Source organism: Corylus avellana, chromosome 11 (assembly GCF_965113065.1).
Source record: "Corylus avellana chromosome 11, dhCorAvel1.hap1.2, whole genome shotgun sequence".
NCBI lineage: Eukaryota > Viridiplantae > Streptophyta > Magnoliopsida > Fagales > Betulaceae > Corylus > Corylus avellana.
Window position 1 is genome coordinate 13,160,702 of NC_142500.1, and position 72,089 is coordinate 13,232,790.

A 72,089-nucleotide genomic window follows, 5' to 3' on the forward strand; every position below is an offset into this window, starting at 1 on the left:
ATTCCTCCTCCACATATTCTCCTATCTTCACTGACCCCTCTATTGTCTTATTTCCTAAATCATCTGCAGATAACTCAAGCTCATTGGACGAAGCTTCTACGGTTGCTTCTAATTTGCCTGATTCAACTATGGATCCTCCTGTTGCATCACACACTCTTGAGCCTTCTCATGAACCTCGTCGCTCCGATAGGGTAAGAGCACCACTTGCCCATCTCCATGATTATCATTGTTTTTCTGTTCTTGCTACTCTTCACGAACCTCACTCTTATCGTGAGGCTAGTGCTAACCCTCTTTGGCACAAAACTATGTCTAATGAACTAGATGCCTTCTCTAAAACCCATACATGAGACTTGGTGGATTTGCCTCCTGGGAAGTTTGCAGTGAGATGTAAGTGGGTTTATAAAATTAAAACTCGTGCAGATGGATCTGTGGAACGCTATAAGGCCCGTCTTGTTGCGAAAGGATTTTCTCAGGAGTATGGTATTGACTATGAGGAGACTTGTGCTCTTGTTGCTAGACTGACCTCTGTTAGATCCTTACTTGCAGTCGCTACTATTCGTCATTGGCAGTTATTTCAGATGGATATTAAAAATGCATTCCTCAATGGTGAATCTTACAGAAGAACTCTATATGCACCCTCCACCTGGCTATCACCATCCGCCACACAAAGTTTGCAGACTTCGTCGGGCACTTAATGGTCTCAAGTAGGCTCCTCATGCCTGGTTTGCCAAGTTCAGTTCTGTGGTTGCTCAACAAGACTTTGTTTTTAGTTCTTATGACTCAGCTCTCTTTCTTTGGACTATTGATAATGGTACTATCCTTATCCTTCTTTATGTAGATGATATGATTATTACTGGTAATGACATTTTAGGCATCCGTGCTCTTCAATCCTTCCTTAGTCAAAATTTTGAAATGAAAGACTTGGGGACACTCATCTAATTCCTTAGTCTTGAGATTACCTCGAGTAATGATGATTATTGTCCCTCTCAAGCCAAATATGCATTTGATCTACTTCCCTGAGTAGGTTTGACAGACAGTAAAATAATGAGCAGCCCCCTTGAGACCAATGTCAAATTTCTAGCCACGGATGGTGAGCCTTTATCAGATGCTACTCTCTACAGGCAGCTAGTGGGTATTCTAATTTATCTTACTGTTACACGACCTGATATTGCCTATGTTGTTCATCTGGTGAGTCAATATATGAGTGCACCTCGATCTACTCATTATGTTGTTGTTCTTCACATTTTGAGCTATGTCAAGGGCACTATGTTTCATGGCTTTCACTTATCTTTTCATTCATTTCTTGAGCTCCGGGACTACTTTAATGCTGATTGGGCTGGTGATCCTACTGATCGCCGCTCTACCACTGGATATTGTTTCTTACTTGGAACTTCTTTAATTTCATGGCACAGTAAGAAACAATCTGTTGTTGCTCGATCTAGTATTGAAGCTGAGTATTATGCTCTTGCTGACACTACATTTGAACTTCTCAAGTTACGATGGCTTTTGTCCGACATGGGTGTTTCTCAGTCCACTAATTCTCCTATTTATTGTGACAATCGAAGTGCCATACAGATTGCTCATAATGATGTTTTCCATGAGTGCACAAAACATATTGAGATTGATTGTCATTTCATCCGCCATCATCTTCAACATGGTATTTTACATCTTCATTACGTCACCTCTACAGATCAATTGGCTGACATTTTTACCAAATCTCCTCCACCGGGACTACTCAATGATCTTATCTCCAAACTTAAGTTGGCTTCGCTCCATAGAGTTTGAAGGAGGATGTTAGAATATTATATTTCCGTAATATTCTCAATATATTACGGAAATATTTGATACTGTATTAATTATTGTAAATATACTGATTTTATATGATTTTGTAATTATTGTATTTCCTTTCTTTTAGGGCCTTATTCAACTATAAATAGGCTATTATATTGTACAATTGAACACACATAAGAAATACAAATTTCTTCTCTACAATTATCTTTTTATTATCTTTTTCTACAATCTCAAAGCTAGAATCATGCAGGCTGATATAATGAGAAGTTGAATGTGCATACATTCTATATATATAAAGAAATTAGGAAAAAGAAAATTATTTTAAGAGTGTTATTTCTTATTTATAAAACCGGGTGGCCAAACTACAGACACCCCTAAAAGAAAAATGATAAAATTAGGCTTTATTAAAATAATTGCAAAGTCGCTCGAGCAAACAAGCGAAATTTCTATATTGGGACAAGCCGCAATCTCGTTCGAGCTAAGGCCGTGTAAACTTTTGCTTCGCAGTCTTGTTCAATCAAGAGTCGAGTGGATTTCTTCACCAAATTTTTTAACTTTTATTGACAATCGGTTTTAACCTAATAAATATTAAAATTTGAAATTGTTCATGAAAAATAAAATAAAATGGTAACCATATATATATATATACACACAAAAATATTCCTCTTGAAAGTGGATATAATGGGGGTGTTTGTTAAACAACACCCCCCACCACCGCACTATTCATGTGTAAAAATAAATAAATAATGATTGATATGGGAAAATGAAAAAGTAGTATTGGAAAGTGAAAAATTTTGTTTTGTAATGATTTTTTTACTTGAATAGTAATAAAAAGTAAATGATGTGATATAAAAAGTAAATAATTTGATATAAAAGTAAGAATGTTTTTTTTTTTTTTTTTTTTTGAAAAAAATGAAGTGAATAATGTGGTTGAATGTGAGGGAATGTGAGGGGATGCGGTAGGGTTTAACAAACAAGGCCAGTATTAACACTGCGCATCAGCAAACATTTTGATTGCGTTTCAAGCAAGGATAAAAAATATTTATATTTTATAGCAACCCACTTCCAAAATTAGTTGACCGACTTACAGAAAAAAAAAAAAAAAAAAAAAAAAATCGTGTTAATTAGGCCACCCCCATCATAATCATGGGAGTGACCTAATTAAAATTATACTGTAAAACATTGAATTATGTCAATTGTGTTGAGGTATGTGTATAAAATTATATTGGTCAACTCTAATCATTCCCATTTAATTAAATGTGTCGAACCTCTTAACTTCAACTTTCTAGTTTTGTTTCGAGTTCATGTTGGGTTCATGAGTCATGTAAAAAATTGATGTCATTATGTCGCATGTTGGGTTTGAGTCGCGTCAAAAGATGAATCATAATATGACATATTTAATTAACTTGGTCAAATTCTTCAACCTTAATTATTTAATTTCGTATTGAGTTCCTACTGAATTTGGAGATCGTGTTAAAAATTGACTGCCATATTCCGCTGATATGGTATATATCTCAATTTATCCTTAAATTTTTATTTATTTTTTTAATTAAAATTAATATAAAGATGAATTAAGCATGCCATATCAATTGGAAAAATATAAAATAGCATTTATCAAAACTTCTAAGGTATTAATGAATAAATAGTAATACTTCCGTCATTTTCACTGGCCCGCCGTGAGGCTTAAATCCAGGGATTGGTCTCATCTACAATACAATTTATTTCAACCTAATTTTTGTGGAAAAGTTGATGATGGTTTATTAGGTTATGACTTTATGTGATGGATATTTGCTTCAAAATTATGAAGCTTCCTTGTAATTGTAATCACCGACTTAAAGAGCTACACCAACTGATATATCAATTTGAAACAAGGGTCTCATGATGATCTTGTGAGTCATATATATAATCTTTTATCTCAATGATGTAAATTATTTTACGAGTCATTTATGTATATATCTTTATCCAACCACCACAATGTATCTTCGGTTTCAGTCTTCTTTAGGTGATTATTGTTGTTTTCAAATTAGAGCTCAGATAAGTTCACTTTAATCTGTGCTTATTTTATTTTTGTAATCTTCTTGTACGACCCATTGATAGGATCAAGTTACTTGTTTGACCCATTTTTTACCTTTTGTAATTAGTTATACAATATATTAATTTTTTTTTTAATATATTGTTGAGGAGTCTATTTTTTTTTTTTTTTTTTTGTGATTTTAGAATCACACATTCAGATTATTTTTTATAACTACTTTTCTTATTCAATTAAAAAGAAAAAAGAAAATATTTTATCTCACTGTATTTGCTTTATCAGAGTACTTTTGACTTTGGAATGCATTACCACTATGCACCCAATTATTTTATTTTATATATTTATTTAATTTCCGCAACCACATAATTGTTTCATAGTTTTCTTTTTTTTTTCTTCTTAATGGTGTAAATTTGACCGTGGCTCCAGCCTATATATATGCCAAGTTGCCAACTTCTAAATTTAGTCAATTTAATGAATTGTATTTTATCCATTTAATAATTGTTTGAATAGTAAATACTTTGACGTATCAATTGGGCACTCATTGATTTTTCTTTTCCACCTCCCATTAATCCCATATATCCACATACAACTTCAATTCTAGAGAACTACCCAAGCAAAAAAAAGGGGGGTTTAACTTTGGTCCGGATGAGCTTTAAAACCCAACATTTACGGCACTTAATCAAAAGCTGACACATCAACAAAAACAAAACAAAAAATGCATAAACTCAAGAAGAAACACAATACACTGGATTTTTTATTTCTTCTTCTCTCTTCTTCAGCGGCCATCCAGTCCATCCAGCGACCAACCAATTTTTTGGGATACCCAGTTCTTTGTTGGGCTTTTCTCACTTTGATCTGGTACTTTTATTCTCATTTTAATCTTTTGCATTTTTCTTAAATGACTGAGGTGTCACGTGCTGATTGAAGGATGTAAAATGCATGGTTTGTAGAACTCCTGGACCGTAGGGCTCTAATAAAAAAAAGGGTTAAATACCAAATACTCCTCTCGGGTTTGGTAACTTTATTTTTACCCCATAGGGTTTCATTTTTATCACAGGACACCCCTAGGGTTTTGATAAAGGACCAAGTTAGTCCATCCGTTAGGACTGACACGTGGACCAATCATATGTTGACACGTGGCACATATTTAATTTTAAAATTTTTTTTTTTTTTTAAAAAAAAATGTATTTAAAAAAAAGAAAAAAAATTGAAATTTTGGGGTGGCTTGGCCACCCCCATCTGGCCGGATGGGGGTGGCCATGGCCAAAGGGGGTGGCTCAAATGGCCCCCAATTTTTTTTTTTTTTAATTTAAAAAAAAAATTAAAAAATTAAATATGTGCCACGTGTCAGTATCTGATTGGTCCACGTGTCAGTCCTAACGGTCAACTAACGGATGGACTAACTTGGTCATTTATCAAAACCACAGAAAGGTCCTGTGATAAAAATGAAATCCCAGAAAGTAAAAATAAAATTACCAAACTCCAGGGAGTATTTGGTATTTAACCCTAAAAAAAAAAAAAAAAAAACTTCAATTCCTGAGGGATTGACAAGACTCGTCTTTGACGTTTTGGTTCATTAAATTTCAACCCAACTTTTGCCTTCTTTCAACCCAACTTTTGCCTTCATTTTTCCATATAACTCCAAATTCCTTTTTTCCATATATATAACTCCAAAGCTTCTATCATCATGCGGTTCCCTTCTTCTGTGTATCCTTCCAGAGACGAGAATCGACGTTTTGCCATCCTATGGCTGCCATAATTGACCTTGACCTGCCCATCAACTAGCCTCAACCAGTCAACCCACTTGGCCTAAATGTTTTAACCTTTGGATACGATAAACACGCAACAATTTCCTTCAAATTTTGTCATGCACCCTCAACTAATCCCGCTCAGCCTTCAACTTGTTTATATCAAATCCAAAATCATATAAACTGATATAATGAGAAGTTGAATGTGCATACATTCTTATATATATAATAGGAAAAAAAATTTATTTTAAGAGTGTTATTTCTTATTTATAAAACGGGCGGCCAAACCATCTTTATTGTGTTTAAATATAAGTTACAGACACAACCCTAAAAGAAAAATGATAAAATTAGGTTTTATTAAAATAATTGCAAAGTGTCTCGAGCAAACACGCGAAAAAATTTCTATATTGGGACAAGTTGCAATCTTGTTCGAACTAAGGCCGTGTAAACTTTTGCTTTGCATTCTCCTTCAATTGATAGTCCAGCGAGATTTTTTCACCAAATTTTTTAACTTTTATTGACGGTCGGTTTTAGCCTAATACATATTAAAATTAGAAACTGTTCATGAAATAAAATATATATATATACACACAAACATATTCCTCTAGAAAGTGGCGCATCAGCAGACATTTTGAATGCGTTTCAAGCAAGGATAAAAAAATATTTATATTTTATAGCAACCCACTTCCAAAATCAGTTGACTGACTTACAAAATCAAAAGCGAGTTAATTAGGCCACTCTCATTATAATCATGGGATACATATACATTGATTCAGCCATTGATGACAGCAACTTTGAACATGGGGCGCTACTACTCCTACTCCTATACTGTTCTTGCCGCTGTAATTCCTTTTCTCCTACAAATCTCAAACTTCTGCTGCTGTGCAACCTGCATAGAAGCAGAAAGATTAGCGCTTCTGCAGTTCAAAGACAGCCTCTCCGGCAACCTCAGTCGGCTCACTTCGTGGACGGGCAAAGACTGCTGCAAATGGGAAGGAGTTAGCTGCAACAACAGCACTGGAAATGTTGTCATGCTTGACCTCCGAAACCCTGTCTATCCAGATTTGTTTGGATACATCCTTGAACTTTCCGACCAGTTGAAAGCCAATGCTGTCGACCCTTCTTTGCTGGAGTTGAAATATTTGGAGTACCTGGATTTGAGCTGGAACGATTTCATGGGAAGCCAAATTCCCACTTTCTTTGGCTCAATGCAAAGATTGAGATATCTTAATCTTTCGAATGCGCGGTTTAAAGGGTTGGTTCCTGATGAACTTGGTGATCTGTCTGGGCTGCATGCTCTTGATCTTAGCAGTGGTGCAAGCGAATATGAGTTTCAGCTATCTGCCAGGAACCTCCAATGGCTTTCCCGTCTTTCATCTCTGGAAATCCTTGACATGAGCTGGATGAACCTCCAGAACGCCTCTGACATTGTTCAGGTACTCAACAAGCTTACCCTTTTGGCTGATTTACGTTTGTCATCGTGTGGACTTGGTGATGGTGATCATCATGTTAATATGTTCCATGATTATGTCAATTCCACGCTTCTTCAACACTTTGACATTAGTGTAAACGCACTCCAAGGTCCTATTCCTGATAATATCAAGCACATGCGTGCGCTGAAAGTCCTTGATCTTTCAGCCAATGTCTTTGGTTTTACAATTCCTCCGTGGTTGAGTAGCCTGGAAAGCCTTGTGCATCTCAATCTTGGCAATAATAATTTGACAGGCGAAATTCCAAATGGTTTGGGGAATCTCAGTTCTCTTGTAGTCCTAGACCTGTCGTTTAATTCATTAGAGGGAGGCATACCAAGTTCTTTGTGGAATCTTTGTAGCTTGGAAGTGTTAGATTTAACCATGAACAGATTAAACGAAACAATAGCAGAGCCTTCTAAAGATGCATCTGGGTGCATAGGGAGCAGTCTAGAGAAACTGAGTTTGAGATGGAACAGAGTTAGAAGTCCTTTGCCTGAATGGTTTTCACAATTTTCGAACCTAAAAATCCTAGATCTTGCCAACAACTCATTCTTTGGTCCCATTCCAGCATCATATGGGGCATTGACAAAGTTGAGAATGTTGGATTTTTCTCGTAATCATCTGAATGGAACAGTTCCAGAATCATTTGGGCAACTTTCGCTGCTTGAGAAATTTCTCATGAACACCAATTTCTTGCAAGGAACCATGACAGAAGCCCACCTTGCCAACCTCTCAAGATTAGAAGAATTTGACATTGGTGTCAACTCTTTGGCTTTGAGAATAAAATCTGACTGGTTGCCCCCATTTCAAGTCAATTACATAAACATGAGATCTTGCAATATTGGGCCTCAATTTCCACCTTGGCTCCGGATGCAGAAAAGAGTCATTACCTTGTATCTCTCCAACACAAGCATCGCCGATGTTCTGCCGCAGTGGCTTCCAAACCTCAACTTTTCCTATTTGGACCTATCCTTAAACCAGATCAGGGGCAAACTGCCAACATTTTCCAAACCAGATTCTTTCTACATGAATCTGTACTTGAGCTCCAACAAATTTGAAGGCCCCTTGCCAACTTTTCCTTCTATTCTAAATAGGTTGGATCTCACTAACAACTTAATTTCTGGTCGAATTCCAGAAGATATTGGCACCATGACGCCCACACTGGACAACTTACTTCTCTCTGGCAATCAAATAACCGGTTCTATCCCAGACTCATTGTGCAGAGTAAATACCCTGCGAGTTCTTGATCTCTCCAAAAACATGCTATCTGGTGACATCCCAGATTGTTGGAGCGATTTCCAGATCTTGGTTGTTCTAGACTTTTCAGCCAACAAGTTTTCTGGGGTCATCCCAGCCTCAATTGGAAATGCAACATCACTGCAGTCTTTGCATTTGAGCAACAACAGTCTTCATGGAGAGCTGCCGTCGTCTCTACGCAATTGTACAAGCATGGTTATTTTCGATGGCGGTGAAAATCGATTATCTGGAAACATTCCCAGATGGATTGGAGAGAGCATGTCGGGCCTTGAAATTCTTCGCCTGCGATCAAATAAGTTTGATGGGACTATTCCTTTAGAAATATGTCACCTTATTGAGCTTCGGGTGCTTGACCTTGCAGACAACAATCTACCAGGAACAATCCCTGTCTGTTTTGGCAATTTGAGGGGCATGACTTCTGGGTATACAGCAATGAGTGACATTGGTCTGTATAAATGGTCAACTACTTATGGCGAAAACATGGTTCAGTTCATGAAAGGGAAACAGCTCGAGTACACCAAGACGCTCAAATACCTAATCAACATGGATCTTTCCCATAATAAACTGGTCGGAATCATCCCGGAGGAGTTAACAAGCCTGACAGGACTACACGGATTGAACTTGTCCCACAACCATTTGACAGGGAAAACCCCTGACATGATTGGCAACATAAGGTCATTGGAGTCTCTGGACTTTTCAAGAAACCAGCTCTCTGGCACAATTCCACAAACCATGTCTGCGCTAACTTCTCTAAGCCATTTGAACGTGTCCTACAACAACCTGTCAGGACAAATTCCATCAGGCTATCAGCTGCAGACCTTTGATCCTTCCAGTTACATTGGCAACCCTCAACTCTGTGGCTTCCCGCTACCCAAGTGTGCGAGCGCCGACCCGCCGCCGCCGCCTGAAGCTGACAATGAAGGAGCAGGAAACGAATCCAAAATAGAATGGCTTTACATCTGTATGTCTGCAGGATACGTGAGTGGATTATGGGGAGTTCTTGGTGTGATGATGTTGAAGAAGAAATGGAGGGAAGCTTATTTCAGCTTCGTGGATAATGTGAAGGAAAGGACAATTTCAGTGTTCAAAGAGAAGGTGGCTACGCCAAATAGAACCTCCAGGACTAGGGGCAACCCCATGGAATGGAGCTGGTAACCAATTTCTTTCTTCTTTGTGGATGATAATTTCTTAGAAAGACATGCTGCACATATATAGAGCTCTATATATATTATTATTATTATTATTTTTTTCCGTTTCTATATGTAGGTGAACAACTGAACATTGAGGAATGGAGATACGAGGTGGAGTGAAGACTGTTTTTCATGGAGGGTATCAAACATCAATGTAGTAGCTAAAATGTAGTGTGTGCCAAAATTCTAAATAAACAAAAACGAGTGTTTTTGTTTTTTGGTAGATAAGTTAGTTCTGTTATATATATATATATATATACAACAAAACTCAAAACAAGTATCAGGATTTCGTATATTGATTGTGATGTCAGCTTTCCCCTCCAGCTCGGGGGAGCAGCTGCAGCAGTGAAAATAAGGGGAGAGATAGGGATTAAGATTCCAGGAAATAGTGGAAAAATTGTCCACCAATTGTTTTTGAAATTCTGGCCAATCATTTTCATCCAACAGCTTCCATTTCGTCGCGTGTCCCACTCAATATAAAATAATAAAATATTATTATTTTTAAAACATAAATATAAAATCAAATAATAAAAAATATATGGGGTGGCCGGCCACCCCAGTTTAACTACCCCCAAGGGCCGGTGGGGGTGGCTTCGATTTATGGGTTTGGCCTAAGAGGTGGCTGAACCACCACCTGGGCCCTAGGGGGTGGCTCCGGGCACCCCCAACCGGCCCTTGGGGGTGGCTTCGGCTGAACTGTGGTGGCCAAAGCCACCCCCAAGGCTAAACTGTGGTGGCGAGCCACCCCCTATGGGGTGGTTCGGCCACCCCATATTTTTTAATAATTATTTTTATTTTTTATTATTTAATTTTATATTTATTTTTTAAAAAAATAATAATATTTTATTATTTTATATTAAGTGCGACACGTGGCAGAATAATGACTATTAGATGAAAATTGATGGTCAGGACTTCAAAGAAAATTGGTGGGCAATTTTCCCACTATTGCCGGGAATCTCAATCCAAGGGATAGGAGGGATTAGGATCCTGGCTATTCCTTCAAAATCGCCAGCCGATTTTTTTGTCAATCTCAGCCATCGAATTTCATCCAACTGTCCAAATATCGCCACGTGTCCCATTCAAAAGAAAATAATAAAATATTATTTATATTTTAAAAAATAAATATAAAATTAAATAATTAAAAATGAAAAATTTATTTAATAATATGGGCTGACCTAGCCACCCCATTTTCCCCATAGGGGGTGGCCGGCCACCCCATTGCAGCCATGGGGGTGGTGCCGGCCACCCCCAACTGGCCCTTGGGGGTACCCAGCGCCACCCCTAGGGCCCTAGGGGGTGGTTCGGCCACCCCCTAGGGCCAAACCCAAAACAAAGGTTAGGGGTGGCGCTGGCCCACCCCCTTGGGCCAAACTCAAAATGTATAAGGGAATGACACTGATCGGGGACGGAACCTGAAAGTTTGATGGGGGCAAAGGTATAAATTCAAAATATATTAAAATAATATATAAGGGAAAAATATAATTTAGCGCCCCAAACTACATCCATTTGAGGAGAAGTTAATGTAACTTGTCCCGGTTTTTTTCTCTCTCTGCTCTCTCGTAGAGCTCTCCTGAACTCTGTTCATCCTCGTCCCTGACTTTTGCCTCTTGTTTTCTTGATTCTGCTCTGTCTCTGCTATACCTGCTTCTCTTTAATCTGGTCTTTTCTCCATGGATTCCGTTAACTTGGATATAAATGATCTCATCTCTCACACAAATGCTCTCCATTGTTCTGAACCTTCTGCTCCCATCTTGGGTGATCATCCCATCAACCTTCCTCTGTCTCCCTCTCTCACCTTAGTTGGGAAGATCATTTCCCTTAAACCTGTGCCCAAGACTGCTATAAAAAAGAATATTTTGCAAGCTTGGCAGTTTGTGAAGTCTCTTACCACTGAGGATAAAGAAGATAACAAAATGGTTTTTACTTTTGAAGACCTGGAGGATCTTTCTAGGTTTCTCAACAAGTCTCCTTGGAACATCAATGGATCTCCTTTATTTTTGAAGCGTTGGGAAAATGATGAAACTTTTGATGATATTGGTTTTTTGAAGGCAGCTATCTGGGTATAGGTGCATGGACTTCCTCTTGATAAAATGACTGTGGCTAATGCTAAGATTATTGCAGATAGTCTTGGAGGTCTGGTTGAAGTTGATAACATGGATAATATGAAGCCTTGTAGGAAAAGCTTCTTGAGAATCCGGGTTCTTATTCCTCTTGATGAACCTTTGGTATCGGGTTTTATTTTACAACGTCCTCCTAAGCCACCAGCTCATGTTTTTTATCACTATGAACGTTTATTTGAGTTTTGCTATGCGTGTGGAAGGCTTGGGCATCTTTCTTTTGCATGCCCAGTTATCCCTCGTCCCCCTCATTCTAGAATTTTTGGTCCCAAACTAAAAGCAAAATCTCCTTATGCTAATTGAGTGGAGCTGCTGCTACCTCCTAGAAGCTTCTAGGACTCTTCGGCTAGGTCCCAAGCTTCTCTAGCAGCGTCTGGGATTCATTCTCAAGCTCAGGTTCCTGACTCTGGTGAGTCAATACAGGTTCTTAGCATTGGTGACTCAAGCCAACTCAGTCCCACTCGTTCAAGTGTCCCCTCCCTTGCAAAGCTAGCTTATCCCATCACCACCAACCCCTTACCTTCCCTCACTTCCGCATTAATGGAAAAGTCCCCTCTTGTCAACTTTCAGCTGAACCCTATCTCCCCCTCATTAATGCTTGCACATGTTGCTAACAGCCTACAGCTCCAATTTTCTAATAGCTTGTGGTCCAATCCCAATACGTCTACTGGCCCCACCCCCCTGTTCTAACTAGTTCGTTAGTGACCAGCTCTCCAATTGTTACTAGTGTTTCAACTCCCTTGTTGACTTCTCTTTCCATTTCAAATTCTCTTGTAACTATCCCCTCTACAACAAAGGCAGACCCTCCTTTTGAAAAACACCCTTCCCTTACTCATCTGAAACCTCCAAAATATCCTCCCGCCATCTTCTCTAAAAAACATTTTCACCCTTACCACAAATTGGCCTCACCTTCTTTTTTCATTCCTAGTTCTCATCCCCACCCTACCAAAAAACCCAACACTGGTTCTAGCTTGTCCTATGGTGTTGGTGATGGAAGGGAATTGGGTGATAAGGAAGTGGATGTTTCTTCCTCAGGTGGTTCGCTTTTGGATGGGGTGGCTGGTTTCATCCAGCCCCCACCACCTCAATGAAAATCTTGGCTTGGAATTGCCGGGGGTTGGCTTGTGCCCCGACAATTCCTTCCTTACGAGCCCTGATTAGGCAACACAGGCCTGATGTTCTCTTCTTGTCTAAAACTAAGGTTTTATCTTCATGTTTCTGGAACTCTCTTTCTTGCTTGGGTTTCTTTGCTTGGTTAGAAGTTCCTCCTGTTGGCTTAAGCGGAGGTCTTTTTGTGACTTGGAAATAAGGCTTTTCTTTGGATCTTGTTAGTCTTGATCAGCACCACATCTCCTGCATGGTGGTTTCTGATCCTCCTCATCAATCTTGGTTAATTTCCTGTGTCCTCCTCACACTGTACAGAATCGTTTTGCTCTCTGGTCCAACCTTTTTGCGTTGGCAAGTTCTTTTGGTGGAGCTTGGATTTTGCTGGGAGATTTTAATGCGATTTTGTCTTCTGCTGATAAGTGTGGGGGTCGTAGTTTTGGGACTACTTCGCATATGGATTTTGTTGATTCTGTGCATTCTAATGCTCTTGTTAATTTGGGCTTTATTGGTAATAATTTTACTTGGAGTAACTGTCATTCTGGTAGTGCTAACATCAGAGAAAGATTGGATCGTGGCTTGGCTAATCAAGAGTGGGTGTCTTTGTTCCCTAACTCTTTGATTAATCATTTTTTAGTAGTTAATTCGGATCACTGCCCCATTTTGTTGTCTACCTCTGGTACCTACCGTAATCTTCCCAAGCCTTTTCGTTTTGAAGCTTTTTGGACCCGTGATCAGGCTAGTCACTCAGTGGTAGCGGAAGCTTGGTTGGTTGAGGTGGTAGGCTCTCCAGCTTTCTCGTTGAGCAGGAAGTGGAAGAAAACAAAATCAGCTTTAAAGTCTTGGAACACTCTCCATTTTGGTCATATTCATACTCGGATTAAGCCTCTTATGGCCCAAATTGGAGTTATTCAAGCCTCTCCTCACTCCTCTAGTAGTGCTGCTAGAGAAGTGGTTCTTTAGAAGGCTCTCCAAGAGCAACTCCTGCGTGAGGAAATTTTGTCGAAACAAAAATCAAGGAGTTATGGCTTTCTTGTACAGACCTTAATACTAAATTTTTTCGTGCCTCTACTGCTTGCCGTCGTAGGTACAACTCCATCTCTTGTCTTTTTGATAATGGGGTCAGTGTTATGGGTGGGGAGAATATTTGTTCTTTGCTGGTGGACCATTTTCTTTCTCGTTTTACTTCTTCTTACCCATCTTTTGGTGATGATCTTGCTGGTTTGGTGGATAAAGTGATAACTGATGATGATAATATGGCTTTATGTGTAATTCCTACTGAAGAGGAGATTTTTTCGGCTATCACTGATCTTGGTCTTAATAAAGCTTTTGGTCCTGATGGCATGACAGGGCTTTTTTACAAAACTTACTGGCCTATTGTGAAGCTTAGTGTTATTGCCTCAGTGCAATCTTTTTTCAGAGGAGGTTTTTTGCTAAAAGAGTTCAATCATACTAATATTGCTCTCATCCCTAAGGTGGATAATCCTTCAAGGGTGAATCAATTTAGGCCTATCAGTCTTACCAATTTTAACTATAAGATCATTTCAAAAATCTTGGCTAATAGGCTTAAACCTCTTCTTCATAAAATTGTCTCTCCCATGCAATCTGCTTTTTTGAAAGGGAGATCTATCTATGATAATTCTATTTTGGCGCATGAAGTTTTTCATTCTATGAGACAGAAAAGAGGGAATGGGGGTCTTATGGCTTTGAAATTGGATATGGAAAAGGCCTTTGACTCTATGGAATGGAGCTTTATTTTGAAAATTATGGAGCTTCTTGGCTTCCAGCCCACTTGGGTTAATTGGATCAGCCAATGTATTACCACCTCCTACTTCTTCATTCTTCTTGATGGTGCTCCTTTTGGTAAATTTTTTCCATCAAGAGGTTTGAGGCAAGGGGACCCTCTGTCTCCTTTTCTCTTTATTCTTGGCTCTGAAATCCTTTTGAGGCTTTTATCAAGGGAAGAAAATTTGGGTGCTCTCCATGGTATTAAAATTGCTAGAATGAGCCATCCAATTTCTCATCTATTTTTTGCAAATGATGTCATGATTTTCTCCAAGGTTAACACTACAGGAAAATTGGTCTTTAGCGACCATATTTTTAGCGACGACTTTCGTCGCTATTTCTCAATATCAGCGACGACAATTTATTGTCGTCGATAATTCCATTAAAAAAATGTGAAAACAACGACGACTAGATGTCGTCGCTGATATGCAGTCGCTAATGGCGGAATAATATTTTTTCCCAAGCGTGCCAAAAAATTTGTGATGGGGTTTCAGATCATTAGCGACGACAAACGTCGTCGCTAATAAGAATTTCAATTAGCGACGACAATAATGGAAGAAAAAATCAAAATTCTAATTAGCGACGACATAGTCGTCACTAATTGAAATTCTTATTAGCGACGACGTTTGTTGTCGCTAATTAGTTTGAGAAAAAAAAAATTAAAATCCTTGTTAGCGACGACAATTGTCGTCGCTAATTAATTTTAATGAAATTTATGGCGCGTTTATTAATTTCAGAAGGGCGCGGGAGAGACTTTGGCTGCCATTTTTACCCAACATTTCTTTGATACCATTTTGAACGGTTAATGAATAATGAAAATACCATTTTGAAAAGAAGCCATAAAAGAACACCTTTCACATTCTCTACTGTGACATAGAGCAGCTTCCGCCTCCCTAAAGAAACAGAGCAGCTTCCGCCTCCCTCCACGGCAGAATACCCGCTGGATTTTTGCTTAGGGTTTCTTCAGCTTTCGTCTTCCTTGTACATAAGTTCTACATTCTTATGATTTTTGTAATATCAGCGAAATCTCCTTGCTTGTAATTTCATATTTTCGATTTTTATGATTTTTGCTTCTATTATCATTGCTCTTCTCTCTTTTTTTTATGATGAAAATCGGTGCTTTTTTGGGTATACACTTGAATAAGCTAAACTGTTGACCTTTAATGAATTTTTAATCAAGCCTTTTGCAGAATAGCAGATGAGACAAAATGTGTAGGAGAAATATAATATGTTGGAATTGTAAAACCCTCTTTTTGTATGATAATGATTGATACTATTTTTTAAAACACCACTTTTTGTTTGCTTTTTCAGATTGTTCAATTTAAGCCACCCATTTTGGCTCTTCAGATTTGATTCATGGGCCACCCTACCTGTCCAAGGACAATAAATTTGTGTGCCAAATATATATATATATATATATATATATATATATATATATATATATGTGTGTGCGCGCGCGCGCGCGGGGACTAGAAAATTGGGGTGGCAAAATGGGTACCCATACATGACCCGATTATGACCCGCGGGTACCCGTTACACGATTAGCCTATACCCAGACACGACCCGTTTAGCTAAACGGGTAATCGGGTTTGACACGATTATGACACAAAAATAACCGGGTAACCCGACACGACCCGTTTTACCCGTTTAAAATAACCGGGTATAAACGGGTAGACACGACCCGACACGACCCGATTACCCTAAACTATAATTTTTTTTTAAAAAAAAAAATTAAAATTCAAAATTGTAATAATAATACTAATACATCAATATAGTCAATGCAAAAAATTGAGTTCTAAGAGATTAAAGGCTTTAATAAAGGATAAGAAAAAAAAAAAAAAATTGGAAAGTGACCGTAATTGACAAATTGTACTCAAAAATAAATTACTAAACTCATAATTTCACCTAAACTTAAAAGTTAAAAGTTAAAACAAGTAAGTTCATTTATTAAAATAGTCCACTTATAATTTAGTCCCACATGTAACAAAAGTGTTAAAAAATTAATTTGAACAAAGATACAAATTCTCAGACATTTTTTTTAGCATCCAACCCTGGGCCAAGACTCAATATTTTTGAATTCCATGAGAGCCATAGAAGACCAAGACCCTTATTTAATTGTGCAAATACATTTATCAAAATGTGTAATATAATAGAATAGTTATAATTTAAGTGATTTTCATTTTAGCAACGACAAGGTAAAGTACAGTAAAATTTTTCTAAAGATCACAAATTTGCTATCCGAAACAAACAATGGCATCAATGCTTAGAGAGTTCTTCATTAGTAGACATTAGAATTTCACCAGTAATTTTATTACAGAGAGAAAGAAGAAAGTTATTATAAAATCAACATAAATCCCAAGAATCATTCCAAATCCTTATCAATGCAAATACCCAGATGAAGAATATTTAAAAAGAAAAGAAAATCCTAATAAATGCTAAAGCAATAATAATACATGCAATCGGAGATGACACACAGCTAGAATCAAGGAGAAGGAGCTGGGAACTCGTGCGTGAGCTGCTGTCGGGTCCAGAAAAAAAAACCAAGAAAAAAAAACCGGGTCGGCGGTCCAGATTCCAGAAAAAAGGAAAAAAAAAAAAAAAAACCGGGTCTGGCGGGTCAACCCGCCAGACCCGCAGACCCGGATATTATGCGGGTTTGGCGGGTCGACCCGCCAGACTCGCACAGTAATCGTGTCTGGCGGGTCGACCCGCCAGACACGAAATTTCCGGGTCTTAATCGGGTAGACCCGATTACGACCCGAACCCGATTAACCCAAACCCAATACTTGTTTTTTCGTGTCGTGTTCGTGTCGGATTCGCGGGTCGTGTCAAAATTGCCGGCCCTACTAGAAATCTAGTGAAACCACCCAACTAAGGAGCAAAAAGCTTAAACAAAAGAAAGCTATTGTCAACAGTAGCTCCATTGTCACAAGCATAGTGCCAAGAAGCTAAAAATATGGCTTTAGAAGAAACAAGTGGGATGATTATATTGAATTGAAGAGGGATGTTGGAGTAAAAGATTCTCAGAAAAAGAAAAAGAAATAAATAAATTCCACACTTGGCTTTAGTTAGTCTAATAAAAGTTGTTGCTTCATATGGGAAACTTGACCATTTTGTTGACAATATTTCTCTATAGCCAGATTCAAGCAATTTGTGAACCACCTTTGCAAGTGGCTCACCACATAAAAGTTTCCAATACAATGAATATATGTTGTCTAAGGAACATCCAGAGTAAATACCTTGACATTTTTTTGGAAATAATAAAACAATTTATTACTTATGTATACATAATTTCTGGACAAACATGTAACTTCTTTACAAGTAGAATTATAGACTAAAAGTATCATTATAGTGTGTAAAGGACTTGTACATAAATTGGAACATAAACTGTTGAAAGCTTTACTACACCATCTTTGAGGATATATAGTGACTGTTAATGGGTAAAATGCTAACTATAAAGATAATTGGAAAACTTATACATTTTTAGTTAAAATCCCTTTAAACAACTCAAGGAACACAAAAGGACTTGCTATAGCATCCTAAATATAAAGATAATTGTGCATTTCTCCATGAAATAAATCTGCATTCAAAACCATTAATTAAATTGATCATTTAGTGCAAAAACCAAAAAAAAAAAAAAAAAAAAATCATTATAGGATTTTAAACACTAGATATTTGACATCAACTATCTAGTGTTTAAAATCATCAAATAGTTATGGACTATTTAGATATTATGATGGCTCCCTTATCATAATATCTAAAAATCAAGAATATAAAGATTAAGTCTTGTTGATATCATCCATTGGTTTACAACGCATAAATTTTCTCGAATCCTGTAAGTACATTTGAAATTTTTGTTTGTAATTTACCATTTAAAAACATAACTATTTGTGTAGTGATACTTTTAAGTTATGTTTGAGACCGTGTGTTTGAGACCCACTACTTTTATGTTATCTATGATTTATTAGTTTTTAAGTGATATGTGTTAAGACAATTGGATAACTCATGTTAGTAAAGGCTTAGGTTTTCAATGATACGGTAGAATTTGAAACATAGCTTTATTAAAAACTAATACTAATTTGATCTTTATTCGCTCGGTCCCGTTGTAGCTTGCTTTATAAACTGCTATGAAGACTATATTTGAACAAACATCGAGATGGATAAGACTTGGATGCAGGAAACTCATAGATTTGGTGAGAAGTATTCAAAAGGTGTTGAACAATTTGTTAGTATGGCATGTGGTCACGTGGATAAGCTTAATAGGATTAGGTGTCCATGTCGCAAGTGTGCGAATCGTTATTATAAGCCTATAGACGAGATGGAGAATGATTTGTTCATTAACGGAATTGATATGAATTACACCCAGTAAGTATTTCATGGGGAAGAAGATCCATTTCGTACAAATTTGCATGTCGATCATGATGATGAGAATGCAAGTGCGGAGGATATCGATGATGTTGAAGAAATGTTAAATGATATCCGTATGGGTAGATCTCCAGATGGTAATACAGGTGAATCATCTACTACTCTAGGTCCAACAACCAATGGTTATGAATTGAAAAATTTTGACCAACTGTTGGAAGATGCTCGACGTGAACTTTATCTAGGCTGTAAGAAATTTTCAACACTTGCTTTCTCTACGAATCTACTTCATATAAAATTTTTTTGCAATATGAGTAACAAGGCGTTTGATATGGTGATTGACTTGATAAAGAGGGCTCTCCCAGATGGGGACACATTACCAAGATCGTATTATGAAGCAAAACGATTGAGACGAGGCTTGGGTTTAAGTTATGAGAAGATACATGCATGCAAGAATTCTTGTGTGCTTTTCCGAAAGGAACATGCAGATAAAGAAAAATGTCCAACCTGCAATACGTCAAGATGGGCAAATGTCAAAGGTACAGGTAAGAAAATTCCTCATAAGGTCTTACGGTATTTTCCAATAAAACCGAGGTTGCAATGATTGTTTTTGTTGAAAGATATTGCCAAAGATATGAGGTGGCACAAAGATGGGCGTCGAGATGATGGAAATCTAAGACATCCAGCAGATTCAATACTGTGGAAAGAGTTTGATAAAGAACATGTTCAATTTGCTAATGATTCCCGCAATGTGCGACTTGGTTTATCAAGCGATGGTTTTAACCTATTTGGTAATATGAGTACATCATATAGCATGTGGCCAGTAATACTTGTGCCGTATAATTTACCTCCGTGGAGGTGTAGAAAAGATCCATATTTGATGATGTTCTTACTTATTCCTGGACCTAAGGCACCTGGAAATGAAATTGATGTGTATTTGCAACCATTGGTGGATGATTTGCAAGAATTATGGAATGAAGGCATTCTTACATATGACTCGTCAACGTAGGAAAACTTTAAGTTGCATGTAGCATTATTATGGACTATAAATGATTGTCCTGCATATGGAAACTTGTCTGGGTGGTCGATTAAGGGACACCTGGCGTGTCCAGTATGTAACAAGGATACAGCGTCCAAAAGGTTGAAGTTTGGAGGTAAGTCATGCTACATGGCTCATCGTCGGTTCTTACCTCAGGGGCATATATGGCACACAAAAAAATCTCTTTGACGGTACTGAAGAGCATAGAATGGCACCTAATGAATTATCTGGAGATCAATTGTTACAACAACTAGAGAATGTACCAACTTTGCCGTTGGGAAAAGATGAGACGAAAAAAAAAAAAGAGAACACGTGAAGAGTGTGAGTTGAATTGGACGAAGAAGAATATTTTTTTTAATTTGCCTTATTGGTCAACATTGAAACTGAGACACAATTTGGATGTCATGCATATTGAGAAGAACATATGTGATAGTCTCTTAGGTACACTGTTGAATATTAAAGGAAAAACAAAGGACACTTTGAAGGCACGACATGATTTGTGTGATGGAAATACGCAAAGATTTGCACTTACAACAAAATAGTACATTTACATCAATGCCACATGCAAATTACACTTTATCAAAAGCTGAGAAGACAACTTTCTTAGATTGGTTGAAAGGTGTAAAGTTCCCTGATGGGTATGCATCTAATATTAGTCGGTGTGTGAATGTTAAAGAAGGTACGATTTCAGGAATGAAAAGCCATGATTGTCATGTCTTCTTGCAACGCTTACTTCCTGTTGCAATTCGTCCATATTTATCGATTGAAATACGTACAACAGTGACTGGGTTTAGTTCTTTTTTTACGAAATTATGTGCACGAACATTGAGATTAGATGTCGTGCGTCGAATGAAGGATGACATTCCTGTGATTTTATGCAAGTTGGAAAAGATATTTCCACCGGCTTTTTTTGATATAATGGTACTTCTAGCTGTTCATTTACTACGAGAAGTTGAGCTTGCGGGACTAGTACAATATCGTTGGATGTATCCAATGGAAAGAACGTTTGGTAAATGTAAGAAATGTGTGCGAAATAGAGCACATCCGGAAGGGTCCATTGCCGAGGGATATTTATCATTTGAATGTTTGACATTTTGCTCTATGTATCTCAATGAGATTGAGACAAAATGGAATCGTGAAGAACGGAATAGTGATGTGCGGCTGGTGGGAAGGAGTTAAGACTTTTCTGTGTTCTCTCAACGAGTTCGTCCTTTAGGAGGAGCAAAATTTGTAACACTTGAAGATAAGGTTCTCACAAGGGCTCGATGGTATGTGCTTAACAATTGTGACGAAATCACTTCGTACATTCGGTAAGTGTGTGATTTATAGTGTTTTTTTTTTTTTTTTTTTTTTAATTATGATTACTTGAGAATATAGAGGAATACTTATGTATTCCTTATGTAGTGAACACTATGACAAGATTGAAGGAGAAGGCACTGTGGACATCCAACATAAGCATGAAGCCGAGTTCGAAACATGGTTTCGACATCGTATATGTGGGCCTAATGCAGAAAATGTGTCCAAACAATTATATGATCTTGCATCCGGACCGGATCATCAAGTTGTAATGTACAAAGGTTGTATTGCGAATGGGGTTAGATTCCATATAAAAGATTATGAACGAATTCTATGTACCCAAAACAGTGGTATAGTTGTTCAAGGTGAGTATAACATGAAGGATATTGAACTCTATGGTGAGTTGAAAAACATTTTGGCATTATGTTATGGTCGAAATCGCGTATATCTATTTGAGTGCGATTGGTGGGACATTGGGCATAAAACGAGAATACAAATAGATGAGCACTTTACGAGTGTGAATACATCTCATACATGGCATGCATCTGACCCATTTATCCTAGCATGCCAAGCTTCACAAGTATTTTACTTGAAAGATCTCAAATTGGGTGTTAATTGGCAAGTAGTGCAAAAAGTGACCAATAGAAACATAATCAATGTTCCAACTGTTTTAGAAGGAGAGATTGAAGAAGATGACAAAGGCATTGGTGACGAGGAAGAAGATGATGAATTGGTTGAGGGTAATGCACTTGTGCAACAAGGAAACAATGTAGACTCAACTCCGTTACGTAGAGAAGATGTGGAACCAATAGCTATTGATGAAGTATATGTGCACCTTGATGAAAGCATGTTCCTCAATGATGACTTCTCTAATGAGGGACACGAAACAAGCTCTGATGATGAACAAGACCTTGATGATGAAAGCATGTTCCTCAATGATGACTTCGCTTATGAAGAGGAGTTATCTTGCAACTCTGATACAGACTTTGACAATGATATGTGTTGAATATTATTGTAAATGAATATTTATTCTATGGTAAGATGATATGGGCTACATATTTGTTTGTCTCGTTAATTACCAATCTTTCAATTATTATATATGTTTGTATTTTCATATTTTCTTATTAATTGTTTTTATTGTGGAATCAGTTGTACGCAATGAAGATCATGAATCAAGGAAGATCGCGCGTGTCCGTGGCTCGTTCTACACCATTGCATCTCAATGATGAAGTTGAGAATGCAAGTTTAGAATCACAAGTGCCTCTTGAAATTGATGCAACACCATGTCAGACGATGACTGAGGGACCCTCCAATGCATCTTGTAAGTGCACATATTTTGTCTATGTTATTGTATAGACTATGAACAAACTACTTCATTAAAAATACTAACTATGTTTCATATTTTGTCTCACAGCTGTTATGTCCAACAAGAAGAAAAGCGGTCCGAATAAATCCACTAAGTTCAATTAGCTTTTTAAGAATGGTCGTCCTGTTGAGATAACAATCCCTCCCAAGGCAAGAGGACCTGTAGGAAAAAATGCAAGTTATTTAAGTAGGAGGGTGACACATGTCGTTCGTGAACACGCCGAGCTCTAACATAGTTCTTGGACTCGTGGCCCACCAAGTGAGCGGCAATGGTTAAGAGCTCGTGTTTTGGTGAGTTATAATGTTTGAAGTTATGTTATTTACTACATATAATATAAAATGCTAAGACTATTGTTATTTATAATATATAGGCTGAGTGGACTTTAGACGAGAATCTGGCTAACCACATTGGATCTATTGAGTTGGCTTTATCAAATAGTTATAAAACACTTCGTCGTGGATTTCACCGTCATTTTCTTAAATTCGGTGGTGATAAAGACTCAACAATCGTAAAGACAAAAGTTCCAAAGCTTATCTCACAACCCGTGTGGCTTAAGATATGCGAGTCATTTGAAAACAAAGACTGGAAGGTAAATATTTTTAAACTAAATTGACAATAAATCTAAAGGAGTATAATTTTGTAATAATTTAGTAAAAAATTGTCACAGGACAAGTCCACACATAATAAGAAGAATAGATCGGAGTTGAAGACCAATCACACATCTGGCTCTAGATCTTTTCTTAATCATCGCCATAGTGAGGTAACAATTTTATACTATTACATTATATGTCTATTATGTGTAGGCAGGAGAGGATGAAGAAGAGCCCAATGTAATTGACTTTTATAAGATCTCTCACACAAATAAAGACGGAAAATTTGTGACTCCGTAGTGTGAAGAACAATATGTAAGTAGTTGAAATTTCTGCTCTCTGTTAATATCTTGTCTCACATTGTTATACGGCTATCCTATCGATTTTGGTTGCTTTTGAAGAATTTGATGGTAAAGAAGTTGGCTGACAAAGAGGTACAAGTAGATGAAGAGGAAATATTTACACAAGCTCTTGGTGGGAAACGTTCTAGCCATGTTAGAGGGATGGGAAAATTTGTCATACCTACTCCATCCTCTTCTTCGCAAGTATATGGCACCCAACTCAACCTTGAGTTGGAGGAAACAAATAGAAAAATAGAGGAACTGCAAAATGAGTTGGTGGAAAAAGATAGAAAAAAGAGATGAATAAATAGAGGAAGTGCAAAATGAGTTAGTGGAAAAAGATAGAAAAAGGGATGAACAAATAGAGGAAATTAGACAAGAATCAAAGCGCCAATTTGATCTCCTAATGTCACATGTTTTAGGTAAAATGGTTGTGTGATAGATATGTTTCGTTATGCTTTAATTGAACCTGAACAACTAATTTTTTACTGATGACATCTTTGTTTTCTTTTCTATATGTTATAGGAACACAAGGTCTGAATATTGCTCATTTTGATTGGAATCTTTAAAGAGACATGAAAATGGGTAAGAATTTTGCTCATTTTGTGATTTCTTTACTACTTTGATGGAATTTGGATGATTGATTTTCGGATGGAAGTTTGATTTTAGTTGAGTCTTAATTTCCTTGGTCGATGTGTTGAAAAACAAGTGCAGTAGCCAATTTCCCCCTTATATATTAGACAGTTTAGAATTTTATTGATTTCCTTGGTCGATGTGTTAAAGTATCTATTAACTCCAGTTGCTTGTTTCTCCTTTTAGGTAATTGTAATGTGCAAACTAGAAAATTCTATTTTTCCATCAGCAATGACTGCAAATGGATGTTAGTAAGGATTGTGTTCTTTTATTGAGATTGGTTTATTAATTATCTAAAAAAAAGTTAGGAATGTGAAACTAGGAACGTATTGTTAAGCAATTTGTTTGGGAAGTCAAATTATGGACAGAAGAAAATTTGGCTTGACAATTTCCGTGTGATCTTTGTTGCAATGGGAATGCGCTTGCTACTCTTCTTGTATAGCTTAGGAATGACAATTTGTATTTTTTGGTGTTTTCTGTTGCTTTGTTTTAGGCGCTTAGGAATGGCAGTTCGATGTATGTTTTGGTTTTTCTGTTTTAGGAGCTGGTTGCTCTTTTAGTTGGTTCTGGTAGCTGGTGTTTATCGGCTATTGTTGTAGTTTCTGTGCAGAAATGTTGTTTGGTGTTTGTGGAGTTGCTGTTGTAGCAACTGTGGTCCAGCTTTTACAGGAGAGTTGATTGTAATGTTTTTGTTTGGTCATAAAAGTTGTGCTTATTCACCGAAAAAATGGGAAAAAAAAATGCATTTGCAATTTGCAGAAAATTCCAATGTTTCTTTTGGAAAGTTAGAGCACTTATAAACTTTGGTTCGTTAAGGGCGTTGAGGGCATGTAGTCGTACATTATGGGATGGTTAACTTTTCTTAGATATTGGGTTGTGATGGTAAAACATATGATAATTTAATTTATCTTCATTAAAAGTGAACCTTGGTGCGTATGATATGTCTGGGATCATAGCTTGATATGATGCCTTCATTTTTTATTTGTTGGTTGATGAATGAGCCCTTTCATTAAAGTTAATAAAGCCTCATATAATACTTGAGACTGGTGATGTTTGTGTTAGTGGCAAGCAAAAAGATCCATCTTTCCTATTGCATGATATATTATGATTTTGTTCCATCAAATTAAAGATATACATAATATGTTAACATAAATAGAATAAGTGAAAAAAGAGAAGTATATGAGAGAAAGAGTGTATATGATGTCTTGCCAATACGCTTTGGACACTCAAGAAAAAGTAATAATTTTACGCTTTGTACCAATGCCTCCTAATATAATTTTACTCACATCTTATATGTTGCTCTGTTTTTGGAATATTTCACTATAAACTGTTTTTATGTCTTCACATTTTATATATTTGATTTGGTTTTTCTTAAGGTGCCATGTAGGGAAAGATTTTTTCCATTCAAATAAATCTTGTTCTTCATTATTGATTCAAATTGTTATGATGTACCTTGAATTCACTGCCTGGTTGATAAGTTCTTTACTATACACATTGTCCCAAATTCTGCTGCTCAATTCAATCATATTAGGTTGATCCAAAATCTTGGCTTTATAGGAGATGTTGGTATTAGAGGTCTTGCAAAATTAAGATTTTGGATGTTATTTTCCTTTATCTTTGGGGTTGGGACACCCACAATATGGGCTATTTTGGGTAGACATTAACTAGGTACAAGGATATGACCACTTGGTATATTTTATTCAGGATATGACCACTTGGTAAAGCATCGGGATTTTTCAGGGTCCAGGCCACATACATATTTTATTCATGAAATTTGGCGAATGAAACAACTTTCATGAGAGACCATCTTAAAAGAAGACAATAAAGTTTCACCATGATTTACCTCGTGCAATAGATTTGCTGCAAAGAGAGTAGACAAAGGTGTCAGCTCTGATGTTTTAAGAACAATAGTGTTGCCACATGCTAATGCAGGACCGATCTTCCAAGCAAACATGAGAAGAGGAAAATTCCAGGTAATAATCTGACCCACAACACCAATAGGTTCATGCAAGGTTTCCACATGGTATGGTCCATCAGCTGGAGCTGTGAGACCATGAATCTTATCTGCCCAATCTGAAATTTTGTATATAGAAATCTTAAAAATCTCGTAAAAATAGACAGAATCTATAAATTAGAAGATGAATTGATATACATACCAGCATAGTATCGTATCAGACGTGTCATCATTGGAACTTCAACGTTAGCAGCCTGTTCATATGGCTTTTCATTGTCCCAAGTCTCAAGCGCCGCAATTTCTTCAATGTTTGGTTGGGAACCTGTTGCTTTGCCTTGCCTTGATTTACTATATCAAATATGGTATGAAATTCCTCTATGCTGTGATACATGATGGACAATATTCTTTTTCTATTACGTTTTTTCATGTTTGAGTAGCAACTATTTGTCCAACTATGTGGTTATTATATTCGACACACTTGTAGTTTTTAAGTGAGTTTTCTTGTCTAATATATGCTCTTCTTCTCCGTGCAGTTACATATGGTATTGATGAGTCGTACAAGTTATCAGTTTTTACATCAGAAAGCATTCTTTGTAATCCTTTTTTTGCTGCTTAGCTACATATGAAGTTTAATTTCTCAATGAACATTGTTGTTGATGTAAGCCTTCTTTGGCCCTTGCTTAAAAACTTAACAATTATGTAGTTTTTTTAGGCCATTTTTTAGACTTCTTCACTTGTAATTAACTCTGTTTTAGACTTTTTAACATATTTAATTAGAAAGAGTTCTTAAGTAAGCTTTAACATATTGTTATGTTTAGATCATTTATACCAAACAATTTAAAATATTAATCGGCCAAAAAGAAAAGTATTTGATGTTGACGACGACGATCATCAGCAACACTGATGTGTGGGTCATTAGCGACGACAAAAATGTCGTCACTAATGTGTGTGTTATCAGCGACGACATTTGTCGTCGCTAATGTATGCTAAATGTTGTTGCTGATATGTGCATCATTAGCGACGACAAATGTCGTCGCTGATGTGTGAGTCATCAACGACGACATTTGTTGTCGCTGATATGAAAATGAATTCAAACAGATGGGAGAAAGATATTTTTCTTTTATATATCTTTGGTGATACACGCTCATGTTATATACATATATGATTGTAACTATACAAGGGATTTTCCATGATTCTTGGGATTGCATTGAATACACAATTACCCCATATATGTCATGATTAATATATTTCCATGCAGGTGTGAATGTTATTCCTTTTTCGTATAATCCTTGCTGTCTTTGACTTCCTTAGTGAGTATGCATTGATGCACTGTTAAGCAAGATGACAGCATAGAGTTTCCTTTTGTAATATCTTTATGAAATGTGTGCAGCAAGTGCCTTGCTGTCGAGCAGGGAGATCTTCCATTTGTAGTTACATGCAGATTAGAGTTTCCTTGTGTAGTGCTAGGAGACGTGTGATTGTGCTGAGCATCAGAATATTCACTTACACCCCCTTTCAAGCGCATGGGTGGGGACACCACACAAAGCTTGTCCCGTAAGAGCGCAAAGCGAGCCGACCCAAGAGCTTTTGTAAAGATATCTGCGATTTGATCAACTGTGACAATGTAGCGAATAGAAATATCTTTGGTCACCACATTTTCTAGTACAAAGTGGTAGTCAATTTCAATATGTTTCGTACGAGCATGGAAGATAGGATTGGATGCAAGGGCAAGTGCACCAATATTGTCGCACCATAGTGTGGGTGGCATAGGAAGGACAACTCGTAAATCTTTGAGTAACATGCGAAGCCAATAAAGATCAGCAGTAGCAACTGCCATGGCTCGATATTCAGCTTCGGTACTTGAGCGAGAGACAACATGTTGCTTCTTGGCACTCCAAGAGACGAGGCATGGACCAAAGAAAACCCCAAACCCACTGGTGGATCGCCGGTCATCAGGATTGCCAGCCCAATCAGAATCACAAAAGGCTTGAAGATGCAATGCTCCTTTTGTAAAGTAGAGACCATGGTCCATCGTCCCTTTTAAATATCGCAGTACGCGTTTGGCTGCAGTCCAATGGAGGGTGGTTGGAGAGTGCATGAATTGACAGAGTTGGTTCACAGCATAAGCAATTTCGGGCCTTGTTAAGGTGCAATATTGGAGAGCCCCAACAACATGGCGATACTCAGTTGCATCAGGTAGAGGATCACCACTGGACTTACTAAGTTTCTGACATGAACTCAAGGGAGTAGTTGCAGGCTTCGCACCTAGCATGCGTGTGCGATGGAGTAAGTCTGCAATGTATTTAGACTGATTTAAGTGAAGTCCGTGGCTGTCCGAGCAGCATGAATGCCAAGGAAAAAGGCAAGGGGGCCAAGATCCTTGAGTGAAAAATCATGCTTGAGGTGATTAATGAGCTTGAGAATGAGATGTTCACCTGTTCCTGTAATAAGAATGTCATCGACATACACTAGAAAATAGAACCTTTGTGAAAGACAAATAAGGAGTGATCAACTGAGGATTCAAGAACGCCCAAGGTAGTGAGAGCATGAGAGAGACGGGTGAACCAAGCTCTTGGGGCTTGTTTGAGACCATAGATAGCTTTCTTCAAACAACAAACATAGTCAGGATGGGTTGAATCAACGAACCCCTGTGGTTGTTCCATGAACACTTCTTCATCCAATACACCATGGAGGAAGGCATTTGAGATATCTAACTGTCGAACTGGCCAATCATTGTGCACAGCAAGAGCAAGCACAAGGCGAAGTGTAGGGATCTTAAGGACCGGGCTAAAAGTCTCAAAATAGTCAATGCCACCTTGTTGATCAAATCCTTTGGCGACTAATCGGGCTTTGAAACGTTCTATACTGCCATCAGAATGTTGTTTGATTTTATAGACCCATTTATTACGAATGACATTTTTGTCTTTGGGTCGAGGACATAGGACCCAAGTGTGGTTGGCAAGGAGAGCGTCAAATTCAGCTCCCGTTGCTGCTCTCCATTCCTGATGCTTCATTGCTTGAGAAAAACATGTGGGCTTCGATGGGAGGGTGGGAGCAGTGAAACACTTGGGAGGATACTTGGACGAGTAGTAGATATGATAGTCTGGAAATTGCCGTGGTCGTAGATTCCTAGTTCTGGAGCGAGTAACAATGGAAGATGGGACAGATGTAGTGCTGCCAGATGGATCATCTGTAGGAATGAAAGGCATGCTAGAGTTGGGCACGTCCACAGTGGGGTTGAGCTGGGAGTTAGCATGTGCTGTGGCAGGGGCAGTAGGAGCAGCAAGTCTTGGAGAATTGGGAGACTCAGCAGAAGCAGCTGGCTGTGAGTCATCAGCCCTATTGTCCACATCTGCAGAGATAGTCACATGGTGTATAGAAGACAAGGAACCAATGTGTGTGGACACATTTGTGTTACTCACCGGTTCCAATGGAATAGTAGCACAAGTGGAGGGACCTACAAGAGAAGGTGAGGGTCCAGATGTTGTATTTTCTCCTAACACATGTCTTTGGTGAGGAACTAATGTGGGTTCAATATTTTGAATAAAAGGATATAAGGATTTGGGAGGTGCACATACCTGGTCGGAGGAGCATGGGACCGTATCTTTCGCTGGAAATGAGGTCTCATCAAACACAACATTGCGGGTTATGTAGACACGATTGGTAGTAGGGTCTAAGCAACGATACCCACGATGGTTGGCACTATAACCCACAAATATGCATTTTTTGCTTCTAAGTAATAATTTATGAGCATTGTATGGTCGAAGCAAAGGGAAGCATGAACAACCAAATACCTTCAAGATGGAATAATCGAGTTCCACGTTGAGGAGTTTGGTATAGGGAGACATATTTTGTAAAACGGGGGTAGGTAACCAGCTAATTAAATACACTGCTGTGTTAAATGCATCAACCCAGAATTTAGAGTTGAGATACGATTGGGCTAACAGTGTGAGACCAGTTTCTACTATATGGCGATGTTTTCTTTCTGAGATGTCATTTTGTTGTGGCGTGTGGGGACATGAGCGACGATGAAAAATGCCATGAGTAGACAGAAAATTTTGGAATTGGTTTGACATGTATTCACCCCCACCATCTGATTGCAGATTTTTTATTTTAGAAGACAATTGATTTTCAGCGAGTGATGTTGAACATCAGAATATTCGCTTACATGATATGTGTCATCAGCGGCGACATTTGTAGTCACTGATGTGTGCGTCTTCAGCGACGACAATGTCGTCGCTGATGACGCACACATCAGCGACCCCATCTACTTTCAGAGGCATTTTCAGCTACAAACTTTGATAGTTATTAGCGACGACATTTGTCGCCGCTGATAATTATCAACAGCGACGACATTGCATGTCATCGCTGTTTAGTCTTTAATGACAGATTACTTGCAACGACTAGGAGTGACGACTGTAGTCGTCGCTGATGACCATCAGCGACAACATGTGGGCCTTTAGCAACGACTCGGGGTCGTTGCTAAAGACTAATTTTCCTGTAGTGTAATATGGCTGAAGCTAATGTTATTCTCAAGTGCATTTCTTTGTATTCCCTCTGGTCTGAACAATGTATTAATCAAACCAAGTCTGCTATTTTCTTTAGTAAGAATTGTAAGCCTGCTGTCAAGGCTTCTGTTAGTAGTGTTCTTAAGTTGGCTCCTATTCCAACTCGTGCCAAGTATTTGGGGATTCCTTTATTTATTTCTCGGAATAAGGACTCTTTTTCTGAGCTCAAGGATAGGATTTTTGCCAAGGTGACGGGTTGGAAAGCTAGGCTCCTTTCTCAGGCTGCAAGAACCACTCTGTTGAAATCAGTGCTAAATGCCATCCCAACATACTTTATGTCTCTCTTTCTTATTCCTAAGTCTCTTTGCTTTGAGATTGACACGGTTTTGAGAAAATTCTGGTGGGGTTTCCCTAAAGAAAAAAGGCACAATCTCTCTTTTCTTTCTTGGGATAGCATCTGCCAGCCTAAGAGCTTGGGTGGGCTAGGTATTAACTCTATGAAATTTCTTAATATCTCCTTGTTGGCTCGGCTTGGTTGGAAGTTGACCTCAAATGAACCTCTTCTTTGGGTTGATGCCCGTAAGGGAAAGTATTTGCAGTAGGGTTTTTCTTTTTTGGAGGCTCCTTATAATCCTGTTTCTTCTTGGATTTGGAAAGGGTTGCTGAAAAATAGGAAGGTGGTGGAGAAGGGAGCTTGTTGGTCTATCTCTACTGGTGTGAATATCCCTATTTGAAGTTCTCCTTGGATTCTCTCCCAACCAAATTTAAGCCCAGGCCGAATGCTCTTCTTACGGAGCTTCCAGATTTTTTTGTGGCTGATCTTATGCTCCCGGGTGAGCGTTCTTGGAATGTGGATCTTTTGAGAGATCTTTTCTCTCCCTCTACAGTTTCAAGCATCCTCAGCGTTCATATTCCTCAGGTTAGCTCAGCAGATAAATGGACTTGGGCGCCCTCTCCTTCTGGTCTTTTCTCTGTGAAATCTGTTCGTAAAGTCTCTTTGACTTCAGCTAGCAGAACTTTTCCTCTCTCTCCGGCAAATTGGCAGGCTCTTTGGGGCCTCAAGCTTCAAGCTCGTTTGAAGCATCTTCTTTGGAAGATTGCTTGGGATTTGCTTCCTTCTAGGGCTAATATTGGAAGGTTTGTTGTCTCTGATGATTGTAACGCGTGGGTGTGCCCCTTCAGTAAAGGTCCGCTTGAGACCTTGACCCATATTTTCTTGGGGTGTAATCTGGCTCTTGCTCTTTGGAGTAGCTCTTCTTGGCCAAATGTGATTTCCTCTTTTTCATCTGATGAGTGCCAAATATTGCATATTTGGACCCCTTAATTTGTATTTGCTAAGCCTTTAGCTTTATTATTTTTTGATGTTTTGGTTAGTTTTGGTGTTTTAGTGGTTTGCAGGTCGTTAAGAGGAAAATGCAGCTTTAAGGTGATATTTGCACCTCAGTCCATTAATTCTGGGGCTTATGACACTTCATGGAGCATTGGTAGCAAATTGGGAACGAGCGATGATTCGCACTCGACGAGTCCCACTAAAAATCCCATATCCTGAGTTGTATAAGTCAGATTGAGGTGATCTTGGTGTCATTGGAAAGCTAACTCAAAGATATACAAAGTCATGTTTCACAAGAGTAGGCTAATTCCGATTGGAAGTACGCTCGAGCGCACATTTAGTGTGATCGAGCGCACTCGCGCCCTGCGCAGCAACATACATGTTGCACAAGTGCGATCGAGCGCACTCTGCCGACTTGGCAGCACTAAAACCCTAAAATTAGCTTATAAATATCATTCTTTTCCATTGTAAACGGATGAAGACGCGCCGGGGGCGCCGTTCTTGGTCGTATTTCGTGTTTTCTGGGTTTTTGTAGCTTGGAACTCGAATTCTTTTGTTAGTTTTTAATTTTAATGAAGTAATTTAGTTTCTTTATGATTTCTTTTGTCATGAGAGGCTAAATCTTCAACTAAGGTTGAAGATGAAGTCTCGCCATTGATTAGTTTTATATTTTTATGTTTTGTTCGTACGAATCCGACCTTAATGTAATGTATGTTCGTTTCAATTCAATTATGTGACAAAATTGTGTTTGATTGTGCCGAAGTTGGATACTCAATGTGTTTCATCCGACGGATACTTTGCATCTTTTGATTTGCTTTGGATATCCATTGTCTTTTGTGCAAAGCATGGATACATTGGATCTTTTGAACTAAATTGGATATCCATTGTCATTTGTAAAATGGATGGATTCATAGAATCTTTCAATAGGAACAATAGAACATGCATAGGTTTTAATTGTTTGTCGGAAGTATGAACAAACACATGAAAATGTATGCTTTAATATGGTGAGGTGGATTCTGAAAACCTTAGTACCCCTTTTATCTTTTAATAATTTCATTTTGTTTTAGTTTTTGTTTTCAATTTCAAATGCGCGACAATCTTCGGGACTAGTGGATTATTGTTGTTGTGTATCTAGCTGAAAAGTTGGCTATTCCTAGTGCAGATGTTCGTCATTTTCAATTTTTTGCTGCTCTCTTTTTGGATCTAATTTGGTTGTCCGGAATTTTGATGTTGCCATTAAAGGCAATTTTGCTGTTGCCGCAGCAGTTCTTAGTGACACTTCTGGGGAAATTTTATTGCTGCTACCTTGAAGCTCCATTCCTCAAATGCCCTTATGGGAGAAGCCATGGCTACTTTTCTTGCTACTCGGTTGGCTCGGTCTTCTGGTTTCGATGTTTTTGCTCTTGAAGGTGATGCTCTGCTGGTGATTTTAGCAGTGAATCAGCCTACTCTTTTTTCTTCTTGGCATTTTATTTCTGTTATTTCTGATATTTGTGTTGAACTTAACCCCTTTCGTAGCTGGTATGCTGCAAAAGTGTCCAGATGTGCCAATTTTTGTGCACATGCGTTAGCGAAATGGGCCGCTACCCATCTTGTTTTTGGTAGCATTTTCTTAGGTTCTCTCATTCTATCTTCCATCCGGATCCAAAGTGGGAAGGACCCTCCCTTGTAGTCCTCTTTCCCCTTTTTAATTAGAAAAAAAAAAAAAAAAAAAAAAAAAGAGGAGAAGTTAATGTGGTTTTTTAGGAGCCCAAGAGGGCTGACATAAGTGAGATCACATGACCACCATATTCTTTTGAAGGAAGGTGTTCAGTTTGTGTGTGTGAGACCATATAGATATCCTCACTACCAAAAAGGTGAAATCCTAGTTTCCGTCATCTTCCAAGACATCCATTTGCAACTACTGTCGCAAGCCTCATCAATCTATTATTAAGGCCCCGTTTGGTTTGCGGAATGGATATTCAATTAGGAAAATGAATATGTATTATTGGGAATAAAAGATGTTGGAATTGAATAATTATTTTAATTCTTTAGTTTGGTAACAACACACATGGTCTAACTGGAATTAAATCAAAATTACTAAAAACCCCCCACATTATTATTATTTTTTTCAATTCGTATTAGAAAATAAAAAAAAAAATAAAGAAACCTAAAAATGTTGGTGGTCGGCCACCCACAGAAGCGGCCGGGGGTGGTCGCACCACCCCTGGTGCCAGCCACCCCCAAAATCAACAAGGGTGGCTGAGGCCACTCTTGGAGTAGATATGGGGTGGTCCCGCGAGGCTTATGGTGGTGGTGCGACTACCCTCCTGACTCTTCTGTTGGTGGTTGGCCACCCACTTTAATTTCTATATTTTACTTTTTAAAATATATATATATATATATATATATATATGGGTGTTTGTGTAAAATGTATTACATTCCTCAATAAAAGGAATAACTATTCCTGTGTGTAAGGTATTAGTGATTCCCATTGGAATAACTATTCATAGGAATAGACCATTAGCAAACAAAAGAATGACTATTTCATAGGAATAACCATTCCATTCCAAGGGTCTATTTCGCAAACCAAACCGGCCCTAAATGCCATAAGCTACAACACAAAAATTAGTCACAAGCTCCTTTCCAACAGGCAGGCAACAAGAGTTGCTCAATCTTCTTCTTTTGTACCTATCTTCCACTAAGAATCAATCTCAGTCCTCTACTTTCATTACTGTTGATGTTGCGGCATTAATTCATCAAGTTCTGTCACATTCTGCTATTGCCATGTTTGTCATCTTAGGTAAAAGCTCATGGTTTATGAACTTTCCTTGTTGTAACCATATGACCCCTAATCCCCCTTTATTTTCGTAAAATTCTAATCTCTCTCACAATCCTCTCATTTACACTAATGATGTTTCTCGATTACCTGTCATTTGCACTGGTTGTATTTCTTCTCCTAATATATTTGTGGATAACACATATCTAGTTCCCTAGTTATCATTAAATCTTCTTCAGTTGGACAAATTCGTGATCTAGGTTTTGGAGCTAAAATTTTCTAACAAATGTGTTGATGTGCATGATCCATAGATGGGTAAGCTAATTGAGGCATGCCATAAGATTTGACGTCTTTTCGAGCTTTCTTTGTTACAGATTCCCTCTCATTTGTCTGCTTCAATCACTATGTTCACTGCCTCTTCTAGCTGTTGTCATTCTCCTTTGGGTTATGTCTCTTTACCATGTGTTCAACTTTTAGAATCTCATGGTCATCTAGGTTTCAATAGATTTAAAATCTTTTAATTGTGTTTCTTGTCATCTTGGAAAACAAACACATTTATCCTTTAATAAAAATAAGTTTTTTTCGTCCACACCTTTTGATTTGGTTCATTATAATATTTGAGGTCTTGCCCTAATTCCCACTAAGAGGTAGATCTCGTTATTTTGTAATCTTTATTGATGATTATTTGTGTTACACTTGGATATATCTGTTATAGCATTATTTCGAACTCAGTCATATTTATCAAAAAGTTTACAAAATGGTACAAACCTAATTTTCTCATACCATCAAAAAATTTTGTTTAGATAACGCTATGGAGTATAATGAGAAATATTTTCTCGATTTTTTTTTAAACAACGTGGGACTATCTGCCACCGTTCTTTTTCTTACACCTCTCAATAGAATGAATGTGCATAATGCAAACACTTTCACATTTTAGACATTGTAAGAGATCTTCTCATCTCTACCTCAATTCTTGAATGATTTTGGGATGAAGTTGCTCTATTTTTTTTTTTTTTACACGATTAATTGTGTTCCTTCAGTCGCTATTCACAACCAAACTCATTTTGAGTGTTTATATGGCATAATACCTAACTCCTTGTTTAGAGTCTTTGGTTGTGTTTGTTTTGTCACTTTTCTTCCACATGAACACACTAAACTCTTAGGAAGTATTAGAAACCTTTTTTGTGGCCTTAGGACCAGTCAAGGAAGCTGAGGAGAACTTTGGACCAAATGAGGTTCTACTTGGACCTCTGTAGTCGAACGCTTGCCCTAGGGGCCAAGTGCTTGCCCAGAGATGTTTTAGGAGAAACATCATCTCAGCCTGACGTTTTCTATCCCATATTTTATGTCTTAGGTTCGTTCCAGTGTGAACTTAGGACTAAAGTTAGGTTTTCCACAATTTTGGAGAATCAGAACCATTTTGAGGAGTTTTCAGAGGACTTGTAATTCTGGGTGAGTACTAACTCACATAATACTTGCCATTTCTTTTCCCGCATTGCATGACTATTTTGTATATCAAAAATGCATATTTACAACTCTCATGAAATACATTTTGTTGAATCATGAACTCTATCATTTGTGAAAATGTGCTACTTAACAAGATAATGATGATGAGACTTGTAAAAGCATGCATGTAAAATACGGAAAAGACTAATTGCATCGTATGACATAGTACACCGGTACGTGTGGGGTAACGGCCATGGGCTTACTATACATGTTAACTTTATGGTTAAATGTGTGTGTTGTTATATGGGCCTTGGATCCAATGGTTGTTTTGTGAACGGCGCAGTCTTAACAGGCAGTCACTATAGGATGTACATCATTAGTAACATGGGCCACCTGAGGTCAGACTTGGTCGGGCTGCTAGTATTATGGATAGTAGCGTACAATGGTTGGGGCACAGGCATTGTATCACAGGTCCCTTCGGGCAGTGCCAACCTTACTAAGAAGGGGTAATATCTTGGGTAGACCATACAGTTGAACTATCACTGATTTTCATGATTATAGCATGTACTATATCTATATTACATTCATGGATAACTGTCATACCTAAAAAATGTTGCATACTTTACCAAACGGAGTTCATCACTAAATGGCGTGGGTATTGTAGACATTATTACTCACAAAGTCTTTGGACTTACCCACTTTATTTTTCCCCTCCATTATGTATAATTTGTGCGGTCTAGCTTGCATAGAAGATGATGGATTTGGAAAAAATAATGGTGGTGGCCTAGGACTTGATCCAAGTCATTTTTGAGGACATGGACCCAGTTTGGCTTAAGTCTTGCCTAGGACTTGATCCAAGTCATTTTTGAGGACATGGACCCAGTTTGGCTTAAGTCCTTGTAGGATGATGGAGGAACCATATGGGCGGAGATGATTGAGATTTTCATCATGTTAGCTTTACTTAAAATTAGGCGTTAATCTACTATCTTATGTTCAGACAATTATCCTATGGTTTGTAACCTATATTTTGATGATCGAAATACCTATAGTAGTATTTCGTTATTGATTTCTTATTTCCTATAGTTAAAGTCCTCCGCTGTATTCTCTCGTTTAGGAGAGGTTAAGATCCCTGAATCTTGTCCCGAATCATGGGGCCAATTACCAGTTAATTCATTTTCAAGGGGTGTTACAAAGGATGTGAGAGTACAAGAAATTTTTGGAAGCTCAACTTTGAAGTCTAAGTCTTCATGCCACTCACCATGAACACGTTGTTCCCGAACCATAATAGGCTTATGATACAGGTTCTCGAAATTGATTCTGAATTGCGACCGTCAATATTGGAATACATCTCCAAGTTTTGCACCACTAGACTTTGGGTTAACTGTGCAACCTACCTTTGCAAATTTTCAATCATCACGTCTTGTACACTGCCCTCATGGTCAGGGACTTCCTCATTCGGAACCTGTAGTACCCCGAAATTTATACTCTAAAATAAAGATGATGTATCAAGGATAAGGAGGATTTGTAATTTTATTAAGATTTATATGGAATTAGGTAAATAGACTTAATGTGAAAGATGATAGAAATTGCTAGTTAGAAATATAGTGAGTTATTGAAAGAAAAGTCACATTGTTTTGGACGCAAAAAATTCAATGAGTGACCTTAAATAAAACAATTTTTGAAAGAAAAATAAAAGGAAGTGCTTACTTATTTCATAATTAACCTGCTATTCTTGCTTTATTTATTAATTATGTTTTTCTGCATAAATTATTGTTGTGCATAACAGAGATTATGACATAAAAATATGCATAGCATGTTTTATAGCATTTGGTGTTATGGCTACTTACTAAGTTGTTGAACTCACCCATTTTTCCTAGAAATTTTTCAGATGACTTTATATATCATAGTATTGAGGTCAGGGGTACCGGTGGGCCTCCTAGTATATAAAGACTTGATCATCTGGCCCAATGACTGGGACACTTGGACTTATTGCTTTCTGGTCTAGCAGGAGCAGTAGCAACAACAGTAGTAGTAGTAGTGCCTCAGACGCCATTATAAACTAGATCACTTGGGACAAGCATAGATTGTGCAGCTTTTGTTTATATAGACTGTACAACTTTTGTTCTTTTGTATACCATACAGTCCATAGAAGGACACTGACACCGGGAAAGGATATGACCTTCCTATATTAGTTTACTTTTGTTTTAGTAACTTTATTGCTTATGAAGTTTTGAATACTAGCATATTATAAGTTTGTGATTTCATAATAATGGGAGTTTTTAGTAATCTGGTGATGTTATGTTTCTGTGGTGAACATAAGGTAGGAGTAATGAATTTTTAATAAGAATATGTTACAATTGCTTCCAGCCACTCTACCTCTAGAACTTGGGGCATTTCAGAACCTATCCATGTCGACCATGACCACCAGTGATGAAAAACTAATGAAAAAAAATTCATCCCAAGAAAACACTAAGCTCTAATACCAATTGACGCCAAACATAACTAAGATTGTTCTGATAGCGTATAATAACAGCATAAACTAAGAATTGAAGATTAAGAATGCGGTGTTAGAGATTGCAATTAAAAAGCTTCGGCTAAAGACTGGTCGCCATCCAAAACCATACAAATTTGAAAAAAGGGAGTCAGGTAATAGTAGATAGGAGGTGTTTGGTTTTTTCAATTGGTAGAAAATATTTTGATAATGCATGGTGCGATGTAGTGTCTATGGATACATGTCATTTGTTATTAGGCCGGCCTTGGCATTATGATCGAAGTGTTATCTTTGATGGGCGACGAAATACCTATACCTTGAGCATCAAGGGAAAGAAGGTGGTGTTAGCACCTCAATGAGAATGAGTCATTCGTGCACCAGTGATTGAAAAGGGCACTAATCTCCTATCAATGTCTCGATTCCAAGAGGAAGCAGAAGAATAGGGGGTTGTATACGCCTTGATGCCATGCGAAGAAGGTACTAGCGTAGATGATGAAATGTTAGTAGAGTTACAAGAGGCGCTTACAAAGTTTGCTGCTTTGATACCAATTGACACTGGGCATAACTAAAATTGTTCTGACAGTGTATAATAGCAGCATAAACTAAGAATTGAATATTGAAAAGAGAATTCAAGAAGAGAAAAAAATAACAAATAGGGAAGAGAAAGTCCCTAATTGGCTCAAACAAGCAAATAAAGAAATAACTCTAAAAGACTTAAAATTTAATTGATAATATATATTGAATTGAAAAATAACAAAAACTAGATGCCTTTATATAGGCAAAGTACCTCCTAATGTAACAACGAAAAGGAAAACCAAACCTAATTGAAAAGGAAAACCAAATCCTAATACTAATAGAAAAGAAAAAAACTAATCCTAATAGAAAATGGAAAACAAAAATTCTAATGGAAAAGGGAAAACCTAATCCTTATTCAAAAGGAAAATTAAAACACTCATTCATAATTAAAAATAACAATTTTGTCAATTTTCTCTTGCATCACATCTTCACGAAATCTTATCCATTGGGACAACTCAGTGATCTTATTTCTAACATAAAGTTGGATTCACCATCGAGAGTTTGAGGGGGATGTTAGTATAGTCTATATCATACGTTACTGTATTACAATATTTGTGATAGGATATTTCCATAATATTCTCAACGTATTAAGAAATTATTCTCCGCATAGTATTGCAATATTTGCTATCATATTAGCTATCGTAAATATGATAGAAATATTTTGTGATTATGTTTTTTTTTTTTTTTTAATTGTCCACCCAAGGGGATTGTGATTATGTAGTTACTATATTGTACAATTTCTACAAATAAAAAATGCAAGTTTTTTAGTGCATTCTATTTTCTTTAGCATGTCTTCTTCTTCATATCTAAATATTTTTAATTTCATTAATTAATGGTAACTTGAAAAAAGATGGTGGTGGTGCAACAATGACTATTAATATTGGAAGTGTTGTGTTTTCGCAGCTATTTTTGTGTTTTACTGTCTTTTTTGTGTTGTTTGGGTTACTGTATCCCAACTCTTTTGTGGATTGATCTGATAGTAGAGACTTTTGTAGCCAGTGTCTGCTCTTAGTCAATGAATCCCATTCAGTTCTAGCAATACTTCCCCTGCAACAACCAATTGTCTTTACCTCGTATGGCTTCTAACCGAGCCCTTTTGCCTTTGTCTACCGCTTCTTGCGGCCCTTAGCAAGGCCTAGATTCTTTTTGGTTTCATTTCCTATGGTTGTTTTTATCTCTGTATTGTCTTTTCCATTTGAGTGTTGTTGTTGGGAGCCCACGTCCCCCACCCCGTTTGGGTTTTTTTTTTTTTTCCTTAACCCTCTTCCCATTGTTGAATATAAAAAATAAAAAAGAAAAAAGAAAAAACTATAACTAAACAAAAAGAAAAACATAAATGAATTGAAAAAGCATTTTGAGAAGAAATACGTCCTTATGTTCTCCTTCTTGTCATGCATATAAAAGGATTACATAATTTTTTTTGGAAGTCAGTAGAGGCATGATAAAGTTCAAATAAATCATTTACCCGAATTAGAATTCTCTGTAGTTGATTTGAACATGAGAATATTTAGTTAGTTATATGAGAAAAATATAAGAAGCCCTCCAAACTAACAGTTATTTGCGATAGAGCCTCACAATGTTCAAATGGTACTAAAGTAGCCCATCAAACTACCAAAATGTATCAAAAACGCCACTTATATTTTTTTTTTTACCCCTATTCTTTTAAATAATTAAATAATAAAAAAAAATTAAAAAGAAAAAGAAAAAACCAATGGCCGAATAAATACAAAAAGAAATGTTTTTTTTGGAATAAATAAATAATTAGTCATTGTATTTAATCTAAATTACAAATCGCTTAATATCATATTTTCATAAAATCAAAGATTTGTGAGATATTAAAAAAAATACAATTTAGTCCTGGAGTCAAATTCCTTTAAAAAATGTGACGAATTCGGTTAAATGTGACGTCAACGCCAATAAAAAGGGTGACACGTGTCATTTTTAATATATATATATATATATATATATTAAAGGAAAGCCGCCCCTTTTCCTTTTTTCTTTTTTTCTTTTTTTTTAAAAAAAAAAAATCAATTTTTAGTTTTTTATTTTAGTTTTTAAAAGAATAAGGGTATTATTGGAATATAAAAAAATGTGGTTTTTTTTTTTTTCACACATTTTGGTAGTTTGATGGGTGAGTTTAGCACATTTTGAACATCGTGTGACTCTTTTAAAAACAACTATTAGTTGGAGAAGCTTTTTCCCTAATTATATTTGAGGGATATTTTTATCATTTCAAAAAATAAAATAATAAAAATATCCATCAAATATAACTAATTAAATGTTCCCACGTTCATTTAGGTTCGGTTCACCCACATAGTTGATTAGAGCTTCATTGGAAATAGAAATAAATTTTGTTTTTAAGATATTATAATCTACGTCATTGAGGTTCTACTTGACATTATTATTGGGTATAAATTGATAAAAATTGACATTAAATGTAGGAAATCATCCAAATTTGATGTATTGGGTATGAGCATTCTTTCCAATTTGGCGAGTGCGCGCCAACCTTCCCATTCGCGGCCCCATATTTGACTCTTCCCCAAAACAACGAGGTATCGCTCCAAAATGCTACTTCTACAACGTCGAAGGACCGCTCCCACTTTGCGCCAGTCCAAGTCTACGCCCATCTCTCTCTCTCCTGTATTAATGGATGACAATTTGTATTTGTGTTTCGTTGTGTCGATGCATGTATGTAAAATTATATTGGTTAATTTTAATTTGATTAAGTTAATTAAATGTATTAAGCTTTTTAATTTTAGCTCTCTAATTTTGTATCGAGTTCATATCAGATTCGTAGGTCATGACAAAAATTACTTGTTATTATGTCGCGTGTCGAGTTCAGATCATGTCAAAATATGAATATAAGACTATATAGGTGAACTATAACCCAACATATTTAATTAAATTAGTTAGACTTTTCAATCTTAATTATTTAATTTTATATTAAATTTGTACCGAATTTACGGATCGTTTTAAAAATTGATAGTTATATATATATTAGTCCAACATTCTTTTAGCATAGCATACTCAGCGGATATGGTATCTCAATTTACCCTTAAATTTTTATTTATTTTTTAATTAAGATTAATATAAAGATGGATTAAGCATCCCATATCAATTGGAAAATATAAAATATCATTTATCAAAACTTCTAACGTATGAACGACTCACTTAAAAAAAAAAACGGAAAAAGAAAAAAAGAGAATAAGTAGTGGTACTTCCGTCATTTTCACTGGCCCGCCGTGAGGCTTAAATCCAGGGATTGGTCTCATCTACAATACAATTTATTTCAACCTAATTTTTGTGGAAAAGTAGTTGATGATGATCTATTGGTTTATGCGATGATATTTGCTTCAAAATTATGAAGCTTCCTTGTAATTGTAACCCCTGACTTAAAGAGTGCGACACCAACTAATAAATCAACTTGAAATATTGCATGCTGTTTGGTCTTTTTCCACCGAGTCTAGAATTTGTTCTTGAATTGGTATTGCATTTATTATGTGGGCTTTGTTGTCGGAGTGCCCACTCCTTCTGGTTGTTTTATCCATAAACCCAATTTCCCTTATTTTATTCCAAAAAATCAACTTGAAACAAGGGTCTCATGAGTTTATGAGTCATATATATAATATAATCTTTATCTTAATGATTAAAAGTTATTTATATCTCTATAGTCGCTTTATCAGAGTACATTGACTTTGGAATGCATTACCACCATGCACCCAATTATTTTATTTATTTAATTTCCGCAACTACATAATTGTTTCAACCGTGGCTCCCTCCTATATATATGCCAAGTTGCCAACTTCTAAATTTAGTCAATATGAATTTTTATCCATTTAATAATTGTTTGAATAGTAAAAACTTTGACGTATCAATTGGGCACTCATTGATTTTTCTTTTCCACCTTCCTTTTAATCCCATATATATATATATATATACAACTTCAATTCTAGAGAACTACCCAAAAAAAAAATACCCTTCAATTCTAGAGGGATTGACAAGACTCATCTTTGACTTTTTGGTTCATTAAATTTCAACCCAACTTTTGCCTTCTTTTTTCCATATAACTCCAAAGCTTCTATCATCAAGCGGTTCCCTTCTTCTGTGTATCCTTCCAGAGACGAGAATCGACGTTTTGGCATCCTATGGCTGCCATAATTGACCTTCACCTGCCCATCAACTAGCCTCAACCGGTAAACCCACTTGAACTAAATGGTTTAACCTTTGGATACCATAAACACACAACAATTTCCTTCCAATTTAGTCATGCACCCTCAACTAATACCACTCACCCTTCAACTTGTTTATCGCAAATACAAAATCATGCAGGCTGATATAATGAGAAGTTGAATGTGCATACATTCTATATATATATATATATATATATATATATATATATAGAAAATAGAAAGTGGATATAGTGTTAACACTGCGCATCAGCAGACATTTTGATTGCGTTTCAAGCAAGGATAAAAAATATTTATATTTTATAGCAACCAACTTCCAAAATCAGTTGACCGACTTGCAGACTCAAAATCGTGTTAATTAAGCCACTCCCATCATAATCATGGGATAAATATACAATGATTCAGCCATTAATGACAGCAACTTTGAACATGGGGCGCTACTACTCCTCCTATACTGTTCTTGCCGCTGTAATTCCTTTTCTTCTACAAATCTCAAACTTCTGCTGCTGTGCAACCTGCATAGAAGCAGAAAGATTGGCGCTTCTGCAGTTCAAAGACAGCCTTTCCGGCAACCTCAATCGGCTCGCTTCGTGGACGGGCAATGACTGCTGCAAATGGGAAGGAGTTAGCTGCAACAACAGCACTGGAAATGTTGTCATGCTTGACCTCCAAAACTCTGTCTATCCAGATTTGTTTGGATACATCCTTGAAGTTTCCGACCAGTTGAAAGCCAACGCTGTCGACCCTTCTTTGCTGGAGTTGAAATATTTGGAGCACCTGGATTTGAGCTGGAACGATTTCATGGGAAGCCAAATTCCCACTTTCTTTGGCTCAATGCAAAGACTGAGATATCTTAATCTTTCGAATGCGCGGTTTAACGGGGTTGTTCCTGATGAACTTGGTGATCTGTCTGGGCTGCATGCTCTTGATCTTAGCAGTGGTGCAAGCGAATACGAGTTTCAGCTATCTGCCAGCAACCTCCAATGGCTTTCCCGTCTTCCATCTCTGGAAATCCTTGACATGAGCTGGATGAACCTCCAGAACGCCTCTGACATTGTTCAGGTACTCAACAAGCTTACCCTTTTGGCTGATTTACGTTTGTCATCGTGTGGACTTGGTGATGGTGATCATCATGTTAATATGTTCCACGATTATGTCAATTCCACGCTTCTTCAACACTTTGACATTAGTGTAAACGCACTGCAAGGTCCTATTCCTGATAATATCAAGCACATGCGTGCGCTGAAAGTCCTTGATCTTTCAGCCAATGTCTTTGGTTTTACAATTCCTCCTTGGTTGACTAGCCTGGAAAGACTTGTGCATCTCAATCTTGGCAATAATAATTTGACAGGCGAAATTCCAAATGGTTTGGGGAATCTCAGTTCTCTTGTAGTCCTAGACCTGTCGTTTAATTCATTAGAGGGAGGCATACCAAGTTCTTTGTGGAATCTTTGTAGCTTGGAAGTGTTAGATTTAACCATGAACAGATTAAACGAAACAATAGCAGAGCCTTCTAAAGATGCATCTGGGTGCATAGGGAGCAGTCTAGAGAAACTGAGTTTGAGATGGAACAGAGTTAGAAGTCCTTTGCCTGATTGGTTTTCACAATTTTCGAACCTAAAAATCCTTGATCTTGCCAACAACTCATTCTTTGGTCCCATTCCAGAATCATATGGGGCATTGACAAAGTTGAGAATGTTGGATTTTTCTCGTAATCATCTCAATGGAACAGTTCCAGAATCATTTGGGCAACTTTCGCTGCTTGAGAAATTACTCATGAACACCAATTTCTTGCAAGGAACCATGACAGAAGCCCACCTTGCCAACCTCTCAAGATTAGAAGAATTTGACATTGGTGTCAACTCTTTGGCTTTGAGAATAAAATCAGACTGGTTGCCCCCATTTCAAGTCAATTACATAAACATGAGATCTTGCAATATTGGGCCTCAATTTCCACCTTGGCTCCGGATGCAGAAAAGAGTCATTACCTTGTATCTCTCCAACACAAGCATCGCAGATGTTCTGCCGCAGTGGCTTCCAAACCTCAACTTTTCCTATTTGGACCTATCCTTAAACCAGATCAGGGGCAAACTGCCAACATTTTCCAAACCAGATTCTTTCTACATGAATCTGTACTTGAGCTCCAACAAATTTGAAGGCCCCTTGCCAACTTTTCCTTCTATTCTAAATAGGTTGGATCTCACTAACAACTTAATTTCTGGTCGAATTCCAGAAGATATTGGCACCATGACGCCCACACTGGACAACTTCCTTCTCTCTGGCAATCAAATAACCGGTTCTATCCCAGACTCATTGTGCAGAGTAAATACCCTGCGAGTTCTTGATCTCTCCAAAAACATGCTATCTGGCGACATCCCAGATTGTTGGAGCGATTTCCAGATCTTGGTTGTTCTAGACTTTTCAGCCAACAAGCTTTCTGGGGTCATCCCAGCCTCAATTGGAAATGCAACATCACTGCAGTCTTTGCATTTGAACAACAACAGTCTTCATGGAGAGCTGCCGTCGCCCCTACGCAATTGTACAAGCATGGTTATTTTCGATGGTGGTGAAAATCGATTATCTGGAAATATTCCCAGATGGATTGGAGAGAGCATGTCGGGCCTTGAAATTCTTCGCCTGCGATCAAATAAGTTTGATGGGACAATTCCTTTAGAAATATGTCACCTTATTGAGCTTCGGGTGCTTGACCTCGCAGACAACAATCTACTAGGAACAATCCCTCTCTGTTTTGGCAATTTGGGGGGCATGACTTCTGGGTATGCAGCAATGAGTGACATTGGTCTGTATAAATGGTCAACTACTTATGGCGAAAACATGGTTCAGTTCATGAAAGGGAAACAGCTCGAGTACACCAAGACGCTCAAATACCTAATCAACATGGATCTTTCCCATAATAAACTGGTCGGAACCATCCCGGAGGAGTTAACAAACCTGACAGTACTACACGGATTGAACTTGTCCGACAACCATTTGACAGGGAGAATCCCTGACATGATTGGCAACATAAGGTCATTGGAGTCCCTGGACTTTTCAAGAAACCAGCTCTCTGGAACAATTCCACAAACAATCTCTGCGCTCACTTCTCTAAGCCATTTGAACATGTCCTACAACAACCTGTCAGGACAAATTCCATCAGGCTATCAGCTGCAGACCTTTGATCCTTCCAGTTACTTTGGCAACCCTCAACTCTGTGGCTTTCCGCTACCCAAGTGTGCGAGCCCCGACCCGCCGCCGCCGCCTGAAGCTGGCAATGAAGGAGCGGGAAACGAATCCAAAATAGAATGGCTTTACATCTGTATGTCTGCAGGGTACGTGAGTGGATTATGGGGAGTTCTTGGTGTGATGATGTTGAAGAAGAAATGGAGGGAAGCTTATTTCAGCTTCGTGGATAATGTGAAGGAGAGGACAATTTCAGTCTTCAAAGAGAAGGTGGCTACGCCAAATAGAACCTCCAGGACTAGGCGCAACCCCATGGAATGGAGCTGGTAACCAATTTCTTTCTTCTCTGTGGATGATAATTTCTTACAAAGGCATGCTGCACATATATAGAGCTCTATATATATTATTATTATTTTTTTTCCATTTCTATATGTAGGTGAACAACTGAACATTGAGGAATGGAGATACGAGGTGAAGTAAAGACTGTTTTTCATGGAGGGTATCAAACATCAATGTAGTAGCTAATGTAGTGTGTGCCAAAATTCTAAATAAACATGTTAAAGAATATTATGTTAGGGTTATTTACTTGTTAGTTATTTCCTTAGGTATTATTAGTCTATTAGGTTTACATTTCCTTAGTCTACTAAGTTTACCTTTCCTTAATCTATTAGGTTACTTGCCTCTCTATAAATAGAGGTCTCTGTATTCATTATCATTAGATTAGATAAGAAGACTCAATACAATGTAGTACTTAGTGTGTTTCCGCTTTCCCTTATGCTTTTGCTCTCTATATCTCTCCATTATTTTAACATGCTATCAAAACATTCTAATATGGTATCAGAGCCGCCTTTTGTGGCCTTCAATAAACGTCTTTAACGTTTTTCGGCTCTCCCTTCGGCGACCTCCCAATTCCGGTCGTCAGTGCGCCGCCAAACGGTTTTCCGCTTACAATCTGGCACTCCCTCCGGCGACCTCCCAAATCAGGTCATCGGTGCGCCGCCAAGTGGTTTTTTTTTGCTGAAAATCTCTTCCACTCCTTTAGATCTACAGATCTATGGAAGATCTGCCGCCATCAGCCCTCCGAGCTCCTTCACGCTCCTCCAGCAGTTTCTGCCTAAGCCAATCGCCCCGCCACCATGACTCCTCTTGGCGAAATAACCACCAAAAGTGGTGTCTCGGCCCCAGAACGGTGGATCTACGCAATCTTAGCCTATTCCAGCATTGCACGCGCCTCCACGCTCCGCCCTCAGAAACTGCCATCTCTCCAACGCGCCTCCACGTGTGGCTGCCGCTCCTCCACCCATGTCGGATCTTCGTGGTTCTTGCTCCGTTCGATAGATCTATCCCCGGTGATCCCAAATCCATCGAGATCGCCGCCATTGGAGTATCAATGCGCCTCCACGCTCCAGCAAGGGCTTCTGCGCCTGGGCTTCACACGTCCACGCGCCAGTCTACCCTCCTGGCGTGTGAGGCACACGCGCCTCACGCGGCCGCCAGCCTGGGGCGTGCATCACACACGCCAGTACTTCTGCTCTCTCCTCAGCAGCCATGTGTCCTCCAAAGGTGCCGCCACGTCAGCCCCTGTTCCTCTGCCACATGTCAGCTTCGAGAGAGAAAAAAAAAATCAATATGATTCGGATCCAACCATTTTCGACCCGATCCAAAATTGGTTCCAACCGGGTCATCAGGCTAAAATCAGATCTCCACAACCCCGTCCAATACCGGTTCCTAAACTGGGTCACCGGGTCAAGCTCTCTTCAACCCGATTCAAACCGGTTCCAACCGGGTCATCGAGCTCAAATCGGATCTCCCCAACCCGGTCTAATACCGGTTCCTAAACTGGGTCACCAGGTCAAGCTCTCCAAACCAATCCAAATTTGTTAACCCGATCCATCGGATTAGACCCGATTCACATAATTTTTGGGTCAAGCATTTTAATGGTCCATGGGTTTTCTTGCAAAAATATTGGCCCTTTTAACTGGCCCAATTTCTTCAAGGCTTTAAGCCCAAATTTTGGAATGGATCCAAGGCTTCAGCCCATCCAGCAGCCACCCTCAGCCACAAGCTGCCGCTGCCAGCCACCGTGCAATGCCTTCGACCTCCCAACTCCGACCTCCTCCGGTGAGTTTTCCGGCGGACCTAAAAAAAAAATCCCTTTCTTTTTCCCAAACCTTGAGTTTGAGGGGGGATATTGGAGTATTTGAGAAATCACCCTGATCCAAGATTTTCAACCCAACTGGTTAGAACCGGGTTCTACCGCCGCCAGCCTCTGTGCACCGCCTTCGGCCGTCCAACTCCGGCCGTCACTCTGGCAACTCTTTCGGCACAAGCAGCTTTTTCAACAAATTCATTTTTCTTTCCATTTTCTTTTACCCTACACATTGAGTTTGAGGGGGGATGCTAAGAATATTCTGTTAGGGTTATTTACTTGTTATTTACTTTTTTAGGTATTATTAGTCTACTAGGTTTACATTTTCTTAGTCTATTAGGTTTTCTTTTCCTTAGTCTATTAGGTTACTTGCCTCTCTATAAATAGAGGCCTATGTATTCATTATCATTAGATTAGATAAGAAGACTCAATACAATGTAGTCCTTAGTATGTTTCCGCTTTCCCTTATGCTTCCGCTCTTTATTCTCTCCATTATTCTAACATGCTATCAAAGCATTCTAACAAAACAAAAACGAGTGTTTTTTTTTTTTGGTAGATAAGTTAGTTCTATTATATATGTATACAACAAAACTCAAAACAAGTATCAGGATTTCATATATTGATTGTGATGTTAGCTTTCCTCTCCAGCTCGGGGGAGCAGCTACAACAGGGAAAATAAGGGGAGGGATAGGAAGGATTAGGATCCCAGCTATTCCTTCAAAATTGCTAGCCAATTTTTTTGTCAATTTCAACCATCGAATTCCATTCAACCGTATAAATATCGCCATGTGTCCCACTCAAAAGAAAATAATAAAATATTATTTATATTTTAAAAAATAAATATAAAATAAAATAATTAAAAATTAAAAAATTAATTTAATAATATGGGCTGGCCTAGCCACGCAATTTTCCCCAAAGGGAGTGGCCGGCCACCCCCAACCAGCCCTTGGGGGTGACCGGCGCCACCCCCTAAGGCCCTAGGGGGTGGTTTGGCCACCTCCTAGGGCCAAACCCAAAACACAGTTCTTTTTTTGGGTTTGGCCCTAAGGGGTGGCTGAACCACCCCCTAGGGGCCATGGGGGTGGTCGGCACGACCCCTATGGCCAGCGCCACCCCCAAAGACCGGTTGGGGGTGGCCGGTGCCACCCCCATGGCTGCAATTGGGTCGTCGTCACCCCCTATGGGGAAAATGGGGTGGCCAGCAACCCCATATTATTAATTAATTTTTTAATTTGTAATTATTTTATTTTATATATATATTTTAAGATATAAATAATATTTTATTATTTTCTTTTGAGTGGGACACATGGCAATATTTAGACGGTTGGATGGAATTCCATGGCTGAGATTGACAAAAAAATCTGTTGGCAGTTTTGAAGGAATAGCCGGGGATCCTGATTCGTGATTGGAGAAGATTGTTTGCCAAACATGGCCAATATTATCTCTCTTAGGCGGTTAGGCCTATTAACATACAGGCAGCCCGTTCTGCATAAAGTTACATGTGGAGATTATACTATTAAGAGAGCCCCATGGGTCAGGACCATTTGTAAAAGGGCTGTTTTACATCCTCAAATCTCCATTTGATACATCACCATTTTCAAGAAAATTGCAAAAAATTAAAGTGAAAACAAAAACAGCAAATCATAGTGAAAAACAAAAAGACCAAAAACCCCTCAACCCAGCTGCTAGCCGGACCCACGACGCCGTGGGTTTGGCGTGACCTACCTCAAACCATCGTGACTCAGATCACAACACAATTCTAATACCTCACAACCCGATTCTAATGCCTTAAAACCCGTTTTTTGATTCAAAACTAAAATTTAGAGGTAGAAAGTGAATCCTTTAGGGATTTTATCACCCTAAAGGCCGGAAAAATTGACTCTGGCGCCGAAGAAGTGTCAGAGAAAGTGACTCTAGACCCGCCCCACGGGTTTGGAGTGACCCGCCCTTTTGAGCTCAAAATATAGTGTGTGTAGGTGTATGATATTTTTGTGGATTTGTTTTGTGTTTGCTTAGGTGTCAGTTTGTGAGTGGGGGCTGTAAAAGGTGTCTTTTGCAGATGGTCTGGATTCAAGGTTTATTCTACTATTAAATATATCTCACATATTTAATAGCATAATCTTAAAAAAAAAACAATCGACTAAAAATGTATAAGAGAATGACATTGATCAGGGACAGAACCAGAAAGTTTGATGGGGGCCACGGTATAAATTCAAAATATATTAAAATAATATATAAGGGAAAAATATAATTTAGCCCCCCCCAAACTACAAGTCATTTTCATTTTAGCCCCTTAATGTTCAAAAAGTGGTAAAGTAGCCGCCCAAACTACTAACTAGTTGCAATTTGGCCACTCCATTAGTCATTACTATCAAATAGGATGGAAGCTTCAATACTACGTCATTTTGACAATGTTAAGTTACTAAAATACCCTTTTGAAAAAAAATCAATTTAAAAAATTCCTCCCAAAACGACATCGTTTTAAGAAAAAAAAAAAAAAAACTGTGGTTTAGGGGTGGCTCGCCGGCCACCCCCATGGCCTATGGGGTGGCTGGCGAGCCACACCCCTAAGCCATTTTTTTTTCTTTTTTTTTTATTTTTTATTTTTTATTCTCAAAACGACGTCATTTTCAGGGGGCATTTTTTAAATTAATTTTTTTAAAAAGGGCATTTTAGTAACTTAACCTTGTCAAAACGACGTAGTATTAAATTTTTCATCCTATTTGACAGTAATGACAAACGGAGTGGCCAAATTGCAAGTAGTTGATAGTTTGGGGGCTACTTTATCACTTTTTGAACATTAGGGGGCCAAAATGAAAATGGCTGGTAGTTTTTGGGGCTAAATTATATTTTTCCCAATATATAAAAACGAAATAGCTTCAATTTAGTTTTGACAAAAAGATAACAATTAAAAAAAAGAAAAAAAAAAAAAAGATACATAGATAATTGTTTCATAATACATTTCAAATTTCAGCTCAAACGCCTATCAAAATGGAACCCGTTGTGTTTTCATATCCAGAAAATCATCTATGATTGAATTTTTACTAAGTATCACAGCAATTTCTTTTTCGATGTACAACATTAGAGAATCCGTCAGAAACTCATATTTAATTTTGTTGCGAAGCCTAGTTTTGATGATATTCATAGCTGAAAATGCTCATTTTGTAGTTGCGGTAGAAACGGGAAGAGTAAGCAGAAACACAACAACTCAAAAAACAAGTTGGTAGATAATTGATTTTTTGGTTCTAACCAACCATTGGCATAATTAAGAAATATAACAATCCTTGGAAAGTTGAATGTTGAACTACATTGTGTTCACAATGGTGAAGTTCTATTTCCATTTGTTCTTTTTCAAGATCGGTAATGTCTTGCGGATAGAACTTGTTTACCAAATGACAAATATCATCAATTCTAAAAGACTCACGCAAAACTCGAGGATCAAGAGCCAAGTCGAGAATAAGCAACTCCACTGCATGCTCACTAAATCGGCGATTTAATTCTTGTAATTGAGAATTTATTGCAACACAAAAAATATATACACGGTAATGATGCTCAATTGTAAAGTCAACTTGTTGATGGCGAGCTCGACCTTTTCTCTCAACATAACGGGCATTCATATCTGGAACATCTATGTTGCGTTTATTGCAAAACAACTTTACATTGGTAAATAAAACTTTCCATTTATCATCTCTATATTTTTGGATACACCTTTTAGTAGATGAAACAAGATGCATGACACTTAAAATGTCTTGAGATTTGGATTGCAATGCTTGAAATAGATGATCGATGACCTACATAGTTTCTTTCATGAAATGTAAGATGAATACAAATTCAAATGAAGTCATTACCTAATGAGCTAAATCAGCTTCTACTCATTGGGAAGAAGTAGTTCTCACATCAATAATTTTAACAATAACTTCACAGGCTGAATTAAAATTTTTGATTAAGTTAGAAATTGATCTCAAGTGAGAACTCCAATGCATATCTCCAGCTCGTTGTAACGTACTAATTTGATTAAGTCCCCTTCCACTCTCAATATCATCAATTGTAATCATATAAGCATTTTCAGATGCTTGGGCAACTCGCAATTCTTCATACCGACTGCATGAGGCACAAACAAAATTGATAACATAATTCAAATTGGTAAAAAATTGATGAACATAATTGATTTCTTTTGATGCCGCCACTAATGCCAATTGCAAATGATGTGTGAAACAATGAATGTAGTAGGCATATGGACAATCATTTGAAACGCTTGAAACCCATTCCACCCGCCTCACATATTACTTGCGCCAGCCCTTGAAGGTTAATGTAGCAGTATGAGAGACATGAACATGTCCAAAAAAGCGTTCTCGCACAAAGCCATTCTTGTCAACAAATCTCAAAACTATAGCCATTTGCTCATTCATTGACTCATCATGAGCTTCATCAACAATTAGGCAAAACTTTGCATCATCGATTTAATCACGAATTGCCTCCTTCACTTTGGTTGAAAAAACATGTAAGTGATGTGTAAGAGGCATTTTTGGGAGCTTTAGTGATCACTTCAACAAGCTGTTCATTATATGAAATCGTCAAATCTAACATCTTAAGAAAATTTCCACAATTTGTTGAACTCATACTTTTAACCCGACCTCTAAAAGCAACACCTTGAAATGTAAGCTCTCGAACAACATCAATTGAGGCTTTCAATTGCAGGCGATTGTTTGCAATTTGTTCAGAAGTGAAATTTCAAACACATTCTGTATATGTTGAGATTGGTTCCTCAAATCTTCATATAACCTCTCAAAAACTCTGTGAAATGAATTTGGATCTTTCCTTACATGATTGAGAAAAGCACAATCTTTTCCATTTCTAAATTTCTTCCAATTTCTGAATCCATTTATAGTGAATACACGTTGCGTAAAATGCCAGATGGCTTATTAAAGAGAAAGTAGGGTAGACAAAAGGCTGCATCTTTCTCACGCGAATATTCAAGCCATGAAGGAAATAGCTTGAACTACGAAGGTTGAAAGCTACGAAGATGATTTTGTTGTCTAGATTTTCGGGTAGTCTGAGATAATACATTGGTACGGACCAGCTTTAATGTAAGCTCTTCGAATTTCATCTCGTTGATTAACATCACATTCCTATTTCTGACAACACAATCCATGATTAAACTCCAATGAACTAATATCAAATTCATTGCCATCAACTCCCCAAAGTCTTTTAGAAAAATTTTCAGAAATTAGGATATTAGAAGTTGGCGATGATGTATCACCAACATTGACATTTGAACTTTGTGCATTTTTTCTTTTGAAAAAATCAAGTATTGTATTTGACTTTCCCATCATCTACAAATAAATTTACATGATCGTTTTGGAGTCTTTAGAAAAGAAAAGAAAAGAAAAAAAATGCGTAGGTTAACAATGAACAAAACCCCAACATCTTTCACAAACAAAATAAGGAGAAAACATAAAATTCCAAAAATAACTTCCACAAAAATGCTTTAGAAAGAAAATCCATCAAATATGTCTGCCAAAAGACAAAACATATTAATTTCCTAAAACAAAAGCTTTATATATACAAATGCATATGTATATGTATATCCATTCACACACACTGAGCAGACACAACAAACATGTATTTATATATGTTTAGTAACTTTAGTTGTGCAGAAGAAAACTCACAAATTTCATGGAGATGAACAAGAACAAAATTTGTCCTACAAATACTTGGAAACTCTTACAGTAAGAATGTCAAGAAACTTTACCTAAAAAGATCCTGTTCATCAAAATAAATAAATCTTGTTAGTTCGAAAAACCCAATTAACCTATTTCACCATTGTGTGCGCACATACATACATATAATGCATATACAGGAAGCAAAATATACATGTGCCTGTTTATTGACGTTAACTATGCAGAAAGAAACTCACAAATTTCGTGAAGATGAACTGGAACAAAATTTGTCACTACAAATACTTGGAGACATTTATAGCAAGAAACCTCAGTACCTCACCTACAAAAACAAAACCCATTAGTTATAAAAATCATTGCACCATTGTGTATGCTTAAATATACATAAAACAGTAAAACACACACACAAAAAGAAAAATTTACATATTTATACAAGAAAAACCACGACATCTTTTACAAACAAAATTAGGAGAAAGCATAAAATTCCAAAAATTACTTCCACAAAAATGCTTTAGAAAGAAAAGCCATCAAAATTCCCATACGGCCAAACCAAATCAAGAACCAGAAATCCCCACAGAAAAGGTCCAAGATTTACATATATGCATACATAAAGAAAATATCAAAAAAAAAAAAAAAAAAAAAAAAACACACAGAAATCCCCAAAATCCCATCTAGGAATCCTAATTTTCGAATCCAACCCAAATTCTCACAATTTCTTACTTCTAATCCCACGAATATAACGAAATTTACAAGAAAATGGTAAAGGTTTTACCTCATTAACACATATGGCCAGAATCCCACTTATTTTTCTTCTAACTGGCCAGCAACTCTCTCTCTCTCTCTCAATGTCATTCTCGCTCTCAATTTGGAACTGTCGCTCTTAATCTTTTTTTGACTACCTAATTTTTTTTTTTAGGAAGTTGGGGGGGCGGGGGGGGGCATAGCCCCCCACTGATCCCCCCTCCTTCGTCTCTGACACTGATGCAGGATGGGACGAGTTGATGGAGCATCCAAAGGATTGCGGCAAGGACCATCAAAATTCAATGATGAATTCTTTCCAACCTGGGGAGGATGATGTAGGACGGAACAGATACTCGACTAGCTTTATTAGAAAAATCATAACTCGAGTTTTGGACATCGGATTGGGGCGAGCTTGTGGCATTTGAAAGCTAATTCAAATATCTAAAAAGTCATTTTTCACAAAGTTCAGCTAATTCCAATGTTTACTAGGTCAAAACAGATATGGGCCTAAATTGAAGTCTCTAGAATTTGTGTACGGACACGGATCCAGCATGTTCGGACATGGCATCTAGAAAGCATGTTCGGACATGGATTCTGGCCATCCGGACACGTCTCTGTGTTTAATTTATGCACTTTTATTTAGTGCCCGTCCGGATGGGACGAGCCTCGTAGAATTACAAATCCGAATTATTTCGTATTACTATTAGGTTTAAGGTTTAGGGGGCCTAAAAATACATTTTTATAGCCCTAAGAACGTAGCTTTTGATTATATTTGAGATTTTATCAATAAGAAGTCTCAAAGTTGAGTTTCTTCATTATTTTCCTTCAAACCCTAGATAGACTCTAGTGTTTTGAGAAGATTTCTTAGTTCTTTGATAGATTCAAGATCTAAGTTATATTTATCCCTTCTTCTTGTTGTTCTACTTTGCATCTCACGACGTCACGCTGTATCAATTGGTATCAAAGCCTAAGTTACTTTCCATAAAATGGGGAGGGGAAACCGTTGTGCAGACATGAACGAAGTATATATGGGCACAGAGGCAACACATAAGGATCAACTGGCAATTCGTTTGCAGCACATGGTGTCATGGATGAGAGGTTTGGTGGTATAGCCGTGCATAAGAGGTAGCGAGTGTGCACCTAAAAAGGAGTCCCTACCGATCACTTTTCCGACATGGGTGGTCCGAACAGTCTTCGTTGTCAACCTAGACCACAGGACGTGGGGGCAGAAGACGAGTTTATCGTTGAGAGTGATCCTGTCAATCCTTTTGATGGGCGTGGAGTGCGGAGGAAACTTCTTAGGACACAAGCTCATGCTATTCCATGGGAATCAGGCGTCAATCTCGACATCCCGGAATTCCAAGGTTGGTTGCAACCCGAAGAGTTCCTTGATTGGGCGATTACGTTCGCAGAGGTTCTCGACTTCAAAGGGGTATCCGATGAACGACGAGTCTTTTGATGGTAAACATGTTCCAGGGAAGGGTTGCTGGGTGGTGGCGGCAACTGAAGCAAACTAGAGTGCGGCAAGACAAAGAGAAGACCAATAGTTGGGAGAAACTATTGAAACACATGCATGTCTCTTTCTTGTCCCATAGTTATACCATGTGCCAAAGGATCGTGGCTTGATGGAGCATCCAAGGGATCGCGACAAGGACTATCAGAATTCAAGGATGAATTCTCTCCAACTTAGGGAGGATGATGTAGAGCAGGACAAATACTCGGCCAGCTTTATTAGAAAGATTATAACTCGAGTTTCAGACATCAGATTGGAGCGAGCTTGGTAGCATTGGAAAGCTAATTCAAATATCTACAAAGTCATGTCGCACGAGGTTCAGCTAATTTCAATGTTTACTAGGTCAAAATGGACATAGGGCCTAAATTGAAGTCTTTGGAATTTGTGTCCGGACATGGATCAAGAATGTCCGAACATGGCATCTGGAAAGCTTGTCCGGACATGGCTTTTGGCCGTCCAGACACGTCTCTGTGTTTAATTTACGCACTTTTATTTAGTGTTCGTCCGGACAGGGGTATGTGCCATTTGGACAGGCCTCGTAGAGTTACAAATTCGAGTTTATTTCGTATTACTATTACATTTAAGGTTTGGGGGGCCATAAATACATATTTATAGCCATAAGAACGTAACTTTTGATTATATTTGAGTTTCTATCAATAAGAAGTCTCAGAGTTGAGTTTCTTCATTATTTTCCTTCAAACCCTAGATAGACTTTAGCATTTTGAAAAGATTTCTTAGATCTTTGATAGACTCAAGATCTAAGTTATATTTATCTCTTCTTCTTGTTGTTTTACTTTGCATCTCATGACATCACGCTGCATTAGACACCAAACACATTTTTTAAGAGAAACCATTAAAGAAAAGAAGTCCAAACATGCTTTAAATAAAAAGGTATTTTTATTTAGTTTTACATGACATGACCCCACGACATTGAGTGAGGCGAAACACTAAACAACTTAGTGGTCAAGTGGGGGAATAAGCTTGACAAACTCAAAGTTAAGCGAGGACAATACTTTAAACTTGAAGTTAAATGAGGCGACACTCTTAACAAACCCACCGATTAAATGGGGATGATATGCTTAAAAACCTCATGCTAGGAGATCCTCATTGTTTGAACTTAAAAGTTAACTCCGTGCATGTGATAATAAGTTGGACATAACTCTTGCTATTAGTGTCAGAATTGCACATATGATCCCACTCTGAAAAACTCTTTTTGGTGTACATGTATTTGGCCATGAAGAAAAGATCGGTGGGCGCATTTTTACAGTCAAAATTTACTGTTTTCACCTCAAAAGCCACATTTTAAGTTATTTTCTATTTTATCTTCTATCAATTTTAACGTTTGACGTTGACCGAAGGGTGTTTTTTTTGACAATTTGTTAGTTTGATATGCTAATATCACATCTGGTAGTCGATGAGAAATGCTACACACCATTTTTAGTGTTCATTTTTTACTCCTTTTTGCTCTTTTGCTTTTTATTTTTATTTTATTTTTAAAAAAAGAAGTGGACATGAGACAAAAATGCTAAAAAAATAAATTTTGGTAATGCCATTTTTTGGTTTTGAACTCAATTCATTTTTGAGTTTTTTTTTTAGTGTGAATATCAAGGAGAAAAAAGAGTTGAGATTATGTTTGGATGGTAATTGATAAAATTAAATAAAAATTATAAAAATACATATAATTAAAAAAATTATTAAAATATTAAAGAAAACAAAATTAAAAAAAAAATTAGGGGCAATTTTGAACCACCCCTAGGGGTGGCCAAACTACCACTAAGGGTTGGATCAGCCACCTCCAGGTGTTTAAAGGTGGTTGAGTCACCACCATAGGGTGGATCGGCCACCCTCGAAACTAATCGCCACCTCCAACAGCGATTTTCCACCCCAAAAACTGCTTGGGGGTGGTTCAACCACCCCCAACGGCTACTTGGGCAAGGTCAATCCACCTCTGAAGCTAATGGGGGTTGTTCGGCCACCCCTAATTGCTACTTGGAGGTGGTTTTGCCACCCCCAAATTAGACAGGTTGGGAGTGGCTAGGCCACCTCCATTAGCTTCAGCCTTTGGGGGAGGCTGATCCTTCCTTGGGGGGTGGATTAGTCACCCTCAGATTTTTAGGTGTGGTCCAGCCACCACTTGGAGTGTTTGAGCCACCATAAATTTATTTATTTATTTTTTTAATCTTTATTTATAATTTTTATTAATTGGGTTGAAAATTTTTGAGTTAAGTTGAAAATTTTTAAGTTGAGTTGAGTTGAGTTTAAAAAATTGCCAAACATGAATTTAGAAAAAATTTGAGTTTGAATTGGAAAATCTTGCTTCCAAAACAAGGCCTAAGTATTTCTCTTTTTAGTATATTTCCATTTCCCCCCTTTCCTAACGAAAACTAATGATACTACGACAAGAGCAAAGACAGTAGCGCACTGGATACCAACCCATCCACAAACTCCTAAAACCCCAGGAAGCTGCTTGGCCATGGCAACACCACCACACCAGTCCACCCGCTCCCAAAAACCCTAGACCCCAAAATGACCACAACCCAAAAGAACCGCTAAATCTCACAGCGACTTTCACCGCAAAAACAAAATTATAATAATAAAAAAAATGTTCAGAAGAAGACTCGCTTCCCTTGTCTCCTCCTCAGTCCTCCTCCCCTTACTCCGCAGCAAACCCATTCCCACACCGCAATCCATACAGTTCCTTCAATGCCCTATCCCTAATTCGAATTTGAAGCCCAATGGGGCTGGGGTTTTGGAAGGGTATAGGGCGTACAGCCTTCTGAGCCTGAACGATCTGAGGGACAAGATGCCGAGAAAGCAGAAGACGAGGAAGGGGCGTGGGATAGGGTCCGGGAAGGGAAAGACAGCCGGGAGGGGTCACAAGGGCCAGAAGGCCAGAGGGTCCGGCAAGCTCGGCTTCGAAGGGGGTCAGACCCCGCTTCGTCGCCGCTTGCCCAAGCGTGGCTTCAATAACCCTTTCAGTCTCACTTTTCAGGTGCATTTTTTTTTCTTGTTTTTTGGTAATGTTTGTTTGGTTGCTAAGAAAATGGAGCCATGTGAAGAAAAATGGAATTATAGACTTGTATCTCAGGCGATATTTAAGTTGAAAGAACGACAAAATATGGTTGCAAGTTAAGTTGAAAATTTGGGTGCTTTTAGTTTTCTTTGGTAGTTTCTGCTTCCTCTTGAAGTGTTGAGATTTGGGAATTGAGTGAACGAGAGGAAAATGAAATGAGTGTTGTTGTTGTTGCTGCTTTTCTTTTTCTTTGTTTTTCCCCCTATATCTGATTACTGTCGCTACTAAGGAACAATGTGAGGTAAAATGTTTGTTATTTTCTAAGCTTCAATTTTTATTTTTATTTACTCTGTGGAGCATTGTGGAAATGATTTATCATTGGATTACTACGTGAATAACTGATTTAAACATGAAAAATAATGAGTGTATATCCAGCTTTTCTTTTTTATAAGTAATGAGTGTATATCCAACTTAGGGCTCATGCTGATTTGAGGTTAATAAACTGTTACGTATTGGTTTAAGAATAGAATAATGCTAAATATTACACCTCCATTCCACTGAATTGATGTAGCAGTGCTATCAGCTCTCGGAATTGAGCTATTCAACTGACACATCAGGCTAGTTGGATGGGGTGTGGTATTTAGCATTATTCTTAAAAATATATGGCATTCTGAGTTTTTTTCTCTGGGGTATCGAAACTCTGAACCGCTACAGATATGCACATGCATGAATTAGATTTCCTCCCAATTGACATTGGTCCATTAACTCCTTATGGCTCTCCTCAAACAGATGATATTATGACTTATGAGATGAGTGATTGGTAAATAAGCAAATTGTCTGTTCAAAACCTGTGTAGTAACCACCTTCAACGTTCTACCTAATTAGTATGTTAATCCAACGTAAGTCCTTACATTCGTTTCCCTTGCCTTGCTCATGGGTATGAGTAAAGAAAGTAAGATTCAGTCTTTTACATCGCGTTTTTTCTCTAAACCGTTATTTCTTGTTCAAAGCAATGGTAAATTTGTCAGGTGTATTAAACTTTTCATTTTAGATTGGTCTCTCTTGCTGCACTAGTTAATAAATGAATCGATCAAATTGAATTTTGGAGGGAAGGAAATGATCGAAACTTTGAGAATCAAGAAAGGACTTTAGAGGAGCTCAAGTCCTTTTTCTTTTGTTCTCTCTTTTCTTGGACAGCTGCTTTTTTAGCTCCCTTAGTTTATTAGCTTTAATGACTTTCTTGTTCTTTTTTCTTCTCCTACTTAGGCGTTCTCTTGTATACTTTCTATGTACTAGGGTTGCGCCCCCTCTGTATTTTTTGATATATACTTCATTACTTATCAAAAAATATATATATATTTCCAAGCCAATGAAGATTTTGAAACTCGTACTGAATATGCAATTTAGTGTATACAGTATATGCTACTCTTACCTTCCTCCCAAAAATTCCCATTCCCAGTACTCATATAGTCACTGAATCCATACTTCTCTCAGTATTAGCATCATCTTTCTAATTGCAATCTTTATTAGTTTTGGAGTTGGTGGGACGTCGGATAGGTTGTTTTGGTAAGCATAAGAACCATGTGATTTGCGAGTGCAATTCTGCTTTGCCTTCTCTGGTGTATTTGGTTTGAGCATGACATTAACATTTCAGGGTGTTGAACTTCTGGCTAAGGTCAAGATGGCGTTCTAATCATTCTGAGTGGATGACATTATTGGGTTGCTTTACCTTTTTCTTCAGTTTGTTATTCTTTAGATTTTATAATTTAAATTTTTATTTGGTTTCTCCAATATACTTCCCATGTACTTGGATTGCCCCCTTTTGCACTTTAAAGTATTCTTACTAAAAATAAAAAATGGTAAAGCAATCATTTTTCATGAGTGGCGTGATGGATGCGATTTCTTGTTAACTACTAGCCCTGTCATTACAGCTTAACATTTGATATCTAAGTAAGGACGATGGGGCAAGTACTGTAGTAGAATGTTGCTCTTGGTGTTTGTTTTTACAGTCGATGCCTTACAAAAGTATGCCTTGGTTATGTCTTTGGCTGGTTGATAAAGTGCTTTTTTAGTGGACCATCAGTTGACCAAACTTTACGTGGATGGCCATTTTAGGAATTGATTCAGTGAAACTGGTGCAGCTTAGTCTTACATGATATGATGGGAATATTAGAATTTGGGTTCTGGACTTTTTCTAAGGTTTCCGAGTTTGCTCCAATATTGCTGCTGGATATTGGGCCATAGAATGAGTCTTATAAGTTGCATGGGATCCAGGACATCGGGCTAGTCATTTAAATCATCTTGAAAATCAATGCTTGTGTAATCGTCTCTATGTTTAAGGAATCTGACATATCTGTAGAGCCTAAGGACCATAACTCGGGAGAGAATACATAGTATAACCTTTTTGCCAACTTCTTAACCTTGCTGCATACTAAAATTTTAACAATATGCTAGCTAGGTGTATCTCTTACATACTTCCTGTCTATATGAATAGTGTCTTTTGCGCTTTTCAATTATATTTTGATTACTTATAAAAAAAATTACGACAATAAGGTGCTGTTGTTCATCTTTACTATGTGTAGAGGCTTAAAAGGTGTCATGTTTATTTTCATTTTTTCATTCCTAATTCGCATCCAGGTCAAATGGGTCATTTGTTGTCTTGGTTTGGATATTGGTATTTTCTTGCAGAATTAATGGCTATGACAGGAAATCTTATTATCAACTTCTCCTCTCTCTCTCTCTCTGTATTTAGGATGGCTTGATCTTTTTGGCCTTTCTAATTGAGAAGAAAGTTCCAATAGCGTTACATACCTTTCTTTCAATTCACTTCCTGAAACTGCTCATGTATAAATGGCATACTCATAAATCTTTATTTTTTCTGGCAGCCAGTAGGGTTGGGAAAAATTGCCAAACTTATAAATGCAGGGAAGATAGATTCTTCTGAATTAATTTCAATGAAAACACTCAAGGTAGAGTGACTTCCTTCTCTAGTTTCCCAAATTTGAACGATTTCCTTCATTCACTTTGGCTCATTCTAGCTATAACTATTACAATAGGATACAGGAGCAATAGGGAAGCAGATAAAAGATGGAGTAAGATTGATGGGACGTGGTTCTGAACAAATCAAGTGGCCAATTCATCTGGAGGTAAATCTTTATTTTTGGGCTTTCTGCTTTATGTGCTGACTCTGAAATTATATAGCCAAGGAATCATTCTTGATTCTCTCTTCCTTTTTCTTTCATTTAATTTTTTGCTTCACTGTAACAACTGTTGTTGCTTTTCTTGGCTGGATGATGATAATATTGGCCTGATGGGGTGAAAGTGCCTCCTCATGCATGTTCTTAGATTATGATGCTATATGGGTTACTCTCACGGTTTCGGTTCAGGTGGTTTCATCGTATTCTCATTGGTTCTGGAAAATTATCTGTCAAATTATTATTCTCATAATTCTCTTTGTCAAAACGTGAAGGGCTAGCTAATCTTATTTTTTGGCTGACTGGTCTCTTAAATTAACCTTTTGGGGTTTATCAGTGCATCCTTTCGTGTGCTAGTTTATCAAGAAAGTGTCCAAGACAATTAGTTTTGAAGTAAACACTAATGTATTTTATCTCAATATTTTCAATCACATGTTCAGACTCATATATGAAGTTGGCAGGTTTCAAGGGTGACGGTTAGGGCAAGGGAAGCAGTTGAAGCTGCTGGAGGGTCTGTCAGAAGAGTGTATTACAACAAATTGGGCTTCCGAGCACTGCTCACGCCTGAGTGGTTTGAAAAGAAGGGCAGGTTGTTGCCAAAAGCAGCTAGGCCTCCCCCGAAGCAAAGGGATAAAGTTGATAGCATTGGCCGATTGCCTGCCCCAACCAAACCTATACCATTTTCGGTTGATGAAACAGAGGCACCCTCCTCTACTTCATCTGCTTAATAAAACAACAAAGCGGTTTGTTGGCTCATTTTTAAGAATTTGTATTTTGATGAGGAAATTATGTAAGAAGATTTTGTTTCTTGTAAGAGGCAGTTCTTTTCAATATGCTTTTCATAAGCTAGTTTTCTGTGCTTGGAAACAAAATGCTAATTGACTAGCAGGCAAAATGCTTTTGAGCGATCAACAAAGAGAGCAAAGGCTTGTTACTTGTTATTTGTCCATCTCATTTCAAGCTCTTTCCAGTGTCCTGACTGTTTTGTTGATCACTGGGTGATGGGGTCTGTATACATTTGTGTCCTTGGTTTCTTAATTAACTGAAACTGATTTGATAAATGGAAAGTTTAACCAATTTTCTCAGGCAGGGTGGTAGTAGCTAGGGCTGGGAATTTTTGAAATGACCCTTGAATCTTGGTTGAGGCGTTTTCATCCGTTTAATTAAATGTGTCGGGTTATAGTTAATATACATAATCTTATATACATCTCGACATGACTTAAATTTGACATGTGACATTAGAGCTATTTTTGACACGACCTTTGAACCAGTCATGAATCACATATGAAATTAGCAAGTTATGGTTGAGAGGTTTGATTTGTTTAATTAAATTAGTTAAGTTGTAATTGACTTATGTAGTTTTATACTTATATTTCAACACAATTTGAACCAAACACATGAAGTTGCTGCACCTGGCTTCAACTTGGAAAATGGTCCTCTCCATTTCACTTGAAGAGGAGTCCTGATTAGCAGCACGCGTCGTGCGTGGCACGCCCATGCACGACAGTGCAAATTTTTTTTTTTTTTTTTTTTTTGTTAAAATTTTTTTTTTTTTGCACGTGGCGTGCCATGCACGCCGCGTGCTATATTACATTACCCGAAGAGGAGAGGAGATATAGATAAAAAAAAAATGACAATTTTACCCCTCTAAAAAAAAAACTAACCGGAGGCTATCCATTTTATTTGAAAGGGAAAAGATTTTATTCCCTTCAACTTACCATTTAGAAATCAACGTTGATGGTTAAAACATGGTTTTTTATATTAAATGATATCGTTTTCAGATTAAAGTTTTGAATGTACATTTTGAATCTTCAGGATGATTTTGACTTCTACAGACCCTTGGTGTGCATCAGGGTGGATTTGAATTTGACTCAACATCACACTGGCGCGATTAATATTAAAAGTTTCTCTTGTTTTTCTTAAGTTCTTCTAAGAATGATGTGGCTATTAAATTCACCATTGGAGTTGTGATCGATCATTATTAGATTTTGATCAAATGGTGAATTTAATAGCTACATCATTCTTGGAGGGATTCAAGAAAAACATAAGAGGGACTTGTAAAATTACTCTACTGGGCCATCATATGGTTGGGAATTATTGCTATAATAATTGCCGGAAGAGCCAAAAACACAAGAGTTGAAGAAAAAAAGAAAAAGAAGAAAGGATCGAAAGTGTTTGATTGGATTGAAATTAAACTTTTGGATATGCGAAGAGGCAGATGACTTCTATGATAGTTTTGATTGAATGGCTCTCCAATGTGCCTTAAAGCTACAAAGGGAAAACGATCACTTTATTTTATTTTTTGTTTGTTTGTTTGCTTTCTGAGCAAAGGGAAAACAATGCTTATCCAAATCCATCATGATTCATGAAGGTTATCGACTTGCATCTTATTTTAATCCTATTTCCTATCCACATGGACCACATCTCATTGTCATCTACTGAAGCATGATCTCGCCAATGACACTTGCTGTTTTCTTTCCCCTTTTAAAAGATTATTCATTTCTTTGAAATTTGTTCCCTTGTAAATATTGTCCAAATTCCTTCTCCATTACAAGAATCCCATGCCTTTCCATGATCTTTGTTTTCTCATGGGATTGAGTTACACACTACCAAAAAAGCTAAAATAGTAACACTTGGAAAGTGACATTTAAACTTAAAAAACGTCACTATTGATGTAGTGCTGTTTGCATAGCGACATTTGGCAAATGCCCTTAAACATAGTAACTAGATTCAAAATTGGAGATATTTGAACAATAAAAAATGTCACTACAAGGCGACATTTAAGCCCAAACGTCACCTTCTGGAAGGCGACATTTAACCAGCCAATTTGGCAACAACAAATGCTTGAAGATTATTATCTCTCTTAGAAACCTGAGCGGCGGACCCAGGAAAAAAAGAAAACAACATGAAAAGAACTACCACCTTATTGTTAATGTTCCTCCCAAACTACCAATTGTGTTGATATCTTTTCTAAACTACTAAAAAAATACCAATGTTTCCCCTAATGACAAAAATAAAATTTATAAATTTTTTTTTTAAAACAAATTCTTAAAAATTTTAAAAAATAAATAAAAACTAAAAAGAAAAAAAAAAAAAGCGAGCCATCACTTGGTTTTATTTTTTTATTTTTTATTTTTTAATTTTAGTTGTAGTTTTTTGGCCACCCCGTTTTTTAATAAAAAAAATATTAGAATTATTATTTTTAAACAAAACAAAGATACTATTGTACATATTAGAGTTTATAATGATATTTTTATCTTATTGAAAAACTTTTAGAGTTATTTTTATATTTTTCCTAGTTTTGGGAGATGTTTTAATACATATTTGTTTGATAATTTGGAGAGGATATTGATATAATTATGAAGGATATAATTTTCTTTTTCTTTTATGAGAAAAAAATAGAAAGAAAGTACACATAAAATAGTTTCAGAACTGTAGGGAATATTGAGCTTGAGAAGGTCCGTCAGGCGTCAAGACAGTGCATGATCAACTAGGCTGCCACGCGTCTCCATCAAACGTACGAAGTAATAGGCTAGAAAAAAAAAAAAAAAAAAAAAAATTTCCTTCGAAAAGTGGCTCTTTTATGCAAGCTTCCCTGCCATGGAGCACGCTTATAAATAATTCCGCCTCAGACACCGAAGCTCTGAAAAACCTAACTCAAAAGTCAACTGCCGCGCTCTGTCTGAGAGAATGGGCACCAAAGCAATGGAGTTGGCGGTGAGTAACCCACTGTGCTGCTTCGCCTCAAGGATTCCGCCTGATCGTTCCCTAAAAGTTAGAGCTTTCACGGTCAGATGCTCCTCCCCCGGTGCCGCCCTAGGTAGCCCTAGCTTTTCCCTCTAGCTCAATTTTCCATTTTATCTGTTTTGGGTAATTCATAATTATTTGGGAAAAATATTATTTCCATTCTTTCCTTTATTTTGTCCAAAGCTGATTTTTTTCAAAGAAAACTAAAATTGCATGTGAATCACTCCAGCCTTAGGTTTGGCGGAAAGACCATGGAAGGCTTGGGATGCAAGACTTGTGCTTGAAGATGGTTCAATCTGGAAGGCCAAATCATTTGGTGCTACAGGAACACAAGTTGGTGAAGTGGTTTTCAATACATCTTTGACAGGGTGAGCTGATTTGTCAATACATTTTTTGCATAAAGATAAATGGTGATTTTCGTGTCTTTTGTTTAACATTCCTCGTTCAATGGCAAAAGGGTTGGGGAGGTTACAAAGATATTTTTTTTGTGGGGAGGCGCTGGGGGTGAATTTTATCAGCGCTTGGTAGATTGGAAGATGGTTTGTTTTCCTATTAAGGCCAATTTTTTGTTGGGTATTTAGTCGCCGTGGTTTGGGGTGGAACAACATTTTTGGAGGCAGGTTATTTTTGTGAAATATGTGTAAGGCTTGGGGTTAATGGACTTTTGAAGAGGTGAGAAGGTCTTATGAAATGAGTTTGTGGAACTGCATTAGTGGTGTGTGGGATTGTTTTTCCCGGTTTGTTCATCTTAAGGTGGGGGGGATGGTAGTAATGTGTGGTTCTGTTACAATATCTGGCGTGGTGATATTGCATTGAAGGATAGATTTGCAGAATTATTCTAGTAACTGTGGATAAGGGATTTTCGTTAGTCACAATCGTGAATATCTGGTGAAAGGGAGCTCGACATCAGAATATATTACATTTCTTGACATTGGGAGATGGGAAGCTTGATCAGTTGATATTTTTCTTGGAACCATTGTATTCTAGTCTTCCATTGCATGAGGGTAACATAGAATGTGTTGGTGGCTTTCTAAGAACAGTAGGCTCAAAGGTTCATGCCTTCTACGAGGTACTTAGAGTTCTATAGCAGTTGAATTACCTTGAAAGAATATTTGGTGTGTAAAGATGCCGAGAAAAGTAGCATAACTTACAAAAGGGAAAATATTATTGTCGATAGATATTATGTGTAAGAATTGTGCTGAGACAGTAGATCATCTCCTCTAACATAATGTTGTGATAAGAGAATTGTGGTTTTCAGCCTTGTCGTTATTTGGAGTACACTGGGTGATGCAGTGGCCTGTGATAGCAATGCTTGTAAGTTGGAAAGGTATGATTTTGGGGTTAGTGCCCATGGGTCTCTGAACTCCGGTGGCCTGTGATGGAAATGTTTGTAAGTTGGAAAGGTATGATTTTGGGGTTAGTGCCTGTGGGTCTCTGAACTCGGGTGGCCTAGGTTTGAATCCCTCAGGTCGTGCAAATTTGGCTCTCTTTAAACTTATCAAAAAATGATTTTGGGGTTATTGCCTCTTTGCATTTTGTGGACAATCCTGTGAGAAAGGATCTATCTTACTTTGAACAACGTAGAGCTGAATGGGAACTTGCTTAAAACTCTATTCTTAAATATGATTTATCAAAAAAAAAAAAAAAAAACACTATTCTTAAATATGATTGACTACAAGCATTAGGAAGTACAAATTGCAACTCTTTTTTCTGGATTTCATTGCTTTTTGAAATTTTTGATTTAAATTTGCCGAGACAAGGTGTTATAATCATTCTCCCTATAAATTCTTTTATCTTGTAATACAAAATTTTATTACTTATTTAAAAAGTTGGAATGCATAAACACTAATATAAATTATGAAATATGCACATGTGAATGTCTAGTAATGTCTATAGTTGACGGCTGCAAACTAATGAAGAGTCATTCTTGATTGATTTTTAATCAGTGTTATAATTATTTGAATTGCCTATGTTTTGATGGCAAATGAAAAGGCATGTTTTCTTCACGCTTAGAGGTTTCTTCAAGAAGTGCAGGCTCTTCTTACTTTAACTGCAGTTGCTTTTGGATCAAGAAGCACTTTTCTTTTGGCGCTATATGCTTAAATTGCGCCTAGACACACTTTTAGCAATAACAAGAGAACTTCAATGAAGGTTTATGAGTTGAGAAGTTGAGCAGGACCGTACATACAGTATGATTTATGGTTGCTATGCATATATATTGCAGGTATCAAGAGATTCTTACAGACCCTAGTTATGCTGGCCAGTTTGTCCTGATGACAAACCCACATATTGGCAACACTGGCGTAAATTTAGGTGAGTGAAATTTGTAATTTAAGTTGCGAACTCTAATTTCTTGGAGACTACTTGAAAATCTAATCATGATGCCTCTCATGTCAGATGATGAGGAATCAAAGCAATGTTTCCTTGCTGGTCTAGTCATTAGAAGTTTAAGTATCAGGTATGCGTCAATTATGCTGCTTTTGGAACTTTGATGTTGGCAACTTTGCTGAGTGATCTGTGCTCACTTAAAATATTGTTGCCAGTACTTCAAATTGGAGATGTGCAGAAACACTTGGTGATTATTTAGCAGAAAGGAACATCATGGGGATTTGTAAGCTATTCAACATAGCATGAATTATTTAGTCACTTTGGAGATTCAATAAGATGGATTATTGAGCTTCGTCTGTCACTTCTGAGCTTCCTTTATTTTGTTGATGCTGTTCTGTTGTCCTACAGATGATGTTGACACTCGTGCAATCACCCGTAGATTGAGGCAAGATGGCAGCCTTATCGGTGTTTTGAGCACAGAAGAGTCAAAAGCAGATGAGGAACTATTAGACTTGTCCCGCTCATGGGACATTGTTGGTAAGAATTTCATGCAGTCATTTAAAGGGTTTGCAAATACTGCGGAAAATTTTGAGTCCATAGTTTTCTTGCCGAAGATTTTAAGTTCTTAGTTTTCTTGGTATAAACTTTGCAGGTGTTGATTTAATAAGTGGTGTTTCATGCCAGACCCCTTTTGAATGGATTGATAAAACGAAGTCAGATTGGGACTTTAACTCCAACCAGAGAGATGGACAAACTTTTCATGTAAAAGTTATTTAAGATTCGTCCAAAGCACTATATCTTTTCTTATGATTTGACAATTCACTCATATCTCTATTTTGTGTATGTATAAAATGAAGGTTGTCGCATATGATTTTGGGATCAAGCATAATATACTTAGGCGGTTGGCATCCTACGGCTGTAAGATTACGGTTGTCCCTTCAACTTGGCCAGCTTCAGAGACTCTAAAGATGAAGCCAGATGGGGTTCTTTTCAGCAATGGCCCTGGAGATCCTTCTGCTGTTCCATATGCCGTAGAAACAGTGAAACAAATATTGGGAAAGGCTCCTGTTTTTGGAATTTGCATGGGTCATCAATTGCTTGGCCAGGCATTAGGTGGTAAAACCTTCAAAATGAAGTTTGGTCACCATGGAGGAAATCATCCAGTTCGTAATCTTCGTAATGGGCATGTTGAGATTAGTGCTCAGGTGTGTTAATTTTCTCAGACTTTATCTATTAACTTGGTTTGTATTTGTTTTTTCCATTGAGCTTTTCTATAGGGGACGGTTAAAATTATTTAGTAGGCACATTTATTTTCTCTGCTAATATATTTGCAACTTTTAACTGTGAATTTAAAGCTAGTTAAATTAACGCGAGAATTTGTAAATTATAGGTTTTCTTTATGGGATTGTTTTACAACAAAAATTTATAATGTGGCAGAATCACAACTATGCTGTTGACCCTGCATCACTTCCAAAGGGTGTGGAAGTAACTCATGTCAATCTTAATGATGGAAGCTGTGCTGGTCTTGCCTTCCCTGCACGAAACATCATGTCTCTTCAATACCACCCTGAAGCATCCCCAGGACCTCACGATTCCGATAATGGTAACGGAAGTTTTTTCTTTCTACATTTTTCAGCAGCTATAGAATCAATTTTCACTAATTTGAAGGTGCTCTCATAAATTATATTAGATAATTCCTTGATATCTGTTCTACTATAAGGTCGAGATGAGAGCTCGTTGTTGGGAAGTCTTCTTTTATGTTTCTTTTTGGAGAATTGCTACATGTATGTCAAAGTTTACTCCTTTATGTGGCAGTGGGAATCACCATTGAATTTTGGACGGATTAATCTATATTTTGATATAAGCATATGATATATTAATGATGATTTTCACTATCACATAGGGGAGTAAACACTTGAAACTATATGTAGTATTTCTCTTCTTTCTGGTCTCTGTTATTTTCAATAACCATGTGCATACATATAGTATGAGGTTACTCCCATCACAATATTGACACAAGGTATTATTGCTACAGCTTTTGGGGAATTCATCGAGCTGATGAAGAGAGCAAAACAAAATGCTTAAGCACAATCTGCACCAAAATACATGTAGTATGAGCTTGTGAGAGTTCAAAAGGTGGAAGTTAATGGATGTCAGCCACTGTTCATGAAGCCACATAGGGCATTTTATGTGGAGGAGGCTAGTGCTGTGTCCTCAACTTTGTTTATGAATATGGAATGGGCAAAATAATTGAGCATTTGCTAAAGTTGAACAATCATTAGGCATGCCATGTTTTGGGCTAAAGATGGTGGCCGATATGAAACTTCCTGTTGGCTTGGTTGCATGTGGTAAATTACTAGTTGAGTACTCCCAATCATTTGGCTCCATTGCTTTCTCCGATTCAATACATAGTAATTAGGGAACCTCTTGTGTTTTTTCTTTGTCATTTTGACTTTTAAGATTTAAATTTTCAATTTAATAGAGCCGGGACTTGAGTTTTATTTATTTTAAACTCGAAATTTCCCTTAATGCTAAATAATAGAAATTACATTTATGTGAAAATATTATTATTATCTTTAGATAAATACAATTGTAAAAAAGAAAGCGGTGGTAGTTAGCGGTCACCACATTAAAGGAGTGGCTCGTGCTTGAGCCAACCCTATGAGGGGGTGGTTATTATTTCATAATGCTGACGTGATAGTTTCGATCGATATTTGAATTTTTTTTAACAATGATTGATTACTGGTTTAAGAGTTGGTTGTGACTGGTACTGTGGGATAAAAATGTAGGTTTTAATATTACTCTTTTTAGAAATATTTTTTATTTGATGGAGATAATTATATTTCTACGACCATTTCTGTTATCTATGTAATGGAAAAGACGAAGATCTCAAATTTAAAATAGATTTAAATTCAGAAAACTAGAGTTCAAATTGTAACATCACTGAAGTTTATACATCTAACTAAATGCAAAATAGGTTTACATATGCAAATTGTAACACAACTGAAGTTTATACATCTAACTAATTTGAAAAAAAAAAAAACAAAAACACTAAGGCTTCGTTTACTTCGACGTAAAATGGTTTTTAGAAAATGATTTCCATATTTTACGGTGTTTACTTCGACATAAAATAGTGGTCAACGGAAAATATTTTTCTTTTGACCAAAAATTCTTCT

At 37.5% G+C, this 72,089-nt stretch overlaps 4 protein-coding genes and 2 pseudogenes across 5 annotated transcripts; all 6 read left to right on the forward strand.

Annotated features, from left to right (window-relative positions):
• Nucleotides 1-6,254: 6,254 nt before the first annotated feature.
• Nucleotides 6,255-9,626, forward strand: LOC132164995 (receptor-like protein EIX2). 2 transcript variants are annotated; one of them, XM_059575509.2, is made up of 2 exons: nt 6,255-9,448; nt 9,564-9,626. In XM_059575509.2, exons 1-2 carry the CDS (start codon nt 6,351-6,353, stop codon nt 9,565-9,567), a joined length of 3,102 nt encoding a protein of 1,033 aa, XP_059431492.2. In that variant the 5' UTR covers nt 6,255-6,350; the 3' UTR covers nt 9,568-9,626. The 2 variants fall into 2 exon arrangements, with proteins under 2 accessions (XP_059431492.2, XP_088368065.1); XM_088511939.1 differs by lacking the exon at nt 9,564-9,626 and having other exon boundaries at nt 6,255-9,452.
• Nucleotides 9,627-11,157: 1,531 nt separating this feature from the next.
• On the forward strand, nt 11,158-31,906 carry LOC148583119 (uncharacterized; annotated as a pseudogene).
• Nucleotides 22,758-24,766, forward strand: LOC148583120 (uncharacterized; annotated as a pseudogene).
• Nucleotides 31,907-43,712: 11,806 nt separating the features above from the next.
• LOC132166755 (receptor-like protein EIX2) lies at nt 43,713-46,880 on the forward strand. The gene has a single exon (XM_059577630.2). It carries the CDS (start codon nt 43,767-43,769, stop codon nt 46,878-46,880), a length of 3,114 nt encoding a protein of 1,037 aa, XP_059433613.2. The 5' UTR covers nt 43,713-43,766.
• Nucleotides 46,881-59,018: 12,138 nt separating this feature from the next.
• On the forward strand, nt 59,019-63,779 carry LOC132166095 (Ribosomal protein L18e/L15 superfamily protein). Its single transcript, XM_059576853.2, has 4 exons — nt 59,019-59,623; nt 62,530-62,613; nt 62,701-62,790; nt 63,300-63,779. The coding sequence occupies exons 1-4, from the start codon at nt 59,234-59,236 to the stop codon at nt 63,564-63,566; spliced, it is 831 nt and encodes a 276-aa protein (XP_059432836.2). The 5' UTR covers nt 59,019-59,233; the 3' UTR covers nt 63,567-63,779.
• A 2,618-nt stretch (nt 63,780-66,397) lies between these two features.
• Nucleotides 66,398-71,300, forward strand: CARA (carbamoyl phosphate synthetase A). The gene is made up of 10 exons (XM_059577160.2): nt 66,398-66,658; nt 66,815-66,953; nt 68,810-68,898; nt 68,983-69,043; nt 69,129-69,196; nt 69,322-69,450; nt 69,566-69,675; nt 69,771-70,118; nt 70,351-70,516; nt 70,949-71,300. The coding sequence occupies exons 1-10, from the start codon at nt 66,529-66,531 to the stop codon at nt 70,996-70,998; spliced, it is 1,290 nt and encodes a 429-aa protein (XP_059433143.2). The 5' UTR covers nt 66,398-66,528; the 3' UTR covers nt 70,999-71,300.
• Nucleotides 71,301-72,089: the final 789 nt, after the last annotated feature.

Excerpts from the sequence above, each read along its gene's own strand:
- LOC132164995 (XM_059575509.2), top strand. The coding sequence starts at position 6,351 with ATGACAGCAACTTTGAACATGGGGCGCTACTACTCCTACTCCTATACT.
- LOC132166755 (XM_059577630.2), top strand. The coding sequence starts at position 43,767 with ATGATTCAGCCATTAATGACAGCAACTTTGAACATGGGGCGCTACTAC.
- LOC132166095 (XM_059576853.2), top strand. The coding sequence starts at position 59,234 with ATGTTCAGAAGAAGACTCGCTTCCCTTGTCTCCTCCTCAGTCCTCCTC. Across the intron at positions 59,624-62,529 it reads CTTTCAGTCTCACTTTTCAG|CCAGTAGGGTTGGGAAAAAT; the intron begins GTGCATTTTTTT and ends TTTTTCTGGCAG. Across the intron at positions 62,614-62,700 it reads TTTCAATGAAAACACTCAAG|GATACAGGAGCAATAGGGAA; the intron begins GTAGAGTGACTT and ends CTATTACAATAG.
- CARA (XM_059577160.2), top strand. The coding sequence starts at position 66,529 with ATGGGCACCAAAGCAATGGAGTTGGCGGTGAGTAACCCACTGTGCTGC. Across the intron at positions 68,899-68,982 it reads CAACACTGGCGTAAATTTAG|ATGATGAGGAATCAAAGCAA; the intron begins GTGAGTGAAATT and ends CTCTCATGTCAG. Across the intron at positions 69,676-69,770 it reads GAGATGGACAAACTTTTCAT|GTTGTCGCATATGATTTTGG; the intron begins GTAAAAGTTATT and ends TATAAAATGAAG.